Source organism: Staurois parvus, unplaced genomic scaffold, assembly GCF_062004578.1.
Source record: "Staurois parvus isolate SC_StPar_1 unplaced genomic scaffold, SC_StPar_1.0 ptg000019l, whole genome shotgun sequence".
Taxonomy (NCBI): Eukaryota; Metazoa; Chordata; class Amphibia; order Anura; family Ranidae; genus Staurois; species Staurois parvus.
This window is the reverse complement of record NW_028317815.1, coordinates 12,162,046-12,234,134: the sequence shown is the minus strand read 5'-3', so window position 1 is coordinate 12,234,134 and position 72,089 is coordinate 12,162,046. Positions and strand designations below refer to the sequence as shown.

The window sequence follows — 72,089 nt, the reverse complement described above, 5'->3', positions numbered from 1 at the left end:
TGGTTCCATTCATTTGTTTGTTCACCCAGGAATGTCTAGGTGAATAGATAGAATAAAAATGACCTTCACATGAATTTCCACCTTTTGGACAATGAACAGCAAATCACAACATGAATATAAATCGGTGACCTAATATACTTATTTTTTTAGAGTTGGGGAGTTTTTCACTGTTCTTTGTTAAATTTCCTTTTACCTGGATAACAGCTGAGGCAAAAAATGTTTCCAAACTGGAAATGATCTATGTAAATGACCTCCCAGGAAACATTAGCCAGAGAGGTATGATTTTGTTCTTTTTTAAGAAAGTGTAGCATTTCACCTTATTTACTATTATTATTTATTTTCAGACAAATATAGTCACTATCATTTTGGATTTCAAAAGAGTTTCTGATAACATCATGAAGCCAAACACACACTAAATGTCACTCCATTTACTGAACAAACATAAAAATTGGAAGTCATACAACAAAAGCACAGATTAAACAGGATATACCCACAATCGGATTTTAACGTCAGAATACTTTACAAAGCCATTTCATTTTATTCAAAATAACTTAATCTGTTATTACCACACATTTCATCACATGACAAAAATGCAGTTCAAAATTTAGTTTCTATTATGTGATAGAAAATCACTGTAAACATTTACTGGTCACTAAGAAGTGACATAATAAATAGTCATTCATTCAAGTTTTCCTTCCTTATCATTGTCCATAATTTAAATAACCCTCAAATATAACTCTGAAGGTTGATAAGTCTGTTATTCTTCTTAGGTATCATCAATCAGAGTGCAGCTTTCAGTGCTTTGTTATTTCCAGCTGAAAGGTTGCTTCACACTGTCCCATAGATCTGTTACACATAGAAATCCTTTTTTGCCCATGCCCCCAATAGTGCAACTACAATTATCATGGTGATCAGCAGGTAAGTGGCTAGTTCATCAATACACCATTGTTCTGTGCATATGCAGGACTGGGTTTGCCAACCATCCACATAAGTTACAGGAATCCTTTGTCTATGAGCCCGGAGGGACTGTATTCTGGGATACAAAAACAAACATAAGTTTATTGTTATATGAATAAAGGAGAAATTAACATGTATGGTCATTTTGTACATATTTAGTAGAAATCGCATGGAATGTTTTTTTTTTTTTGCTAGGATGTCTCTATTAATATTAAATCTTGAAGTATTGAAGCTACTCAGTAAAGTTGTTCTCTGTTAAGCTGGACATAGATTATACATTTTTCTTGTTCAATTTCCTTTACCCTAGGCTCACACCTAAGCGTTTTTTGCAGCGTTTTTCAGAAACGTAGTACAGTCCATTTAACATGTTTTATTATGGGACAGGTTCACATCTCTGCATTTTAACCTGGTGCATTTTTTGGAAAGGGTCAGGGACTTTTTACAACGCAGAATGTTGTGTTTTTGGTTCTATAGACTTCAATGGGAACATAGTTACATAGTTAGTCTGGCTGAAAAAAGACAAAAGTCCATCCAGTTCAACCATAGAAAAAAAAAGTTATAATCCTATACCAACAGTTGATCCAGAGGAAGGCAAAAAAAACCCAGCAAAGCACGATCCAATTTGCTCCTGCTGGGAAAAACATTCCTTCCTGATCCCCCGAGAGACAATCGGATATACCCTGGATCAACTTTACCTATAAATGCTAGTATCTAAGAAACAATCCAGGCCTTTTTTGAAGCAATCCACTGAGCTGGCCAGAACCAACTCTTGAGGGAGTCTATTCCACATTTTCACAGCTCTCACTGTGAAGAAACCTTTCTGTGTTTGGAGATTAAATTTATTTTCCTCCAGACATAAAGATCTGTGATGACCTCAGAGTGAATAGCTCTACACCGAGTTCATTATATGAACCACTGAGGTATTTATACATGTTGATCATATCCCTCCTTGGTTGTCCCTCTCTATACTTTCTCCAGCTCCCCTATGTTCTTTTTGTGAATTGGTGCCCAAAACTGAACTGCATATTCCAGATGATGTCTTACTAATGATTTGTACAGGGGTAATATGATATCTCTCTCTCTGGAGTCTATACCTCTTAATACAAGAGAGGATTTTGCTTGCTTTAGAAACCGCAGCTTGACATTGCATGCCATTATTAAGCTTGTGATCTACCAGAACCCCCAGATCCTTCTCCACCATTGATTCCCCCAGTTGAAACCCCCATAGTATGTATGATGCAACGCTGCAGAAAAGCATGTATTCCGTTTTTTATGCGTTTTCACACTTTTTTATGTTTTACATTTAAAATCTGCCTAGCAACAGGAAAAATTAAAAAAAAAAAGAAAAACAAAAACGCATCAGAAACACAGCAAAAATGCACATCCAAAAATGCAATGCACCTCAAAAGCAACCTGCATAGGTGTGAACCTAGACTTCAACTGATCTTCAACTATGTAGTGCAAGGGCCTGCCTGATTGCATATAAATAGAAAGGTTCAACCTAATATTATATGGTTTTCGTAAATCTAAAGGTTTAATGTAAATCAAATTGTATAATGTAGGGCAAGCCTAAGGAGTACTATGTGTTTTCATTCAAATGTAGCTCTCAAACCACCCATCTGATACTTCCCTAAATCTTTATGGCTAGAATTTGGACAACTTAACATACCTAGATTTTCCAAAGTTTTACCCCTTATTATGAATGCAGTGCTCATCCTTCTTTAAGCGCCTCTTTTTTGTCAGCCAATTGAATTCCTGTATGATTGAGATTATAGGGTTTATTTACTACAGATAAATAGGTCGTTGACATTGCAAGGGAATTTTTATATTGAAAATGAATTTTCCCTTAGATTAGTGACAGAAGTAAAGCTCTGTTGTCTTCCATCATTTAACCATGTTCAAGCATAAATACTGTTTTGTTTTTTTCTTTGCATGCGATTGGGTGAATTTTTACCATATTCACTAAGCTTAGGGAAAATTCCCTTTGAAAACTGCAAATTGACTTACAAATTGCACAGTATATTTTTTTTGTTAAATCAACCCCATGCTACAGGGTTATTTGCTAAAAAATAAAATTGGCAAAGTGCTGTAACCCATAAAACACAAAATCAGATTGCACTTCAAGACAGGATCAGATAGGTTGCTATTGCACTCCTGCAACTGACAAGTCCAAAAACTCTGAAACAAAAATTGCTGCAAGAATACCCTGCAGTAAACCTGTGAACATTGCCTTAGATGATAAACCAAGTTTTAGATTGTTCTTCATTGGTTTATTATTGGTAGCTAACTGCAACCCAGGTATATTGCTGGAAGACTGAAATAGGTGTTGTGTAAAAACAAAATAGGTTGCGTCATTAACATTATCAAAGTCACATGCAGACAGAAGACACACACAAATAAATTGTTTCATAAAAAGTGTACTCAAAGCTCTCTCTTTCTGAATTTTCCTGTAATTGGTAAATGACTAATTCACCATGTTGGCAGAAGAAAACATTTTCAAAAAGGATTGAAAACGCCAGTTGTTGCCTTCTATCACATTATTTTTTATTATTATTATGTAAAATGAAATGTATGTTCCACTTTCTGCAGAAACAGTGAAAGATATTAGAAAAATATTTCACTGACTATGTTAGAGGTAGTAAAATAGTCTAAACAGACTGTTATAAACCAATTTGTATTTTTCTAACAATAGTGCTACCTGAGAACTGATTTCCAATCTACGACTTACCATGAATCATTCAAAATTATTATTAGGACTCTACTAATTATCCTAGTTTTTGACAGTCTAGCCCCCACTTTCATATGCTAATATTAAAAAGATAACTCCATCTTTATAAACTTTCCAGATGAGATAGATTTTCCAAGCCAAGTTATCAATTTTGTAAATAACATTTATTTTGTTGCTTTATATTATTACTATTTCCTTAATGTTTTCATTATGCTCAATCAATTATGTTCAAAATTTACTAAGTACTAAATTTAATATGTGTTAACTTTCAAAAGAATAAAATAATCTGCCCATGAATATATATATAACTGTAGACAGTCGAAGGCTAAATCTCATGACGGAAAGCAACACTTAGATGTTTTCAATGACAGCAAGGATATTTAGACCTAAACATAGAAGGAATACCATTCAGAACTGATATTATTTTATATTATTGACTGGGGGAGATTTACTAATACTGGTGCACTGAGAATCTGGTGCAGCTGGCTGTGCACGGTAGCCAATCAGCTTGTTTAATTAAGCTTTGGTAATAAAAACCTTGAAGCTAATTGGTATCTATGCAGAGCTGCACCAGATTTTGCACTCTCCAGCTTTAATAAATAACCCCCACAGTCCTGCTTTACAATTTGCCACAAAGGTGGACTAGCACATTAATTCATTACTGGTTTTTTTAATTTAACCTTTTTCTCCTATTGAAAAAAAATAGCAAAAAACAGAGATTTGAGTGTTTACTAAGACAATTGTATCACAAGTTGTAGTATGCTCAAAAATGTATATATTTCAAGTTTTGTAATGTAGAAAAATCTAATTAAAAAGTTTTGCTGCTCAATAAAATAAATTAAAATGTAAAAATGTGACAGAGTTATGGTTGCAGGAATAATCACTGCAGCTATGCTGTGCTTGTCAATCATTTTTAGAATGAACAGCTAATAAAATAAATCTCATCAGCGGAAATTCTATCTGCTCACATCTTTATACTCTGCTGTTAACATCTATAAACTAAGCAGCATACAAATCAGACATAACTAAATCTCATATTCTGTTTCTTACCGTCTTGCAGTATTCATATTTATTGTATCCAGGGCTTTTATTTACTTCTTAAAGACCCAGATTCTGATTATTTCAGTAATTCCATATTGTGTATTTGGTACAGGTCGATTCCTATGAGCATTTTCCTGTGTTGGGAATTCTCATGATCTAGCTTGACTCTTTCTACTTTCCTTCCAGTCTTCAGTTATATCTGATCCAGCAGTTAGCATGGATGCGGCCCCCTGTTATAACAGAAACTCCTCCTAGCTGTAACCAGTTCTTAAGAAGACATGACTGATGCTGTCATATGTTACTGTTGCAGCTGCCACCAACAAATGTTTCCATGCTGAGCTAAAGAATGATCTCAGGTTCTTTCAGATGTGCCACATTCCTTTTATTACTGTCAAGTGGCAATATATTTCCCTTTTTTGGAAATCATATCATACATGAGTTCTTAAACATTTGTAGAAACATAACTATAAATGAAAACACTGAGCTTAGTGTGACAAAATAAAAATATAAACACAATGGGCAGCAGCACTCTATTGCCAGAATACAGCAACAAATATAGGCTAGGTGAAAATAGTTGTGCTGTCCCTTTTAAAAGACATGACAAAAATAAACAGTATATGTGTATATAAAACATAAGACTAATAAAAATTGCACTATTTGAACAATAGTAATATCTTTGTAAAATTAAAGATTAAATACTACATGAAAAACAAAACAGTGAAACAAAACAGTAAGCATGTTCTCTATAACATCCAAAAACATAAATCAAATAAATACAATTTTTCTTGTATGGGTCAGTTTTTTATTCATTTTACATGCCGGGATAAAAAAATCAGATAGCGCTGTGAAAGAATATTTTTCTATATGCTAGGTGATCTTCATGACAATTATGAACAGCAGCTATCGGAAGGATGAGTAATTGGTGTATTTGTTTTTTTGTATTACTGGTGTGTCACATAAGTTTAATAAATAGCCAGTGTTATTTTGATTTAATTAATCCAAAAACATAATCCATGTGTTAAGTGAGAATCAAGTGCTAACAATCCACTGTGCAGACTGTAAAGTTCAGTGCTCTGATACCACAACTGCACACCACCTCCTTACCAGATAACCAATTGAGCTTTCAGAAGGTTCAACCCCTTTCACGACCAGGGCATTTTTTGCTATTCAGCAGTGCGATACTTTACCTGGCAATTGCTCAGTCATGCAACAGTGTACCCAAATGAAATTTATAATTTTTTTTTCACACAAATACAGGTGAAACTCAAAAAATTAGAATATCGTGCAAAAGTTCATTTATTTCAGTAATGCAACTTAAAAGATGAAACTAATATATGAGATAGACTCATTACATGCAAAGCAAGATAGTTCAAGCCGTGATTTGTCATAATTGTGATTATTATGGCTTACAGCTCATAAAAACCCCAAATCCACAATCTCAGAAAATTAGAATATTACATGCAAGCAATAAAAGAAGGATTGTACATAGAACAATATCGGACCTCTGAAAAGTATAAGCATGCATATGTACTCAGTACTTGGTTTGGGTCCCTTTTGCAGCAATTACTGCCTCAATACAGCGTGGCATGGAAGCTATCAGCCTGTGGCACTGCTGAGGTGTTATGGAAGACCAGGATGCTTCAATAGCGGCCTTCAGCTATTCTGCATTGTTCGGTTCATGTCTCTCATCTTTCTCTTGGCAATGCCCCATAGATTCTCTATGGGGTTCAGGTCAGGTGAGTTTGCTGGCCAATCAAGCACAGTAATCCCACGGTCATTGAACCAGGTATTGGTGCTTTTGGCAGTGTTGTCAGGTGCCAAGTCCTGCTGGAAAATGAAGTCAGCATCCCCATAAAGCTCGTCTGCGGAAGGAAGCATGAAGTGCTCCAAAATCTCCTGGTAGACGACTGTGTTGACCCTGGACTTAAGCACAGTGGACCAACACCAGCAGATGACATGGCTCCCCAAATCAACACAGACTGTGGAAACTTCACACCGGACTTCAAGCATCTTGCAGTGTGTGCCTCTCCATTCTTCCTCCATACTCTGGGTCCTTGGTTTCCAAATGAGATGTAAAAGTTGCTCTCATCAGAAAAGAGGACTTTGGACCACTGAGCAACAGACCAGGTCTGTTTTTCTTTAGCCCATGTAAGACGCTTCTGACGTTGTTTGTTGTTCAGTGTCAAGGTCCTACCTTTTCTCTGTGGTTATGTTACTTCATGTGCTGGTGTCCATCTTGGATTCTGCTGTGCATGATGGGAGCCCTTTTATGCCTTCAGGTTTCTGTGGTCCATCCTCCAGAGGGGTGTGGCTGATGACATATAAGCCTGTGGCCCGCACATGCTCTTTGCACTTGTGTCTTGTGTCTTTGTGTTGCTGTTACTCTGTTCTGACTCTCGTGACTCTCCTGGTATCTGATTCGGCTTGTCTTGACTATTCTTTGTATTCTCCTTTGATCTGACCCTCTGTTGCTGAACCCGGCTCGTGACCTGTGATTCTCGTCTGCTGTCCTGTACTGTTCTGTCCTGTTGTTGTTGACCCCGGCTTGTCTGACTACTCTTTTGTCTCTTCCACCAGCTACACGCCATTGGCGGCGGCCATTACCGCAGCTGAGGTGTCTCGGGGGCCGCGACCTGGTTCCTGGCTGCGTCAAGTCCATCCCCACCATCAGGGGCCCTGGTGAAGGGCAGCCTGGGACTTAGACTCCGCGCCCTGAGGGACTTCGGTCTGTGGGTGGTGGTTGTCGTCAGCCAGTGCGTTACATTGTTAGGCCTGCCTGTCCGTTCCTCAGCTCCTGCCCTGACATTACACAAGTGCCATGAACCCTGACGGTGCAGGCACGCCTTCGCTCCCAATGCTAGTCGCCAGACTCGATCAACAGGATCACCTGTTGGATCAGTTCGCTCAGGCGTTGCAAACTCTGCTTGCACGCACCGCGCACCTTACTCCTGGTGTTATTAGGCCGGTTGTCGCTCCGGTGGTCGCTTCCGCTGCTGTTCCGCTTGCTGTGCCTACCGCCGCAGCTGATGCGACACCCGCGGTGTCCAGAGGTATGACCGGTTCAGCCCCTCTTCCACAGCGCTTTGGGGGTGAGCCGAGTCAGTGTCGTGGGTTCCTCAACCAGGTGGGTATTTATTTTGAATTAATACCCCACGCCTTTCCATCTGAGAGGTCAAAGGTGGGGTTCCTCATCTCACTACTCTCAGACAAGGCCTTGGCCTGGGCAAATCCCTTATGGGAGAGGAACGACCCGGTGATTCAAGATTTTTCTGGTTTTGTCGATGCCTTCCGTAGGGTATTCGACGTACCGGCTCGTTCCGCCTCGGCGGCCAAGCTGCTCATGACCATGCATCAGGGTTCACGGACCGTGGCCGAGTACGCTATAGAGTTTCGTACCCTGGCGGCAGAGGTCGGTTGGAACAATGAGGCTCTGGTGGCTGCGTTTTCCCATGGTCTTTCTGACTCATTGAAGGACGAGATTGCAGCTAAGGAACTGCCTGTGGTGTTGGAGGAGCTCATCTCTTTCCTGATCCTGATTGACACCAGGCTCAGGGAGAGGCCTTCACTCAAGGAACGCCTGCGGAGGCCTTCCAATCAACTGGCACCTGCGTTTTCTGTCCCACCCGTTCCTCCCTCTCCTCCCACGCCTCCTGGGGATAGCTTGTCTGGTGGGGAACCCATGCAGCTGGGGTTTGCTCGCCTTTCCGAGGGGGAGCGGGCCGCTCGGCGTCGGGAGGGTCGCTGCCTGTACTGTGGCCTCGGTGGGCACTTTCGGCAGTCTTGTCCGGTCCGTCCGGGAAACGCTCGCACCTGAGATCATGTCGGGGACAGATCTTGGGTGGAGTTTCCTCGTCCCCGGCGTTCCGCAAGGATAAGCCACTGATCACCGTGGTCCTTTCTTGGACAGGGGGCTCGGTGACGGCCCAGGCGTTGATAGACTCTGGGGCCGGTGGGTTGTTCTTGGACAGCTCGTTTGCTGCGCAGCACTCCATTCCCCTGCAGGCTCGTGCTGCCCCATTGGTTCTCGAAGCAATAGATGGCAGGCCCCTGCAGCCGCCGCAGGTTACCCACGAGACCCTGCCAATAGAGGTAGCCATTGGGGCTGTTCACAGGGAGTTGGCCTGTTTTCAGGTGATTTCTTCCCCACACTATTCGGTGGTTTTGGGGTATCCCTGGCTCCAGAGGCACAATCCAACCTTCAATTGGCAAACAGCCGAGATTCTCTCATGGTCTCCACAGTGTGGGGCCGGGTGCATCCGGGGGCCGGTTAAGGTATTGTGTGCCTCCTCGGACTCTGCGTTGCCCACCGACTATGGGGAATACCGGGACGTGTTCGATAAGGTACGCGCTGGTACCTTACCACCGCATCGTCCTTACGACTGCGCCATATCCCTGCAACCCGGGGCCACTCCTCCACGTGGCAGGGTGTACCCTCTCTCGGTTGCGGAGAATAAGGCCATGGAGGAGTACGTGGTGGATGCGCTTTCCCGGGGGCACATTCGTAAGTCTACTTCCCCAGCAGGAGCGGGGTTTTTTTTCGTAAAGAAGAAAGGTGGGGAATTGAGGCCCTGCATCGATTATAGGGGTCTCAATCGGATTACCATTAAAAATGCATATCCAATTCCTTTGATTTCTGAGTTATTCGACCGCCTTAAGGGAGCAACGGTCTTTACCAAACTCGACCTTAGGGCGGCGTACAACCTCGTACGGATCAGACAGGGGGATGAGTGGAAGACCGCGTTTAACACCAGAACTGGGCACTACGAATACCTGGTGATGCCCTTCGGATTGTGTAACGCGCCCGCGGTCTTTCAGGAATTCATAAACGATGTCCTTCGTGATTTGTTGCAGCAATGCGTAGTGGTTTACCTGGATGACATCTTGGTTTACTCTACCTCCATGGAGTCCCATGTCCAGGATGTTAAGCAGGTGCTGCAACGATTGCGTGAGAACGGACTCTTTTGTAAACTCGAGAAGTGCGAGTTCCATCGATCCCAGGTTGCCTTTTTGGGCTACATAATTTCCGCGGAGGGATTTTCCATGGACCCTCAGAAGGTTGCGGCAGTTCTGCAGTGGCCTCGTCCCAATGGTCTTCGGCCCATTCAGCGCTTTCTGGGTTTTGCCAACTACTATCGGAAGTTCATCAGGAACTTCTCCACATTGGCAAAGCCTCTCTCTGACCTAACCAAGAAGGGGAGTAACCTTCACGAGTGGCCATCCGAGGCCATCAGAGCTTTCGAGGCTCTGAAAGCTGCCTTTGCTTCGGCTCCGATTCTTTCGCATCCCAATCCTGGGTTGCCCTTCGTCCTCGAAGTTGATGCTTCCGAGACGGGAGTAGGGGCTCTCCTGTCTCAGCGTCGGTCACCCGATGGACCCCTACTTCCCTGCGGGTTCTACTCCAGGAAGCTTTCCTCGGCTGAGTGCAACTACCAGATTGGAGATCGGGAGTTGTTGGTCATCATTCTGGCTCTCAAGGAATGGAGGCACCTGCTCGAGGGTTCCGCGGTTCCGGTCCTCATTCTTACCGATCACAAGAACCTGACTTATCTTTCGGAGGCCAAGAGATTGACACCCCGCCAGGCCAGATGGGCTCTGTTCTTGTCACGCTTCAACTATGTGGTTTCATATTTGCCTGGTTCCAAGAATGTCAGGGCTGATGCGTTATCACGGCAATACTCTGAGTTGTCCAGGGAGGACTCTGAGCCAATCTCACTTATACCTCCAGATCAGATCCTGGCTGCCATTCGCACCAGTCTGACCTCTCCCCTTGGGGAGCAGATTTTGGCGGCTCAAACTGATGCTCCTCCCGGGAGGCCGGAGGGTAGATGTTTCGTACCCGAGGGATTGCGCACCCGCCTGCTGCGTACCTACCATAACGCCAAAACTGCCGGGCATCCAGGGAAGAACCAGCTGTGTTGGGTCGTCTCTCGCTTATTCTGGTGGCCAACCCTCCGTGCCGACATTGCCTCTTATGTAGCGGCATGTTCGATCTGTGCCCAGAATAAGTCTCCACGGCATCTCCCTTTGGGTCTTCTGCAACCCATTCCCAATGGGGAGCGTCCTTGGTCACATCTAGGGATGGACTTTATTGTAGACCTCCCGGTGTCTCGGGGTCATACGGTCATCCTCATGATCGTCGATCGGTTTTCCAAGATGTGCCATTGCATTCCACTCAGGAAATTACCCACAGCGCAGGAACTGGCCACGGTCTTTTCCAGGGAGATTTTTCGCCTGCATGGGTTACCTAAGGTGATTGTCTCAGACCGCGGGAGTCAGTTTGTGTCCAGATTCTGGCGTGCCTTCTGCTCCCAGTTGGGTATTAGTCTCTCCTTTTCATCAGCCTACCACCCGCAGTCCAATGGGGCTGCGGAGCGTTCCAATCAGGCCTTAGAACAATTCCTTCGGTGTTATATTTCAGACCATCAGGATGATTGGGCCGATCTCCTGCCGTGGGCAGAGTTTGCCAGGAACTCGGCGGTCAACTCCTCCACCGGGATGTCTCCCTTCATGGCCAACTATGGGTTTCAACCCGCGGTATTACCTGAGAGGTTCTCACCACAGGACATTCCGGCTGTGGAGAACCATCTTGCTGCCCTGCGTTCTTCTTGGGGGCAGATCCAGAGGGCCTTGAGGGACTCAGCTCAGCGCCAGAAGTTCCAGGCTGATCGCAGACGGTTGCCCGCTCCTTCATACCAGGTCGGCGATCGGGTGTGGTTGTCTACTCGCAACCTCAATCTTCGGGTGCCCACACCCAAACTGGCTCCCCGTTTTGTCGGTCCTTTCCGCATTCTCCGCAAAGTGAATCCGGTGGCCTATGCACTTGCCCTTCCGTCTGGGATGCGGATCTCCAATATCTTTCATGTTTCCCTGTTGAAACCTCTGATCTGCAATCGCTTCACTACCTCTCTTCCTCGGCCCCGTCCTGTCCGGGTTGACGGTCATGAGGAGTATGAGGTGAGCCGGATCCTGGACTCTCGATTGGTGCGCGGTCAATTACAGTTCCTGGTTCATTGGCGCGGTTATGGTCCCGAGGAGCGTTCCTGGGTTCCTTCCGCGGATGTCCATGCTCCTGCCCTCCTCCGCGCTTTTCATACCCGCTTTCCTCAGAAACCTTTTGTTGAGCCGCGGAGGGGGAGGGGCCCTTGAGGGGGAGGTACTGTCAAGGTCCTACCTTTTCCCTGTGGTTATGTTACTTCATGTGCTGGTGTCCATCTTGGATTCTGCTGTGCATGATGGGAGCCCTTTTATGCCTTCAGGTTTCTGTGGTCCATCCTCCAGAGGGGTGTGGCTGATGACATATAAGCCTGTGGCCCGCACATGCTCTTTGCACTTGTGTCTTGTGTCTTTGTGTTGCTGTTACTCTGTTCTGACTCTCGTGACTCTCCTGGTATCTGATTCGGCTTGTCTTGACTATTCTTTGTATTCTCCTTTGATCTGACCCTCTGTTGCTGAACCCGGCTCGTGACCTGTGATTCTCGTCTGCTGTCCTGTACTGTTCTGTCCTGTTGTTGTTGACCCCGGCTTGTCTGACTACTCTTTTGTCTCTTCCACCAGCTACACGCCATTGGCGGCGGCCATTACCGCAGCTGAGGTGTCTCGGGGGCCGCGACCTGGTTCCTGGCTGCGTCAAGTCCATCCCCACCATCAGGGGCCCTGGTGAAGGGCAGCCTGGGACTTAGACTCCGCGCCCTGAGGGACTTCGGTCTGTGGGTGGTGGTTGTCGTCAGCCAGTGCGTTACATTGTTAGGCCTGCCTGTCCGTTCCTCAGCTCCTGCCCTGACATTCAGGAGCGGCACAAGAGGAATACGACATTTGAAGCCCATGTCCAGGATCCGTCTGTGTGTGGTGGCTCTTGATGCACTGACTCCAGCCTCAGTCCACTCCTTGTGAAAGTCCCCAACACTTTTGAATGGCCTTTTCCTGACAATCCTCTCCAGGCTGTGGTCATCCCTGCTGCTTGTGCACCTTTTTCTTCCACACTTTTCCCTTCCACATAACTTTTTATTAATGTGCTTTGATACAGCACTTTGGGAACATCCAACTTCTTTTGCAATTACCTTTTGAGGCTTCCCCTCCTTATGGAGGGTGTCAATGATGGTTTTCTGCACAACTGTCAGGTCAGCAGTCTTTCCCATGATTGTGATTACTACTGAACCAGACTGAGAGACCATTTAAAGGCTCAGGAACCCTTTGCAGGTGTTATGGCTTAATTAGCTGATTAGAGTGGGACACTTTGAGCCTAGAATATTGCACCTTTTCACAATATTCTAATTTATACTAAGTGGTTAAACTCACTTAGTACCTTATGTGCATTAAATTAGCCTCAGAACCTGTGTAATTAATATGTGTTCGGTTTTAAAGGGATTAGCTGGAATTCCTAAGTGTAGCTATGCAGATATGGCCATCTCTGCTGCTGATTCTGGACATCTTCCAAGTCCACATCTCCATCCTTGACTGAGCTGCTGGCTCAGAGATTAACCAATCATGTGAGATCTGCTTCCTGGCTGTACAGTTCTTTGCTGTGTTCACACATGTGGGATACAGATCAACCCCCTGCTTTAGCCTTTCAACTTTTGACTTGCAACAAAGTTGCAATCTGATCACTAGGAGAGAAAAGACTGAAGAAATGTTCTCTCCTGCCTACAGCAGACTGATGATCTCTTCTCAGCCTGGGCAGAGCCACTTGACTAGCGCTGAAGGATGGCTTTTTAATGATACATGAAATGATAATAAAAAAATGATACTGTTGCTGTTTATGGTGATGTCAGGAATGCATTCATACAGACACATACAGTTACTAAAAGGTCTGTTATACTATATTTAGACCTTCCATGGTAGTTGGCTTAGCATATACTATCAAAATGCCCTGAGGTAGTGGAATCAGCTGGCACATCTAGGAACAAGAAAATATTGCCGAGCATGTGAAAACAGAGCATTAAGTGCATAAAGCATTATCACAGAAGGGTACAACAGCATTTAGGGCAGGTTTTCTATCCTCTTATCTAATCAGCTATTCTTGGAAAATCTCTGTACAATGGCTGCCAATCTTTCCTTTTTTTATTTATGGTTACATAAAGGTCTATTTTTAAACTATTTGTTGGATGAATGTCACAATCATGCCTCCAGGCTGCATGAAAATTTCCCCATATTTTATTTCTATGACTTCTTACGATTATCAATTCCATCCAATGGGCAAAATGCAGTACATTTCTTGAAAATGGTTTTTCAGAAAAATAAAGGTTTTATAAATAGACTTCTAATTGTAAGGACTGCTTGTTCCCTGCAAGTGATGCTTCTGACTCAAGCATTGCCTACCGCATTGTGGATCTGTGGGGCTTACAGCATATCCAGAAACAAAATCTAAAATGTAATATACTGCAGCTTACCAATCCTTAGATAAGGTGGCTGTGTTTCTTTTTCAGGCCTTTTCCCCTTTATTTCAACTGGTAATCCTGGCTATGTTCACTTCTCAACTGTATGTATAGTGGGAGCCATGGTTGCCACCTAAGATGAACTTCACACAGGTCTGCCTTTGTTCATCTTCATTACATGGGGGGGTGATGGGATTAGTAGTGTATCGTACATTTTAAGTATGCTTTGGAACCTTTTTTCCCCCTTTTAGTTATTGTTTTTATTTCACTCTTTAGCAAAGCACATGGTACATTCGACAGAAAAACAGCCTGCATGACATACAAGACAATGAAATTACATAAATCACACCACAAATGTGATAAAATTAAATCTGCACATCAAAACCAGAGGCATCTTATCTGTCTCTTAAGACATTAGAAATCTGACCACATGAAAGAAAGCAGTGCAAATGAAGCCCCTAAAATGCAATATTCCTAAGCACATAGAACTGGTATGTAGTTGCAAAAGCAAGGCTTAAACCAAAAGAGCATATTTTTCCAGGATAAATAAATTTATAGGGGGTAAGGAACAGGCCCTGAGAAATGGACAGGAAAGAGAGAGAGGGGGAAAAAGAAAAAGCCAAAAGAAAAAAAATATGGGGGGGGGTTAAGGGAAAACAAAAGGAGGGGGTGGGGGTGGCAGAAACTGGTGCTTGCCAAGAAAATCAAAGGTGCAATATATCTGATCTTTACTGGGGTGGACCCTGTACAACCAGAGAGGATGTGTGAGAGGCATAGCCCCAAAATACTGGAAATCGTGCCAGTAATACAATGTTTTACAGTTTTGTTCTTCTGTGCTTGAAGCCTTTTAAATGTGTTAAATGCAGTGGATGCAAAAACATAAAATCAATATATTTAACACCTGATTTCACTAGACTAGCAAAATTCTTTACTTCGTACTCCCTCACACAGTAATGATGAAAATGTTTATTGCCTCTCTGTAACTAACCCCCCATCTACTTCCAGCATAAACAGCAGAATTGGATTAACATACCATAGTGAACACTAGGTGGCACCAAAACAAATCTTGTATAATGATATATAAAGCCCTAATCTTTTTTATTATATTATTATCCACTTAGCCTGTGTTCACATATATGCAGTGCGCTATATTGCATGTGATTCGCACAGGAACCGTACCGCATTCCTGTACAAATCACATGTGATTTGTGTGCCATGCGATTGGAGTCATACATTTTGTATGGCTCTAATCGCACCGCACCTGCACCAAAGAGGTGCAGGACCCTTTTTTGGTCCGCAATAGAATCTGATCGCATTGGTATTCACACCTATGCAATCCGATTCTGCACATTGGACCGCGTTGTGTGGACCGCTTTCAAGGTGTTGTTAACTTAACATACACACCCGCAGCGGTTCGCATGAACAGGGTGCGATTCTAATGTGGTGCGGAATTCGCACAGAAAATGCTGCGAATTCCGCACTACATCAGTGTGAATCAGGGCTCAAACTCTAGAAGGTTTTATCCCCTTCATGACCAGGCCATTTATTGCTGTTCAGAACTGCGTTACGTTAACTGGCAATTGTGCGGCCGTGCAACGTTGTACATAAATTACATTTATATAATTTTTTTTAACACAAATAGAGCGTTCTTTTGGTGGTATTTGATTACCATTGGGTTTTTTATTATATAAACGAAAATTATGAAAAAAACCCTATATTTTTTACTGTTTGCTATAAAACATATTCAGTAAAAAAAAATTTACAAAACAGTAGTGCAGTGCTAAGATAAATTAAAATGTATTAGCAATACAACAGTGCAATACAAATACTGTATATCAAACTCTTACGTGTCACCACAAATTGAAAAAATAAAGGTATCCAAATGTGAAGCCAAAAACTGTGAATTCAGTGGTTGTTTGATTATGAGGGAAATTACAGATATGGATACCAAACACCACCACCACAATTTCATAATGATGAACCACACAACACCATGGTGTTCAGAAAAAAGAGGCTTACCAGAATCATATGACCCCCAATTAAGAGTGGTCAACCAGCACTTGTTTATCAATCCAAGATATCCAGCTTTCCTCAAAACCACATGTCAAATAATGGTACTGCTGCATTATATCAGATCACTGTGCATACATGGTTGGACAAAGTATCATGAAAAAGAAACAGAGACAGACAAAGACAGGCCCTCCATAGTGTAATCCAGATTATAACACCAATTTAATGTGGTAAATGCACTTACAATTAAAAGATGACAATCAGGCACTTCATAGCATTTAACCATTTGATGCCTGGCCAATAGCTGTATGGCGTCCTGAAAAATGTACTAGCTTTCCGGGAGGCAGCCATATGGCGTCCTCCCGCACATGCGCAGTTCACGCGCTTGCAGAGTTGCGCAGCGGCAGGATCTGTCACCGGCCGTGTACCTCGGACACGGCCGATGACAGATCTGAGTACCGGCCCCCGTTGCCAGTACCATGTGACCTGCTGTGACCAATCACAGCAGGTCACATGACAGTTGTATACAATGGATGGCTTCATTCATGCCATCAATTGTATACTAGTACCTAGCTGTGAATGGTCACAGCTAAGCACATGCACATGTCATGTGATTAGCTGTGGTCAAATCACAGCTAAGCACAAAAAAAAAAAAAAACCCTGAATGAATCAATGTCATTCAGGTAAATGCTTGCTTATAGCAAAGTAATTCTTTGCTATAAGCAAATTGTGTAAAAACAAAAAAAAAAATACCGATCACTTCCCCAAAGTAGTACAATGTTACTATGGTAACATTGTACTTCTTTGGATATAGTGAAATATGAAAAAAATCTTAAAAAAAAGAAAACAAATGTAATAAATAATTTAAAATAATTACATAAATAAATAAATAAAAAAATTTTTTTAAAAAAAAATATATTTTTTTTTTACACTGTCACCAGTCAGTGTCCCTGATCACCGCCATGCCAGTTATATGATGATGCTGTACTGCACTGGTGACAGTATGTCAAAAAAAAAATAGTGAAAATAATTTTTTTTTTTTCCATTTTCCAAAAAATTATGACAAAAAAATACAACTTCAAAAAACTCGCCATGCCTCTTATGAAGTACGTCGGACTGTCTACTTTGCAAAAAGGGGTCATTTGGGGGATATCTGTACTATTCTGACATTCTGATTGGCTGTCAGTACTTCAGGATTGATCAATATTCAGATCTATACCATAGTTTGTGAACTGTATAACCTTCCTATAAACTAAAAAATACATCCTAATTTGGGTTATTTTCACCAAAGACATGTAGTAGAATACATCTCGGCCTAAATTTATGAAGAACAATTATTTATTTGCAAACTTTTATAACAGAAACAAAGAAAAACATGTTTTTTTTTCTAATTTTTGGTCTTTTTTTATTAATTTAGCAAAAAATAAAAACCCCAGCAATGATTAAATATCACCAAAAGAAAGCTCTAGTTGTGTGAAGAAAATGATAAAATTTTAGTTTGGGTACAATGTTGTATGACCGTGCAATTGTCATTCAAAGTGTGAGAGCGCTGAAACCTGAAAAATGGCCTGGGCAGGCAGGTGTAAAATTGCCCGGTATTGAATTGGTTAAACAACTCATATTCCAGAATCCAAGATGGCTGCAGCAGGATCACATATCCATAGTGGAGTGTGTGTCGTCTCTTCCCTACTAGTTTTGTCAAAGATGCTGTCATCAAGAGCACGGGACACATGCTGCCGCTCATCTCTTTTATACAAAACAACACAGGAAGGAAGACATTGTACTCTGTTCAGAGTACACAGGGCAGAGATTGATAGTTAACACTGCATACAAATTGCAGTGCCAAACACATTCAGCACTGTCTCATGAAAGGTGCTATAGCAACATAAAAGTGTTGACAACATGTATAATGCGCCATCTTGTAGTCAAAAGTAAAATTGACTAAAAAGTTAAAACTGACTACAAAAAGTAAAAAATAAGTGCAAAGAATTAACAAAAATGATCAACATAATAATATCCTTTGTAGTTTGTTATAAAAATTGATTTAAAAACAAGAAATTTATTGCACAAATATTAAAATATATTTTTGAACAGATATTATTCTCTAAAAATTCCTGGAAATGTGTTATCCACATATTTCTATGTAGAAATACTATTGCCAAATATAAGATCTACAACATCATTATATTAAAAACTATGGAAGCCCCTAAAATTTAACTGACAAAAAAAAGAGAAACACTGAACCAGAGGTGGGGCAAAACCAGAAACAAAAACTAAAATTGAATATAAAATTTAAAATTGTAAAAAACATTAGTGATAAAAATTTAATATAATCCAGTATTCTAAGAAGAAAATCCTTGTAGCCAAAAAAAAGGAAAAGGAAAAAAATAGAAAAAATAAGGGTACAAATCATTTCAACTATTATTAATGAAACAATTTATGTCCCACTCTATTTTGAGACCTAATGGAGTATAACATTTGAGGTCGAATATCCATCTGGTCTCAAGACATGAAATGTTTCTATGTGCATTTGTACCTCTCCAATAAGGGTTATGTATATCAATTGCCATAAACATTGTGCCAGCAGGATTTTTTTATGACATAGGGCATAATGTTTAGATATACTGTGTCCTCAAAATCCACGTTTTATGTTACCTATATGTTCCTCTAATTGAACATGTAATTTTCTTGTGGTCCGGCCCACATATTGAAACCCACATTGGCATTGGAGCATGTAGACCATATTTTTTGTGTGGTAAAAATAAAAGACCTAATAGCATAGGGTCTTTTTGGTGGGTCTATCACATTTGGGGGCAATCATCCTCAGTGAGATAGCACCCCTAAAAACAACTGGGGGCAATTGTGGACCCAAAATCCGATCATTCTTCAAGATTCTCCAATTTTTCCTTATTATGCTTTTTATTTTGTACTACTGGGCTGAAAACATTGTGATAAAAGAAAAACCATACATATTGGAATTTGAAGAAAGTCTTATATTTTCACTCATGAGGCTTCCCCAGTCTAAATTGCCTACATTGTGGATTACCTGATCCAACATTGTCTCATTATAACCTTTATCCTACTTTTTTAAAAGCTCTCCCCCACTTTGTCTGTTTTCCCCTATATTGGCATTGTGTCCACAGTAGCATTTGCGTAGGCAGAGCAGAGTAGGACTGGCCATAGAGGGATTACTTTGACGCAGTTGGCCAGCTTAAACATATATTGCAATACGTGTGAACTGAATAGCCCTGTTTTTATTGCAAGGTTTGCTGGAAAGGGTATATAGCAGTGTGCAAGGGCTCCTTCAGAATTTCTAGTGTTAATACGTGGTTACACCCCTTTAGCTCCTGATGGATAAATGCATGTACAAGCTACTGGGATTGGAGCACAGGTATATCTTGCTTGTAGTTTTAGTCAATCAACCCCAGAGCTCTGTTCTGTCATTCGCCTATCCTAAAAATACAGCCAGATGGGGCTGTACACATACAATAAAGGAATCAAGGTGCTTTCATTCACATGTGAAATGCAGATCCACTTCTCCCTCTTAACACCAATTAACAACAATTAAACAAAAATAAAATTAAATATGAAAAGTCACATATGTGCTGATATACAGTATATGGCAACCTAAAGTATATATGTGTATAATATGCCGTGCTCCTACTCAGGGCCGTGTATAAGGGGGTACCACCTGTCCTCCTGTATGGGGCCCAGGCAGCTGGGTGAGTCGAATGTGTGCAGGGAGGATGTTTGGCACAGCTGGGGGGCAATTACTGGAACCAATCCCCTGTATGGCTCTCTCAGCAGCAGCTGAAAGCCGACTCCTTCTCCTCTCCCTCCCACTGGCTTTCAGCTGATGCAGAGAGAGCCATACAGGGGATCGGTCCACCCCCCCCCCCCCCCCCCCGCAGCACCCATCACCCTCCCTGTGCGCCATACATTTTTCCCCTGCTGCCCAGGCCCCTCTGTGTGCCCTCACCCTTGCAGTGCTTCCGGCCTCCCTCCTCTCCTTCTCACTGACAACTGCAAGCACACAATAGGATCTTTCATAATAGAGAGTAGAGGAAGGGTCAGGTGAAATATGTCACATTTGTCAGCCCTTTCCTTTCCTGAATTAACACAGTTAATAATTGGTACCAATCACTCACTGTGTTAATTCATAACTGAAGCATAATAAACTGTGTACTTTTTTATTTTTTAGAGGTGGCCCTGTCAGGTTGGCTGTATGGGGCCCCATGGTTTCTAACAGTAGCTCTGCTCCTACTATCATGGATATAAATCCACTACACTCTTTTCACATTAATATTAAAGCATTGTGTATCATAAATATCAAAACCAAAAACCATAATATCAAAAAATCAGATGTTTCCACCTGGATCTACCTCTTCCTCTTTACACCAATATATCAATATTATGTATGCAATAGTCTCTGCACATTGATATGAGTTCCAAATTATATGCCAAAATATAAATAAAGTGTTCCATGCTCATGTGCAGATCCTCCACTTTCTCTTTCCACCAATATTAGGTGTGCACTTCCCCAAATGTGCCCACACTCACCGGAAGGAGTGGACCCTCTGCTATATAGTTAGAGAAGTTACTCAGCCATGTGAGATGTTATCTCAGGCGTTGGGAAAGCTCCAAATGGATTCTCCTTTCATAAACCTCCTGTTCTGTTTATCCTCCTCCAGCAACGGTATATTTTCTTGACCTCCTCAAGATGGTAAATGGCTACAAATAAAGCAAAGGGAATAAAGGAGGGGTCCCATCATAGTGTAGTATTGATATTTATTAAAAACCGCTTATACAAAATGCACTGACATTTAAACAGCACGTAGTAATTACTATACCAAGAACCCGGAAGCACCGCTGTGGTGTGCGCTGTATGATGTGAAGTCACTGGAAATGGAAATATGGACTCCACTCCAACTCGTTTTACTCCGCCTGAAAACACTCACAGGTGGGGGCTAAATGCCATAACTCTGGTATCAATGTTTGAATGCTGAATAAATTAAAAGCGATCTGAGTGGCTAATTAGCTGTTGGGTCGCTTTTACAGGCAGCAGGAAGGGGTCCCTCCACCACCTTCTTCGGCTCTCCTGTCTCACCCCGGAGCCCAGGACTGCAGCCAGTGGTTCTGCCAGCTGACCATAGAGGTGGACCGGAACAATGAGTATTGGATAGAGCCTATTGATGTTATTTCCAGTTATGCCTGCTTTTACAGGCGGCAAGAATGGGAACCACCACCACCTTCTTGGGCTCTCCTGTCTCACCAGGGAGCCCGGGACTGCAACCAGTGGTTCTGCCAGCTGACCACAGAGGTGGACCGGAACAATGAGTATTGGATAGAGCCTATTGATGTCATTTCCGGTTATGCCTGCTTTTACAGGCGTCAAGAATGGAAACCTCCACCACCTTCTTGGGCTCTCCTGTCTCACCAGAGAGCCTGGGACTGCAACCAGCAGTTCTGCCAGCTGACCATAGAGGTGGCCCGGAACAATAAGTATTGGGCATAGCCTAGTGATGTCATTTCCGGTTATGCCCAAACTGGCACGAGTGATGTAAGGAACCATTTTGATTGATGGCTGTGATATGCTTTTGATTCATTACTTTTGTGAGTGCATTTTTTATTTGAATAAAGTGTTCATATTTTATGGGGTTGCACTGTGATCTATTCCCTTTATTTTTGATCATATACACCTTAATTCCACTGGATATCCGAGAGCATGTTCCCTTAAAGGGCCAGAACTAATGAAGTAGCTACTAAGGATCGGCAGTGGATAAGCAGAATTTGGTTTCATCCCTAAGCATATATGACCTATCTGTCAGGTCAGGGAAGAAGATGAGTGCATGGTACACCTACCCGGTGATGGGAAGCCCCACAATATAGTTCGCACGGTGGAGTAATGCATATATGTTCACTATAATTCGGAGTTACATATAATTTGTTTAATGTGAGTGGATACCGGAACACGTTTAATTTTTGGTTATATAAAACGGTGTTGCACTGTGGTATGTTTTTGTTTTATTTTTCATGGATCTGGAGTTTAAAAAAGCATAATATGTGGAAGGAACATGTCACGGATTGGAAATTTGGAGACACATTTTCCTTCTAAAGCGAATTTTTGGCCTATTATAATCTATAGGTCACTGGTGAAGGTGAGCAGGGACTGGGGTCACAAGTCAAGCATGGTGTTGATCATTACTGGATGATAACACAACATATACTGGATTGGATGTTTATTATTGAAATTTTCCTGGACTGTCACTTCGTGTTTCTAAAGCTTATAGTTCTATTTATATAAATATATTTATAGTGCCGCGCTCCTATTTTTGTATATATATAGCTTAATCCAATCTACTCTCATTCTAATAAATACATAAATTGATACCTAAAAAAATACATAAATCACTGTGACTAGTGAATAAGAAATAAATAAACTGTGAATCACTGTGACTTGTGAATCAATTAAGAATGGATAAATATAAATGAATCAAAAACCTTAATTAATGTGGCTGATATCAATCAATCAAAAATCCTTAATTAATGTGACTAATAAATGGATAAAAATGGGGTATATAAAAACCTAAATCTGTGCCACTCTAATCATATGTGATCAATCCATCAATTTTGTGCAAAAACATATAGAAATGTGCAAGTGCAATCAATAAAGTACATAAATAAAGTCTTTTAAAATAAGTGCAATGTGCAGGTGAATTCCTTATTCCCTCTCGCCAGGTGCCTTGTGGTCTCCCTATGCGCTCACCTTGGTATTTGCCTAAATAAATTCAGGCAAATAGACTTTTAATCCTTCCAGGATTGATGGGATAATACTCATGTATAAGATGTTCCAAGAGGTTGGTGTAGATCTATTGGGATCCTCCTGTGCTCTCCTCTTTCTCCTTGTGCAGCTGCTCATAGATGGGTGTTTTGGCCAGCTCTATAGGAATCTCCTAGTTCCCCTCCTGGGGTCACCTCCTTCTCATATCCTCCTTTCACCAGTGTGGGGAATATGGGTCAAATGAAGAAAAGAAGAGAAAAGACCATGGTGCCTTATCCTTTTGTATAAAGGAAATTTATTACTGCCAGTTGCGGTATTACACAGCGGTATATGGCTCTTTTGTGATCCAGGACAGCATAGGTTGTGGTGAGTAGGTCAGTAGTGAGTGAGTAATACTCTGCCTCTGCCTCCCTGCCTGCCTCTGTCTGCACTGGAATCGCCGAGCCTCTCCGATGCAATGTCGTAATGTCAGAGCCCCTCCCCTACGTGTTGCGTCACAGGGTCACGTGACTTCATCAGGGGGAAAATGAATCATTGTTCATCCCTTGTGATAGCAATAAAGTTGATTAAAAAAATGTAAAAAGGCAGTATACAAAAAAAAATTTAAAGCGGCCCGGCGCACAAAGGTGAATGCTTATGTACATTGCGCACTCATATATTAACGGTGTTCACACCACACATGTGATGAATCGCCATGAATGTTATAGCGGGAGTATTAATTCTGGCACCAGACCTCCTGCATAACTTTGAACAGGAAATCTGTAAAGGCTTTTAAAGTGTTGCCTATTAAGTTTTTTTTTTTTTTACATTTCACGGGAAAAGGTGAAAGTAGGTTATGCACACATATGTGTGGTATTGCTGTGAATGTTATAGCAAGAGCAATAATACTAGCACCAGACTTCCGGTGTAACTCTAAACTGGTAACCTGTAAAGGGTTTTAAAGCATTGCCTATGAAGATTTTTAGGTACTGTAGTTTGTCACTTTTCTACGAGCATGCGCAAATTTAAAGCATGACATGTTAGGTATCTATTTACTCGGGGTAACATCATCTTTTATATTTTACCAAACAATTGGGCATTATATTGTGCGTTTGTACATTAAAATGTATTAAAATGCATTTGACTCCCAAAATACTGTGTTTGAAACACCACTGTGCAAAAACCTTGTGACTTAAAGGATAGGTTCCCATAGCTGCCGCCTGCCCCCCCCCCCCTCCCTCTGACAGATAATACGGGAAGAAGTTGCCCTGTACTATATGTCAGATTTGAAAACAGAGCGGCCGTTATTGGCTCTGCCCACATGGCCGCACCATTAATTCAAGGACTTCCGTGAATGAATGAACTGCAAGGCCCAACAGCCTTAAGTCAGCCATACATGGGTTTGAATTTCAAAAGAATTTTCTTTGGAAATTCTTTTCTAAGAATTTTTGTTTGAATTTCACACCGTTAGTGGACCACAACAACGGGCGATTTTCGAGCGACCATCGAATTTGAGTGATCGAACATATTGGAAATTTTTTGAAGATTGAATGAATTTCTAATCAATGATGGGAGAATCGTGCGAGAAATGTAATTGAAAAATAAATGAGCCTGAGCTGTGACCTGGAAAGAAAAAAGATTCTTGGCCACGAATATTCTTTTCTGTAGCAACATTTATTTATTTATTTCAGGTACATATATAGCGCCATCAATTTATGCAGCGCTTTACACATATATATATTGTACATTCACATCAGTCCCTAACCCCTAAAGGGGTGTACAATCTAAGGTCCCTAACTTACATACACATATTAGGGCCAATTTAGACAGGATCCAATTAACCAACCAGCATGTATTGGAGTGTGGGAGGAAACCCACACAGGCACAGGGAAAACATGCAAACTTCAGGCAGGTGGTGCCGTGGCTGGGATTTGAACCAACGACCCTAGTACTGCCAGGTGGAAGTGCTAACCATTTAGCCACTGTTCTGCCCATAAGGTGAAATTAAAGGCTTACTGGGTTGAATTTCTAAATCAATGGTGGCACCATTGGATTACAAAACGCAAAAAATTTTCTATTTTCTAAAGAAAATTTGTTCAGAATTCAACCCATGTATGGCTTGCATTAGCAGCAGTCGGCTTGTAGCTTTCAATGAACTACCACGGTGCACTGTGGTAGTTAATTACATAGATTACATAGTCTGGCTGATAAAAGACAAAAGTCCATCCAGTTCAACCAGTAAAAAAAAAAAAAAGTTATAATCCTTTACCCATGGTTGATCCAGAGGAAGGCAAAAAAAACCCAGAAAAGCAAGATCCAATTTACTCCTGCAGGGGAAAAAATTCCTTATTGATCCCCCGAGAGGCAATCGGATATTCCCTGGATCAACTTTACCTATAAATGTTATATCCAGTTATATTCTGTGTATCTAGGAAAGAATCCAGGCCTTTTTTAAAGCAATGCACTGAGGTGGCCAGAACCAACTCTTGAGGTAGTCTATTCCACATTTTCACAGCTCTCACTGTGAAGAAACCTTTCTGTGTTTGGAGATTAAATTTCTTTTCCTCCAGACGTAAAGAGTGCCTCCTGGTCCTCTGTGATGACCTCAGAGTGAATAACTCTACCCTGAGTTCACTATATGAACCACTGATGTATTTATACATGGTGATCATATCCCCCCTTAATCTCCTCTTCTCAAGAGAGAATAAATTCAGTTCCTCTAATCTTTCCTCATAGCTGAGCTCCTCCATGCCTCTTATCAGTTTGGTTGCCTTTCTCTGTACTTTCTCCAGTTCCGCAATGTTCTTTTTGTGAATTGGTGCCCAAACTGAACTGCATATTCCAGATGAGGTCTTACTAATGATTTGTACAGGGGTAAAATGATACCTCTCTCTCTGGAGTCTATACCTCTTTTAACCTCCCTGGCGGTATGATTATTTCAGATTTTTGGTGCTGAAAGCGGTACCATTTTTTTGCATGGAAATATGTATTTTTTTTATTGTAGGCTGTAATTTTTAGGAAAAACTCACTGAAATCTGTCCGAACAAGAGTCTAGTAAACATCCCGGGTATGATAAAATTTGAAACACAAAATCATAAATTATAATTTAATAAATAATCATAAAAATAATAAAAAATTTAATTCAATAATATAATCAAACAAAAAACACTGAAATGTGAAATAGAGCGCCAAGTTCGCACATTGCTGAGCTCAGTCGCAAAATCGTTTTCAGTGTCTGATGACGAATTTCCCCCACGAATCATTATCACTCAATTCTGCAAGTGGTTCTGATTTACTATCGCTGTTCTCTAGCTGATCTAAACCGCTTTTGACCTAAAGGGACACTTTTTGGACGCCATGGACTTTTCTCAGTTTCCAGGCAGAAAGAACAGACAAAATGCAGGCAGGGCACAGGACAAAGCAGTAGGGACAATATGTATGTGAAATTGGTTGAGACAGCAATGTTTTACTATGTAAAACGTAAAAAAAAAAAAATGACATTTTTTAAAATTTGTAAATTTCCCGCCGCCGGCGGCGGCGCCCGTACGTCCCGACGTCACAGGGACAGGACACAGAAGCCGGATGCCGGCATCGGCCGGAGGAGATGGCCGGGGACGCTGCAGGGGACACATCGTGGGAGCGCAGGGTAAGGTAAGTGAAGAACACATGCCGGAGCAGTGCCGCATGGTATTCCCGAGTGTAGCTCGGGGTTACCGCTTTTGGTACTGAAATGTTACCCCGAGCTACACTCGGGAATACCGCCAGGGAGGTTAATACAAGAGAGGATTTTGCTCGCTTTAGAAACCGCAGCTTGGCATTGCATGCCATTATTAAGCTTGTGATCTACCAGAACCCACAGATCCTTCTCCACCATTGATTCCCCCAGTTGTACCCCCCCCCCCCCAGTATGTATGATGCGTGTATATTCTCTGCCTCCAAGTGCATAACCTTACATTTATCAACATTAAACTTCATTTGCCACATAGTTGCCCAATTAACCAGTTGAAGTTAATTGAATCTTCTTGTCAGAATACCTGCTTGCTCCTACATCCCGTGCGGCAAACAGATATTCTGACAGGTCTGCAGAAGACCTGCATGGCACCAACATTCTACTGATCACTGCTGCAATGCTTTCCAGGCTCCTGTAGCCAAAAACAATAAATGCACATTTTGTTATCTGCAAAAAAATGTGCACTTATTATTTTTGTCTTAAAGGTGAACTTATCCTTTAAAAAATTGCAATACCCACCATTTTATTGTCTAGGGCCTCTGCTTAAAAATCTATCATGTCTGAGGGTGCTAATTTATTTTCTAGCAAAAAAAAAAAAAAGATGTTTACACTTTTGTTTGCAGTGTCAGAATAGGTTTGGGAAGCAAGTGGTTAAATGGACTTTATTAAATTGTCAGGCAGTGAGATTTCATAAAGTTCAATCAGCTGGCGTGTGGCGACTGACGGCCTAACACCACAAAGTAGTGTGGTTATCTGGCCATGCTGGAGGCATTCTGCTTTGTCTTGGGGTGTGGTGTGCCCTGTACCTTGGACTGACTGTACACTAGATCTGAGGTAAAAAGTTGTAATGGGGAGGACATTCATGCTATCATTCAGGCCCGGTCTCTGTAAGCTCCAGCGTGTTATTTATGAAGGGAAACCTACAGATACGAGGACACGTGACACTGCGGTGTCGCATTAGAGAGCAGTAATACCGGAGGCGGGAACAAACTACATTTCCCAGAATGCTCCCCTTTATCACGTAGGAACGTGTAGCGCGTAATCACGGGTCTTTAAAGCAACCAATGAGAGGTTAGCATTGTTTGTCACATGTATTGTTTGGAGGTTAGAGGGAAGTTTGAATCGTAGGCCGTTTGTGGTTCTGTGTAGGACAGTAACCGGATCTAATAAGTGCAAGAGGAGCCCCTCACCGCCCGCTCTACACCCGGCCGCTTACAGAGGTATTCCGTCCTTCATACAGGAGAGTCTGTGGGAGGCACGCTTCATGTACTGACCCTCCTATATGTCATGCTGGCATCCGTACTTCAGTGACACGACTGCCACAGACTCCTCTACAGGCCTTCTATAGAAAGGGGATTTTAGGGTCAGGGTGACCTGTTTGTTTAGTCTGCTGAAAGTAACCCTAAACCCTGGTTTGAAAAAGAACAAAATTCCATTCAAGTGTTCCTAACTCCAGGAAGTCTCCGCTCCAATTTAGTTTCTTCCCTTTTTTTTTTCTGCTGTGATCTGACTTCCTGACACATTTGTAGAGACCGATCTGCTGATAGCCTAAAGATTTACTGCTGTTTGGGGGCTCTGGGCTTCAGCAAAATGGCAGCCGACAGCCTCCAAACAGGAGCGACGCTGGAGGCAACTTACAGCACACACTAATTTTGGTAGGATAATTATATGTGGCATTAATTATTTTTTATCAAGCTGCTATGGGTAATGTTCCACTTTAACTTCTTCCCAACTGCGCTATAGCAGAACTACTACTACAGGGTGACAGGGCTGCACAAAATCACGTATCTATATGTGATTTAGTATTTCCGGGTAGGGGGCGTGTGCGCCCTTCCCAAGCCACCATTGGCGGCTTCAGATGTCGTTCACCTGGTCATGGCTGGTTATTCACTGCTGGTGATTGCCAAGTATCACTGACGGGGAGAGGTCTGTATGTAAACAATACAGATCTCTCCCCTGTCTGCTCCAGTACGCTGCTTTGTATGGCTCTGCATAGTAAAGCACAGCACACAGTTAAGCCTTTGATCGCCCTAGATGTTAACACCTTCCTGCCCAGTGTCATTAGTACAGTGTCAGTGCTTTTTATTTGCACTGATCACTGTATTAGTGTCACTGGGGATGTCAGTGACAGTGAGTCCCCCCCAGTGTTAGCCTGCAGCAGTCCCGCTATAAGTCACTGATCGCCGCCATTTTTTATTTTTAAAAAAAGTGTGTATATATACCACCATTTGTAGATGCTGTAACTTTCACGTAAACCAATTAATTTACATGTATTGGGATTTTTTAGCAAACACATGTCACAGAATACATTTTGGCCTAGATTTGACAAAATTTGATTTTTAAACATTTTTTACTGGACATGTTTATTAGGAAAAAGTAAAAAAAAAATTTTTTCTTCTCAAAATTGTTGGTTTTTTTTTTTTTTTTTTTGTTTATAGCACAAAAATATATAAAATGCACAGGCAACCAAATAACGAAAGAAAGCTCTATTTGTAGGGGGAGGACATAAATTTAATTTGGGTGCAGAGTTGCATGACCGTTCAATTGTCAGTTAAAGTAATGCAGCGTCCTATTGCAAAAAATGGCCTGGTCAGGATGGAGGGGGGGGTTATTCCTCTGCTGGAGGGCAAGTGGTTAAAGTGACAGACCTTTTTTTGCAACTTTTCTTCTTTTTGTTACGCTGTTTACCTGCCACACTGCCCAACTTTAGGCATATTGGTGCTCTCTGTGCCTGCCAGGATCTCTGGAGTCTACATCTCATGTGCGCATCTGTTTGGCACTACAAGCGGACATGCAGCTGCTCCCAGCACCACAGTGACAGACAGCATGAGACACCTAGAACCAAAGCCATTACTCCAAAGTGGTGATTGACTGCAGCTCTTAAACTTTGACTTTGGTTCTATGTATCGCTCAGAGTTGTGCACAAGCTGCTTGTTCAAAGTGTAAATGCGCACAAAGTGGCAACTCCTGCAGGACTCATAGATCCATGCCCACATACCTGAAGTCAGGCAGTATGAAGCACAAGAGCAGAGTAGCAAAATCAAATAAAAACAAGAGCATGTAAATCCTTTTTAAAGCTTCCCCTGTCCCTACATACACAAAGATATATGAACATTGCATGCACCTATATATGGAAAAGTTTGTACTAGACATATTTACTGCTGCATGCACATTGGAGTGAGAGCAATAATTCTAAGGCCATATTTCCAAGTTATGACTTGTAAAGGCTTTTAGAGCGTTCACCTATAGACAATTATGGGTACTGTAAGTTTGAAAAGTTAAATATGGAGGTGTTTGGTATTTTTTGTCTGCAACCCTATCTTGTTGATAATTTTCCAAATATTTGGGTATGGTTTGCACTATTTTTTTTTTTTTTTCTGTGAGCAAAAAAAAATTTGAGCAAATATCACGTGACCTATAAAATTGCAACTACTATGGTTTTATTCCACAGGTCCTCTGCTGTCAGCATGTATAATTTGGGGGGTTTGGGTTAATTGCAGATTTTAATGTGTGAAAAGTTTTCTAAAATTATGCTAGTTGCAAACTGGTTAAAGTAACCCTGTCTGGAAGCTGATTCTCTAAAAGGCTATCCCCGCAAAAGATGGCTATATCCCTCCTGAACACTCTCCATTAAGAGAAATCTGGTGTGAAGTCTGTTGAAAAATGCATGCATTCAGAAATGTTGATTTCTTCTCACTTTGGAGGCATTTCCTGTTGCATCTTCCCCAGCAAAGGGGGACACCGCATTCGGAAACTGCTGGGGGGGTTTATCATTCATTCCCAACCATTCACAAACTAAAGAGGTGGCTTTACATACTCTTTTTAAATGTGTCCAGAATTCTTTATCCCTCTAATATGAAACCGCTGATTTGAAAATGTAGAGTATTTGGTACACAGATCAGCCCAAATCCCAGTGCAGCAGAAGTTTGTCTGTTGTACTGAGTGATAAAGATTCTTGGGTAAAAAAAGATGTGTAAGATGTTGGCAGGCCTTACTAATTTTGATAACTTGCATATTTTTCAGATGGTCTTTATTTCAATCTAACATCGGTGTGTTTATGTTCCTCTATTCTTGTCTAGGTGGCTTAGTTAAAAGCAGCAAGCCCCTTCCCAAAATGGATGCTGGCAGTGGTAAGTATGAAGTCTTCCAGACCTTTATTTTTAGATAATTATAAATCAGACCTTTAGCCCCCAAATTGGACTTATCATCGTTGCCATTCTAACCCCTTTTTTTTTATGTCTTATGTAAAAGTATTTAAAGCTGAACTTCACCATAAACAGTAAGTTCTGCTTTTAATAGTGTGTGTTCAGTTGTATACAATGGATGGCATAAAAGGAAGCCACCCATTGTATACAACTGTCATGTGACCTGCTGTGATTGGTCACCCAATGAGGGTGGAGAGGAGTCATGAGGTGTGTGAATGAACAGGCAGCCGACAGCTGTTAATATTGAACTGGAGGTGTGGCACTGCCTCTGTGGGAGTTTCAGACTTTCTTGTCTGCCCACTGCTTGCTGAGATACAAAAACTACAGAAGGGATGTGACAGGACCAGTGGCAGGGGAAATGCAAGGCATAGCAACCACTGGTCTTGCAAACAGGAAATTAATACCATTCTTTAAAAAAAAAAAAAAATGGACATGCTGTTTCTCAGAAACTACAGAGGCAACCAGAAGACTGCTGCATGTTTTAGGAATATAGGAAAGCAGCAATAAAACTATGTAAAGAAGTTTAGGCCTGGAGTTCAACTTTAAGTTTAGGCACTGGTTACCTTAGTTCCTTCCCACAGCCATCTAGAAAGGCTATGTCCTAGGAGGCTACAATCAGATCTCAGGAATTAAATCTCTCGATTTCATCAATCTCACATGATTTTTATAGTACTTAAATTGGTCTGATCTTTGATTATACAGTCACTCAAGCTTTCAATGGTATGTGTAGAGATGCATATGTTTTTGTGCTTCCCTATGTACAATGAAAATTTTGTTGGCTTAACAAACCTAACAAGATTTTGCGATTTACCTTCCTGAGAGAGACTGACCATATTTATCAACATTTCCAAAAGGATTACCAAAGATCTGTCCAATGTGAGGTGAAAGGTTTGGCTTAACTACATAAAAATGGACTTGGAGAACTGGTCACCACTGTACCCTGCTAAAATGCCAACATTGGTAATTAGTAGTTGCTGTAGTTTATCAAGCTACTCTTCAATTTTCAGGTTATCCAGTCTCCGTTCAGAGCTACCTCAGACACGTCTGGGTGTACAGAAGGCTTTCTCCCCACCCCAGTACAGCTTGCAGTTAGTGTTAGTGTGACTTCATGCTCCTTCTAGGGGCATCTGGGAATAGAAGTGGCAAAAATCTCATTGACCTTGTGACTTCTACGTTCTGGAGCACTTTACACTCACCAGGATTGTTGGAAGATAATGCCCCCGTGAAATACAAAAGAAAGGGGGAAAGGGCAGTACTGCACTCTGCAATACAGAAGGTGGGGGGGAGTGTGTAGTATCCAACTTTACTTTCCCTTACAGTTTTTGTTTAGCGTTCCAAGGAGGAGGTACAGTTTAAGTAGTAAATGAGCTTAATAAGCTTCCACAGAGCCCACAGGCATTGTGGAATAGTTAATTCTAAGTTCACAGCACCAGCACTTTCCTGTTAGGTGTTCAGCTTCACCTATTTCTGAAATGGACAAAGCTATATGACAGATAACTTTGCCAATAAATTTTAAAGTGCAGGGACTAAATATAAGAACTGAATGTGTGGACAGTCCAACAGTGGCATTAACCATCAACAAACTATATTTCATATTACTGTTTGGAATTCAAGCTGATTTCTAATCTTTATAGATTTCACCTTTCTGGCGGATGAGAAGTTTGACTTTGATGTATCCCTGTCTCCTTCAAGGTAACCTATCATGAACAGTTTGACAAGAATTATGCAACAGTTGCTATAATGTTCAGTAAACACATTTGCACTGGCGTAGAGTCTGAACTATAAGAAGCCAAAGGAAAAATGGCAAAGGTTTTAAATTCTTTTTTTTTTTTTTTTTTTTTGAGGAATTATTTCTTCCCACTTCCTTGTGTTTAGCCTAAGTGTGAGAGACTCCTGAACGGCAGACTTCTAGGATTTACAGCGCTTATATCCTAGAAGTCATTTGAGCTTTATTAAATGCAGGATTTTTGATCAGCTGACCACACCAACCTCCTTATGAGAGGTGTGCAGTTTACAAATTGCAATTACAGAATGAGAGACCATTTGCTTGTGTTGCCCCTTTTTTATGGCAACTTGTAGACCATAGCGTTGATGTGCTGAGCATGCATGCTCATGGTCTTGTGCCTCAAGAGAAGGGAGCTGTCTGGAGTTCCAGGAAGAGAAAGGGAGCAAAAACAGCTTGGAATAGCACTGGGTTTTCCAGATGCAAGAGAAGTTTAATGAACTGCATTTATCCAGATGAACCCTTTATTTTATTTTTGAATGTTCGCCTTAAGTTTATGTATTTTTGGGTTCACCGACACCTTAACTAATCTTTGCTGTCCTTTTCTAGTGCTAAGGAAGACACTGAAGATTGTGACGATGAAGTGTTCATTGGGCCAGTTAAACACAAAGAAAAATGTGTTAGTGCAGCTATACAGTTACACGAATCGGATAAAACACCGCCTCCAGATGATCATGGTATCTGGAGTCCTCTAAGTGGTGATAAATTTGTTGAAATCTTCAAAGAAGCTCACTTACTGGCACTACAGCTGGAATGTTCTGCAAATGATGACAAAAAAGAGCCACTGCAGTCTCTCCCAGACCCAGCAGTGGAGAAATTTGTACAGGAATCAAAGTCAAAACTGAAACTCTTTGATACATTTAATGGGGTCAATAAAACACCAATTGCTATTAAAAGAGAGACTTATTGTGTACAAGAGAGCCCACTCCACCAGCTTCCGCCACTAGTCCAACAGCAGATTGTCGGGCCTATAATGGATGCTCGGTCTCAAAACCAGACAAGCCCCAAAGCACCAAAAGTAGTAAAATGTTTGTCGGTCTCTCCTCTTACACAGAAAGTGAAGGCTCCTCAAGTGAAAAGTACTGTTCCACCCCTAAGCACTGGTAAAATGGTTAGCAGACTGCAGCCTATAAAGGCAAATGCTGCACAATCTAAGAATTACAATCTAACCGTGGAAAAGGTATGTACTGGTTTGTTGAATGGCAATTGAGTGAGCACAGCGTAGTTGTGTTTTGTGACACAACTCAACGGGGTTGAATGCATGTACTGTTTCAGGGTTCACTTGCAGTTTCCGGATCGGCCCTGACACCCCCCAAGTACACCTGGGGAACTGTACCTGATCCTCATGGTGAAAAGCATGTCAAGCCTTTAATATGTGTTTTTTTGGGCACTGGATCCTGGGGGGAGGGCTAGTGGAGCATGACGCAAAGACACTCAGAAGGGGAATGTATTGTTATGAGCGATAATGCACAGGACCGCCACATCTGTTTATATATTAGGTGTGATCTGGTACCACGAAAAAGTGAGTGTAATGGTGATTTGATTGGGTCAAAAGTTTGTTGTGTTTTTTTTTTTTTTTTTTTTTTTTTTTTTTTTTTTTTTAAGCACTATTTTAGTTTTATTTTCATGAGGTGGAGTGTGTCCATTGGTCTATTACAACGATCTGCATCGTCCATGTCCAAGAAGGGACAAAAAGCTGTTTTCTCAATGTCTTTCCTCTGGCAAAAAACACACACCCACTTAGACATCAAATTTGGAGGCCTCTCCCCACAGTCCTTGGTTATTGTGTTTCCTCTGGCCAGGTAGGAATACACAGGAACTGTGGGGACTGCATTCTCTGTCTTCCTCCCATCGGGTCATTGGGATTTTTTTGGGGTGCACAGGAGTATGGAAAAGGACTCCTTTTCTCTTCCTTTCTATGATGCCCAGACCTTTTTTCTTCCCTTGTGATTTTGTCTCCCTGCAAGCTTCTCTGGGGACCCGCAAAAATTCAGTCTGACCCTGTCCAAGAAGCTTTTGTTTCTGGAGTTCTGCATCTGTTTGCCAGAACAAAAAAAAAAATTTGCCAGAAGAAAAGACGCAGAAATTACAGGCAGTGTTTGACTCTTCAAGGCAACCACCAGGTGTCAGTCAGGTTTCTGATGTCAGCTCTAGGCCTGTTGACAGCCTCCATCCCAGCAGTCTAGTGGGCAAGATTATACTTTGGGTCCCTTCAGCTATTCGAGAGTTTGCAATAGGAACTTGGTCTTGCTAGACAAGGTGAGTGTCCCCTCCAGGGTGAAGCAATCCCTCTGGTGGTGGAGGCAGGAGGTCATCTCCAAAGGTCTAACCTGATCCGATCCTCATCACGGATGCCAGCGCCTGGGGGCACTCCTGGGAGGTTAGCTCGCACAGGGGCAGTAGCTAAGACCGCAAAGTTCAAACTCCTCAAACTGAATGGAATTAAAAGCGATTGCTTTGACTCTTGTGGCTTTCTCTCAGGAGCTTCAGGATCGACATGTGCAGGCCTGCACAGACAACACCACAGCGGTAGCCTATGTAAGCAAGCAAGGCGGCACAAGAAGCAGAAGCCTTCAAAGTCTGGTAGAAGAAGTTGTGACTTGGGCGGAAATCACTTTGGCATCCTTGTCAGCAGTCCATCTCCAAGGCTTGCTGAACCTGGTAGCCAACTGCCAGAGTATACAACAGCTGAAGGAGGGAGAATGGTGCCTAAACCAGGAAGCTTTTTTTCCTCAGTTTAGTTCAGGAATGGAGTCAGCCGCACATTGATCTGTTTGCGAATTGTCAGAATACCAAAATCTGTCAGTTCTTTCCCCTGAACAAGGAAGGTGGAGCAGGAGGGATTGATGTCTCACTCAAAGGTGGAGCTTCCAGCTGTGCTACACTTTTCCCCCCTTCCAACGATTTCCTCTGGCTCTGAAGCTGCTGCAAACAGAGTTCAGGTAATTTTATGTGGCCAAAAAGGTTGTGGTTGGCAACTCCTTCTCTGGTTGTCAATCAGACCATATCAGACGCTTCCAGTCAGGAAGGACCTGCCACTACAAAGTGGAAAATCCACACCTCACTGCGTGGTTTCTGAAAGGCAACTGCTAGAAAAGAGAGGCTTTTCAAAACTCCTAGTAGACACTCTCCTAGCAAGTTGTAAGGGGGTCACCAGAGCTATCTACAAAGTCTGGAAGTATAATTCTTGGTGCCTAACCAATTCAAGGTCCTTTTGGAAGATCTCACCTCCAGTCCTATTTCTTCAACAAGAAGTTAGCAGTCAGCATGCTAAAAGTCCAGGTGGAAGCTTTGGGGGGTTTTCCAGAGCGTTCAGTCTCCTCAGATCCCCTAGTTTTCAGATTCTTCAAGGTCTTGTTGTGATCCAGCCCAGTTAAAGCAAAAGCTTTCCCTAATTGGGATATTTCACTAGTCCTGCAGGCTCTGACCAAGTCTCCCTTTTTTTTTTTTATTTATTTTTTTAGCCTTTTGGATTTGTCGACCTTGAAGTATCACACTGAAGACAGATATATTAATTGCAGTTGCCTCTGCACGTAGAATTAGTGATCTACGTGGGTTATCAGTCAAACTCTTTCTAATGATCTATCCAGATAGGATTGTAATGAGCACTGATCCAGCCTTCCTTCCAAAGGTAGGGTCGGTTTACCACCGCTCTCAAGACATTTTGCCAACCTTTTGTCTTAACCCCTAAGTTGAGAAAGAAGGAAATATTCATATGTTAGACATGAGAAGAAGCGTTTTACTTTATTTAGAAGTAACTAAGGTTTTCAGGAGTGCTGAACTGAATCTTTTTTTTTTTTTTTTTTTTTTTTTTTTTTTTCCCCACATTTTGTTTGCGGGGACTAAAGAAGGGCAAAAAGCAACTAAAGCATCCATTGCAAGATGGTTGAGAATGGCAATCAGGTCAGCCTATGAACCTTCTAATCTCATTCCATTGCTGGGCATTCGTGCTCAATCCACAAGAGCTCTAGCAGCCACGTGGGCAGAAAAGGCCAGTGCCACCCCATATAAAAGTTGTAAGGCAGAGACGTGGTCAAGCATGTCCACCTTTTGTACACCATTACAGGCTGGATTTGTTGTCAGCAGGAGAGCAGGCCTTCGGTAGGAAGGTCTTGCAAGCTGTGGTCCTCCCCTAAGGGGGTTAGTGCTCATTTATCCTCTCGTGCTGTTCTGAAAGACGTTTTGAGAAAATCTAAGTTAGTCTTACCGGTAGCTTGCTTTCTAGTAGTCTTTCAGGACAGCAATAATTGCTCGCCCTGATATTGTTTATGCTGTTGTGCTTATGTTTTTCATGTGGGCTGGAGGTACTCTTCCACAACTGAGGATCGTGGGGCGAGGCCTCCACTTTGAAGTCTAAGTAGGTGTTGGTTTTCTGCAAGAGGAGGAGTTGTGTTCTCATGTGCTGTCCTGAAAGGCTACTAGAAAACAAGTTAATGATAAGACTAACTTGGATTTTTGACCAGCGATGTGAGGTCAGATGTATAAGGTGAGCGCACACCAGGTGGAGGTTTGATCACTGTATGCAGAACGATCAAGCACAGAAGTGGTATGGTTTTAAAGAAGGATTTGGTGTTTTTCACGGACTTTATTTTTTATAATCACAGCACTTTTTATAGGTGTAATTTTAGTTTTTATTGCATGAATTTAGTGCATTCTATTTTATTGGATGATTTTCTTTTATATGAATTTGGCACATAATTTTTTAGTTCAGAACATATGAAACAGTATTTTGTGCATTAAGAACACTATTTATTAATTTTGTGCTTGGATAGATATATTAATCAGCATACTTTTTATGGTGCTGCACATTGACTCAAATATTTTTTTGTTATTGCGAAGGTATGAGATTTGCATTTGGTGCTTGGTGGCTTTTTAGTAGGGGTGCACTGAAATTTCGGTGGCCAAAACATTTTGGCCGAAAACACCCCTATATAAGCACTGATACAGGTGCCGAAAATAACCCCACTCCCCTCCCAATTGTTTTGTAAAATATGAAAGATGTTACTGCGAGTAAATACTGAAAATGTTGTGGTTTAAAATTGCACATGCTTGTGGACTGGCGTCAAACTACGGTACCGTACTTAAAAATCTCCACGAGTGAGGCTTTAAAAATTTCTACAGGTTACCAGTGTAAATTTTGAGGATGACTAGTGCTAGAATTATTGCTGTTGCTCTGACGTTTGTGGCGATACCTCACGTGTGGTTTGAACACAGTTTACATATGTGGGCATGGCCTACATATGCATTCACCACTATGTGCGTGCACAGGAGGATGGGGGCACTTTAAACTTAAAAAAAATAATATATAAATAGATATTTAAGGGACCGTGTAAAAAAAAAAAATATTTTTTTTCCACATAGCAGTTCACAAGATTATTTTAAAGCCTGCTGAGTTAACCCTGATTTGCCATGCATAAGCTTTATGAACCGTTTGCTGAGCATCCATTTTTAGAGGGGTTACTGTTTGACAGCTTGCTCCACAATATTGTGTTTTTATAAAAACAGACAGTTGTCTAATCCCTCTCCGTTTTGTCAAAACTTAGAAGAAAAGGTTTTGCTGCAAGGTTTATGTGCCTAAGGATTTGTTAGTCAGGCATTGCACAGTTCTTGTCCCTATATAGTGGCTGGACACTGAGATTGAGGAGGAGATGAGCTCATTGCCCTTCTGTCTACATCTATCAGTATGCTTCCTCCACCCCCCCACCACCTTTTTGTGTTTTTTGCACATGAGCTCTGCAACTTCTGGAAAAAGGTTGGGGGAATGAATGGAAGTCTGTGCCCATGCAAGCGCGTCCTCAGAGCCACAACAGTGGAAAACCTAGCTTTAAAATGCGTTTAACCACTTGCTGACCCCCAGCAGTACATTTACTGCTGTTGGACAGCATCTCCAAGCACCACGACGTACCCATGTCACGGTGCTTGGGCTCACTGGCCCCTCACTGACGCATTCCTTTGTGAACACAGTGGATTACAGCGACCAGGGTATCGTGATTGCTATGACAGATCATATCGATCGCATAACATGTAAGCAAAACTGTCATGAATGGCTTTCATTCATGACAGCTTGCTTACTGTTGTGATGCTGTGATTGTCCCACACTTCCCACATGGTACCTGGGCCAATCACAGCACTGTACTATATGATTAGCTGTGGCCAATTACCGCATCATGGTAAACAAAGAGACTTGGATGAAAGTCAAGGTGGTGGGTTTTGTTTTTTGGGGTTTTTTTTACCGTTCTGCTATACCACCAAAAGACAGCTCCATTTGTGTGGGGGAGTGTTGCATGATGAGCAATTGCCAACTTTTGGAATAAGGTTTTTCATAAAATGGAATGGCACATTGCTTTCTTTTTTATGACTTGCAGTTTCGTTTCTCTTTAGCCCAAAGCTGTTAAACTGAGTCCAGTGGCAAGGAAAAATCTGAGCAGCATGGGTTCTACAGAGGATTTGCTTTCTGGAAATTCTAGCATTGCATCTGATATCAGTGACTCGTCTTTCAATAACAGCTCTATAGGGCAGAACAAAAGGACTCTGACGCTTCCTAACAACAAGGTAATTTTGAAGCCATTCTTGTTTGTCCTTATCCATAACATCGTTGATTAATAGTGCATGCTGTGGTTTTCAAGGCACAGGAAAATACTGTGATCATTTTTAATGGTATTAGTTTGGGGCTGCACCAAATAGCGTGAAGGTTATGTGCTTTTAAGGCAAGTTAACTATTTAGAATGTGTAGCCAAAAGCAGAGGTGAGGGGAAATCTTTGCCCTCACCCTTGTTGGATCTCTGACAGAAAATATTAGGATAACTCGTCCCCCCTGCGCAATTACCCCCCCCCCCCCTTCAAGGGGTCACAGTTAAAGTTTATAATGGTATTTGATACTAGTAGGTGGTGGTGGTAGTCACCAGGATTAGATGTAGTATTTAGTACATCTGCTAGTAAAGGCAGTAAGTTACTACTTGTAGTAGTTACTAGTAAATGGTGGTGGTAGTAGTACCAGAGAGGATGAAAGTTTTTGGCGCACTCGAGAGAATGGAGTGGCTTCTGCGGTGTCTGTCACAATATATTACCCAAAATGAGGACCCACAAACTGGGGTGGGCATATGATTATAAATGGTAACGGTGCATAAATTGGTCCATATAAAAGAGAGCTTGATTGAGAGGCAGCCAGCTAGGATTGAGCTAGAAGGGACTCTGGGAGATAAGAGAATAGAGACGGTGCCATCTAAGTGCAGCAGTTTTGAAACCGTTATTTGCATATAGTTAACAACTCAGGATGGAGGGAAAAAGGCACTTGTCCTATGAAGTACATCTGCAATGGTCCGGAGTTTTGAATATCAATTCTCTGGTGTGAGGCCGATTGTCCTGGGTTGCGCTGGTGGCTCCCAGCATTTCCTGCAGTCATGGATACACCAGGAAGAAGGCCAACGTCCCTTCCGGTCAAATGGATTGCATGGTATGGCGTGCTTTTGGAGCATGCCTGCACCTCTCAAGGCCAGGAAAGGGGCCATCTTGGTGTGGGTATATATCGGGAAGGAACCGGAAGACAGGAATAATTCTAAAAATATATAAGCACATGAGGGAGTGGTGTCTCGAGGTGGATAGGTGTCTTGGATTCATAAGATGATACTGATTTTGAATTCTTTGTTTAGGCCCCCAGGGGTTAATGTGTCTAACTTGTGTACAGTGGTTATAAAGTCAACATACCCCTGTTGAAATGTCAGGTTTCTGTGATGTAAAAAAAAACAGACGAAATAATTTCAGAGCTTTTTCCACCACTAATGTAACCTATAAACGATACAACTAGTATTAGTAGTACCATAGTGGCTAAATGGTTAGCACTTCCGCCTGACAGTACTAGAGTCACTGGTTCGAATTTCAACCACGGCACCACCTGTCTGGAGTTTGCATGTTTTCCGTGTGCCTGCATGGGTTTCCTCTGGGTACTCCGGTTTCCGGTTACGAACTATTACTACTAGTAGTATTTTTATTTTATTTCAGGTACTTGTATAGCACTGTCAATTTACACAGATATATAGAGATAGAGAGAGATGTGTGTGTGTATGTATGTATATATGTATATGTATATATGTGTGTGTGTGTGTGTGTGTGTATATATATATGTATGTATGTGTGTGTGTATATATATACATATACACACACATACATATATGTGTGTGTGTGTGTGTGTGTGTGTGTGTGTGTGTGTGTATATATATATATAATAGAGATTTACACACTGTACATTCACATCAGTCCGTAACCTTCAGGTAGTAGTAGTTACTACCTAGTACTAGTATTTTTATTTATTTCAGGTACTTGTATAGCGCTGTCAATTTACATATATATAATGTGTGTGTTAGTAGTATTTTTATTTACTTCAGGTACTTGTATTGGTACCTATATAGCGCTGTCAATTTACAATAAACTAGTAATTACTACTAGTAGTAGAAATGAGACGATATTGTGTGTGTGTGTGTGTGTGTGTGTGTGTGTGTGTGATTGTTTACACTAATCCTTGTGATTTTTGGTTTTTTTTTTTTGTTTTGTTTTGTTTTTTTCCAGCTTCATTTAGGTAAAACACAGTTTAAAACCCCATCAGCTGCTCCGAGTCTCAGGAGGAATACTTCATCGTCTTCATCTTCCCATTCCAGTATAAACACTAGCTTGAATTCCAGTTCGTCTTCTCCGCCTGCTGCCAATGGTAAGCTAGAAATCTCTCTCATTCAGGGGTTCAACTGTAGGTTGTAATTGCTTCCCAGCCTCATGCTCCTGGTGTGGCCTGTGCAGCCCCTGAACATCTGGATAGGTGGGGCAGTCAGGGCAGCATGTAGAGGAACCAGCTTCCTCCACTTTCCTCCTTCAGCCAATGAATGCCTTCTTCTCCTTCTTCCTGCATGCATTCTGTGCCAGGCAGGAGTAAAGTGGAGGCCGTCTGTTCCTCTATATGCCACACCTCCTATCCTGGTCCTGCTGCAATGTCTGTGTGCAATATCCAGCTTGTTGTACCCCTGCCTTAGGAACTCCCACACCACCTCCCCACTTTGCTCTGCCATCTACAGATCGAACGCCACAGTGCCCATCACTGTGGGAGTGACCCCTGGAGGGAGGGGGACATGACTGGTAGTCCGGGAGAGCAGCCGACAGCAGCCACGGCCCACCTGGGACAGTGACAGCATGGCGGGGTTATGTTAATATTAACCCTGCCTCAATCCTCTGAGCCCGTCCTGCAGTCTTGCCCTGAGCCATATACGGTCAGTGGGAGGGGGGAAAAAGGTGTCAGGAGTGGTATTACTTGTAACTTCACCCCCTTTCACTTAGTCTGCTCTCCCCTCTTGTCCCCGAGCCTTACACCTGTCAGTGGGGAGGGTAAAGAGGACCTGTCATGAGGGAAAGGTATCCAGAGAAGGCTGAACTAAAAGCCCAGAAGAGCGGGGGAAGGGCCAAGGAGTCCATGAGGGGAAGTAACGTTTTAATTACGGTTTACAACCACCATCTGACTGACCTCCGGGGGTGGAGGGATGGGAAGGAACAGTGTATTGTATAGTATGTATGGAAAATAAAATTACACCCTGCGGGCCCCCCCCAATCTGACTGATCCTGGGGGTGTATTAATAAATAAGTTCATATGTGACCAGTGGTCGCAATTGGGACCCAGGCCCATGCTCCAGGGAGCCCATGCTGCGCCTCTACACTTGGATAAGAGGAGCGGTGGGGGGTTTCATATAGAGGAACCAATGCCCTCAATTTTCCTCCAACTGCTGAGTGCTTGCTTCTCCTCTCCCTCCCACAGGCATTCAACGGCTGCAGGAGGAAATTGGAGGGCGTTGGTTCCTCTATATGCCACCCCCAGGCCCTGGGATCAGGGCCATGGGTAGGGGCGCCCTTCATGGTCTTCAAAAAAAGGGGATTTGTGAAAAGAAATTCACAGAAAAAGCGGCTACATTATGAACAGAACGTGACACTCAGAAAAATTTCCAAAAATTATGCTTTATTACACATATATAAATATGACATATGGGCGTTCGCCCTGGTTTACCGTCACCTCAGTATGAGACAATACACACAGACCTAAAACCATATAAAATGACACCAAGACCGGTCTAAATGCATGTGCAACAGAAAAAATGACTGCAGGAGTCTAATGTCCCTGTAGCACAGACACATAGGTAAACACTTCCCAAAGGAGGTGTATCCAAAAATTATACCATAGGCATACCATAATATTGAATATAATAAATAGAACAATACCCTTATGGTGAATCCCAATCAGGGAATCCAAAAATTGTACTATGGATATAAATATCACATGTATGCAATGCAGCAAGCACTATATGCGTCAAAAGGAGAACAACAAGCCTCAGGCTCATATTAGATCAAATGACCCTGACAGTAACCTTGCCCAACATTACGCTAAATATCATGGAGGTAAACTGGACGGTACAAAAGTAAAAGGTTTCTATGCACTGCACTTCCCACAAAGGAGAGGTGATTTTGACAGAGAACTGCTTAAAAAGGAGAAATATTGGATATATAAACTTGATACACTGTACCCTAAGGGGTTAAATGTGGAATGTGACCTCCAAGTGTTTTTGGAAAAATAGGTTTATAGGACTATGTACCTGTTTATTGCCATGCGGTGGGCAATTTACGGCATTTTTTTGTCTTTATAAAGGGTTGGACTTTAGATTAAATAACCCCAAAATAAACCTATATATATTGGGAATATTAACAAAAGTATGGATGATCTTATGGTATGAGCCTCAATATAGCTCTAAAAAATGTAAAAGGATTGATTGTCTGGTTAATTGTCCCTTAGTACCTCCTTTTTTTGAATAATAACCACACCATAGGATGGTTGCCTGAGAATTGGGGTATTTTTGTTGTAATGACCCTTATGAGTACTCTCAGGTTATATTGCCATCTTGTGGTGTTTTTTGGTAATTTACATTATCTCCTAAAAAACCTGATTCAATGAATAGAATTGTTGATTCTCTGATTTATATCGCCATCTTCTGGTTAAAATGTGATAAAAGCGTTAATTGACTGGTATATTTAATTCATGATCTTTTGATCAATATATGCATTGTTAAAATTGCTAAGCCTCTCCCCTCTCTGTTGTCTCCAGCCGTCTGTCTTTTTAATTATATTCAACAAAGACCAGCAGCTGTGCTAAGTATTTAGCCCCCTTTTTTTTCTTCCATTAGGAACAATTGCAGGTTAGCTTTTTTGCATAAGTGGGTGGATCTTTACCCACTATAAATAGGAAATTGAAATGCAGTTGTTTCATTGGTCCTGACGAAGCTGAGTGAGATACGCCCATCGGCGAAACGCGTTGACGTCATACGTCAGATACGTCACTTCCGGTCATGCGCATTAGGTGGAACGCACGCTGACCCATAAGGAGGAAGCCATCTTCACATGCCATGAGGCAAGTGTGAGCAGCACAAGCGCCAAGAAGGGGCTGGAACCCGCGGTATATCGGCGGATGTCAGCGGTGGTTCCTAGGCCTCTGTGGCCGTGTATGGCAGTACCCATGAAGGACATCTCTTTCATTCCTAATACCCACAGCACAGGTGGTGAGTGGACTGTTACAGGACATTAGATATATGGTCCTCTGTGATCTATATGACCTATATATCTTATTGAGTGTAAACTCTGTCAGTGACTTCCCACATATTATTTGTCTCACTACAGGATGGGGACATCATGGTGCTTTGTATAGGATACAGGATATACCACATATATCTCAACAGGCAGAAGATCTTTTGGGATATGTCCTGTTTTTCCTACGAAAGGTGGTGTGTAGTCCACATATAGTGGTGAAGATACCATTTCAAGCAGAGTGCTGCTTTTTGCATCTTTTCTTCCACCCTGGGAACAAATGGGGCATATTTTCATTCAAGAGCTCTAGGATACAGCTGTTTATATTACAGATGAATGGGCCCCAACCACTTGTGCCGGCACAGGAATGTATTGCATCATATATTTGACATTTATGTCTCCCTCCATACAGGCCTGAGGCTTGTTGTTCTCCTTTTGACGCATATAGTGCTTGCTGCATTGCATACATGTGATATTTATATCCATAGTACAATTTTTGGATTCCCTGATTGGGATTCACCATAAGGGTATTGTTCTATTTATTATATTCAATATTATGGTATGCCTATGGTATAATTTTTGGATACACCTCCTTTGGGAAGTGTTTACCTATGTGTCTGTGCTACAGGGACATTAGACTCCTGCAGTCATTTTTTCTGTTGCACATGCATTTAGACCGGTCTTGGTGTCATTTTATATGGTTTTAGGTCTGTGTGTATTGTCTCATACTGAGGTGACGGTAAACCAGGGCGAACGCCCATATGTCATATTTATATATGTGTAATAAAGCATAATTTTTGGAAATTTTTCTGAGTGTCACGTTCTGTTCATAATGTAGCCGCTTTTTCTGTGAATTTCTTTTCACAAATCCCCTTTTTTTGAATGCCTCCTTTGGCTACTGAATGGAGACCAAATATTGGGTGACATGATAATTCATTTGACAACCTCTTAATAACTACCTTTAATACATGCGCCCTTCATGGTCACCTGCACCTGGGCCCTGAAGGTTCTAGTCACGCCACTGCTCTTGTTAAATATTGTGTGTACGTGTGGTTTTGTGCACATCTGTTTGGCTTACCCATGATTTCTACTATTTTCTCAGATGTTGCATGAATATATGGTGCGTTTTAAACATCCAACATTTCATTTGTCCTTTCAGCTAAACGAAATACATCTTTTAACACTTCCCTGAACATCTCAATAAACAGCTCAAGACTAAAGCCAAATACAAACAAACTTGCACTTGTGCGTCCCCTTGGTGGGATAGGATCTGCATTAAAGATGGCCAGCTCAGACTCAAACAACCGTCTAAGACCAAATGCAGTAGAAGCAAAAACGAATGGTAAAAAACCTGCATCAGTGTCTATGGCCCAGCCACAGACCCCAGCTGGCAAAGTTCACAGGCAGACTTCTGCACCTAATCTACATAGACTGCCTCCCCCTACTAAACCAGAAAGTGGAGTAAAAGCCTTATCCACAAAGCCGCAGGCAAGAATAATGCCTACCCCAACAAGCAGACTAAAGGCACCACAAAAGTCAGAGGGTAAGATTTAATATAATTACTGCAATATAACACATGCGCGGTATTAGAGCCTTCTATTGCTTCTTACAGGACTGTCACCTGATGGCACTGCAAGACGGTCTCTGAAGCCAACACGATTACTTTCCTGTGGGGAAATTGGAAGGTAATGTGAATAGCTATGTATTGAAGACTGATTTACAAGGAACTTCTGATTGGTGGCTCCCCCCCCCCCCCCTTTTACAAAGCTGTCCAGCAAAAGTGGTAGTTGGAAGGTTGAGACAAAATTTCAAGCAGAACTAAACTGAATCTTACCATAAACTGCTTTGAATAGTAAAAATGAGTTAAATAGCGTTTTCAAACTCCCCCATATATCCACATCTCCATGCTTTATTTGGCTGAGAAATCACTTTGAAAAACGCCCCCTAGCATTTTTGGTTGTTGCCATATTGAGTAGGGGCAGATGATTCATGTGACATTTACTTCCTAAAATCTATCTGCCCCTAGGCCAAGTACACAGGCAGGAGGGTATGCTTAGCTGAGAGAACCCTTCTGAAGATTCATGGAATGTATGACATTTTGCCTAGGCCTGGAAATCTGGATGTAACTGAAGAAATGTGTTTTTAACCCACAAAAAGTTTAAAACCAGTACATTTTATATACTTTCCTGCCTATTTACTTGTGCTAGCAGCAAAAGGATTAAAATTTATAAATGTTGATTAAGAGAGTTAAGTTCAGCTTTAAAGGAGAAGTTCACCTTTCCACAAAATTTTTTTTATTTTTTTGCAGGTAAAAATGTTAATTTATTTTGTTAGCCTGTAACGCATTGCACCAGCGATCAGCAGATTGCTGATGCCATGCAGGTCTCCTGCACGCTGTCAGTGTATCTGCTTGCTCATACATCCCATACGGCACCATGGTAGCTCATTGAGGACTGCAAGCTCACAGCCAGTAAAGCTGTCGGGACTTGGAGTCATTCATTCACAAAACACTGAATGATGCAGCCATGTGGAAGGAGCTCCACACGGCCGGTTTGTTTTTCAAATCCAACAGCTAGTACGGGGGCGGTGGGTGCAAGATCGAGAACATGTTATATCCCCACTGAGCACTGGCAATGACTGACCAGTCAAAAGAAGCCTTTTAGGGGTATAGACTTTATGGAACTTTTCTGGCACTCAGAAGCATATAAATGACTGACTCAGCCTGGCCTCTATCTCTGGCCGTGAGCTTCAACAGCCAGGCTATCAAAGCAAGCAGCCAAGAAACAGGATGGAAGAGTCGGCAAGTCTGGTAACAGCCAAAGACTATCCCCCAGAAGCAGAGTTACATCCACGTTCTTCTTGGCCAGTTTTGGGCCACAAGTATCACTGGCCAAGAAGAACTTGGATGTACTCTGCTTCAATGAAGCAGATGAGGAAGGATTTTTAGTGGAAGGAGACAATCAGTAGAATTGTCCAACCCCCCCACCCCCCCAGAATCATCACGACTCATATCCACCGTTGGCCACTGGATTGACAGACTGAGGCACAAATTTCTCCACCTTGTCGTTGGCTCTTGACACGAGGCGATCCATAACCTATGTCACATTTCCGGATGAAGTAACCACTGTCCACAGAGTCCAACTGTTGGTGGCTGAGAGTTCACTTGTCCATTTTCTACCCCCTGGAATGTGTAAAGCTGACTAGGACAAAAATGTGCTGTTTTGCCCAGTGCAGAATTGGGTCCATTTTTCCTTCTGAGTGGCTTAAAGTGGATCTTCACCCTTGGGAAGGTCTTCCATCTCGCGTGCGTGTGTGTGTGAATGAGTCCCAGAACTGCTTAACACTTACATTTTTCATATGCAGGTCCAATAAGCATTGGGGGGTGTGTGTTTTTCATTTCAGTGATACTGTACAAAGCACACCTATGGGAACTGCGAAAGGAATGCATATAAACTCCAGTTTAATAGGAAGATGTATATCAGCAACTCCAGGTTCAAAACCTACATCTGCTTTGCCTACACCAGTTGGTCGCAGAATATCTGGAATTGTAACAACTCCAAGGACTCTCCCAAGGGCTGTTCTGTCTCTGCGACCTACACCAGCCTTACAGGCATCTAGCAAGTCATCCAAGAAGTCACTTGTTGGGTAAGTGTATTTTTTGTTGCAATAAATAAGCCAAAACCCCTGTATTACATTGGTGCTTTTTATTACTAGTGCTGTTCATCTTAATTGGTACTTGGTTATATGCCTTTTATGTCTGAAGCTAGTTAGTTACTAAACCCAAAACATTAAAATCAGTCTTTATATGCAGTAAAGCATGCTTGTTATACTCACTGTGGAACCTAAGGGGTTAATCTTCTGCATTGTGTTAACAAAAAATGTAATCCTGTCTTCTCTGCTCCTCCTTTTTTACGGTCCCCAATCCATCTGCTGATGGAACAGAGCCTTGGGGCAAGCTGCACATGCTCAGTTTGGTGTATATTGCTAGGGAATTAAAACTTTTTTTTTTTTTAAATTGGGAAAGTGCATGGGATTAGCACAGGGCCAATCAGCGCTGTCCAGACAGAGGGTCAGGGGTCCTGCAGCCTCATAGGACTATCAGGGGAGAATAAAAACTCCACCTACAAGCTTTAACCAGTGCCCTGTTGGACACATGGCAGTCACAAGACTGCTCTAACTGCTGATGAGAAATGGTATTTGGCAGTTTTACTAAAATAATTGCATTTCCATGTTGTGTGTACAGTGGGAGACCAGATATAGTGAATGCAGGGGTCCTGGGTTTAACAACACTTCTAACCACCTGACATTTGTCACATAAATGTAAAAATCTCAGCTCTTTTGCTAGAAAGTGACTTAATACCCCCAAACATTTTAAGCATACTGTGGAGAATAACATTTTTGTTTTTTCTTGGCACATCTTTGTTTTAGTGGCTTTTCAATACAAATTTTTGGGGAAAAATACACTTTAATGAACATTAAACGCAATATAATACACACATTTTTAGTAAAAGCTGGTACGCTAAGTAAATAGTTGCCAAAACTTATGCTTTAAAAGTGCACACGCCCACGAAATGGCAACAAACTTCAGTACCAAAAAAAAATCCATAGGCAACACTTTAAAGCGGTAGTGAACCACAGCAGAAATGTATTTATTTTTTTTTTCCCCTACCGGATAAAGTCATAATGTGCTAGTATATCCCTCCCCTCCACCCAACCCCCCCCCATGGGTGTGTTTTGTTGTTTTTTTTTTTAGTTTTTTTTTGTTCTTTCTTTCCAGTTTCCTACTTTTTCTTCTATCCAATAACTGCTTCATAGTATTTTGGTATCACTTATTTTACAGGGTGATTTGATATTTATTATGCTTCTCAGATTATCTTTCTTAATTGAATTGGATATGAGAGCCTAATTTTTCCAAAGGTTTTGGTCATCTCTAGTGAAAGATGTTTTGCGCATCATTTTTCCTTTTCTACTGCTCTATATTGGGTTCATCATGAGGATATGTTTTTGGCACAGCTATTCATATGCTTTGTATAGATGCAATGTATTTCTGTATTACTTGCAAATACTTCATAATAAAGAGATTAAACATTATGTGCTAGTATGCATTGCATACTAGCGACCCCTTAATACAGTTCCTCATGTTGTGGTGACCCCCAACCATAAAATTATTTTCGTTGCTACTTCATAACTGTAATTTTGCAGTAGGAGGAATAGTGCCACGTCATTGGTGTCAGTGGGAGGAATAGTGCCCCATCATTGGTATCAGTGGGAGGAATAGTGCCCCGTCATCGGTGTCAGTGGGAGGAATAGTGCCCCGTCATTGGTGTCAGTGGGAGGAATAGTGCCCCTTCATTGGTGTCAGTGGGAGGAATAGAGCCCCATCATTGGTGTCAGTGGGAGGAATAGTGCCCCATCCTTGGTATCAGTGGGAGGAATAGTGCCCCATCATTGGTGTCAGTGGGAGGAATAGTGCCCCATCCTTGGTATCAGTGGGAGGAATAGTGCCCCATCCTTGGTATCAGTGGGAGGAATAGTGCCCCATCCTTGGTATCAGTGGGAGGAATAGTGCCCCATCCTTGGTATCAGTGGGAGGAATAGTGTCCCATCCTTGGTATCAGTGGGAGGAATAGTGTCCCATCCTTGGTATCAGTGGGAGGAATAGTGTCCCATCCTTGGTGTCAGTGGGAGGAATAGTGTCCCATCATTGGTGTCAGTGGGAGGAATAGTGCCCCATCATTGGTATCAGTGGGAGGAATAGTGTCCCATCAGTGGGAGCAATAGTGCCTCATCATTGGTGTCCGTAGGAGGAATAGTGCTCCATCATTGGTGTCAGTGGAAGGAATTGTGCTCCATCATTGGTATCAGTGGGAGGAATAGTGCCCCATCATTGGTGTCGGTGGGAGGAATAGTGCCCCATCATAGGTGTCAGTGGGAGGAGGAATAGTGCCCCATCATTGGTGTCAGTGGGGGGAGGAATAGTGCCCCATCATAGGTGTCAGTGGGGGGAGGAATAGTGCCCCATCATTGGTGTCAGTGGGGGGAGGAATAGTGCCCCATCCTTGGTGTCAGTGGGGGGAGGAATAGTGCCCCATCCTTGGTGTCAGTGGGGGGAGGAATAGTGCCCCATCCTTGGTGTCAGTGGGGGGAGGAATAGTGCCCCATCCTCGCTGTCAGTGGGGGGAGGAATAGTGCCCCATCCTCGGTGTCAGTGGGGGGAGGAATAGTGCCCCATCCTCGGTGTCAGTGGGGGGAGGAATAGTGCCCCATCCTCGGTGTCAGTGGGGGGAGGAATAGTGCCCCATCCTCGGTGTCAGTGGGGGGAGGAATAGTGCCCCATCCTCGGTGTCAGTGGGGGGAGGAATAGTGCCCCATCCTCGGTGTCAGTGGGGGGAGGAATAGTGCCCCATCCTCGGTGTCAGTGGGGGGAGGAATAGTGCCCCATCCTCGGTGTCAGTGGGGGGAGGAATAGTGCCCCATCCTCGGTGTCAGTGGGGGGAGGAATAGTGCCCCATCCTCGGTGTCAGTGGGGGGAGGAATAGTGCCCCATCCTCGGTGTCAGTGGGGGGAGGAATAGTGCCCCATCCTCGGTGTCAGTGGGGGGAGGAATAGTGCCCCATCCTCGGTGTCAGTGGGGGGAGGAATAGTGCCCCATCCTTGGTGTCAGTGGGGGGAGGAATAGTGCCCCATCCTTGGTGTCAGTGGGGGGAGGAATTGTGCCCCATCGTTGGTATTAGTGACATCAATGATGGGGCACTATTCCCACTGACACCAATGATACTTACCTTGCAGACCCCTGCTCCAGCCTGGGCTCGCTCCCTCCCTCTCCCATGGTACCGACACTTACCTGTCAGCTGTCTTCCTTCTCCGGCCGCTCTCCTCCTCTTCACTCGCTCGATCTTCGCGGTGCCGCTCGGCTCCTCCTCCTCTCCAAGCTCCACCTCCTTGCCAGTGATTGGCCGCCTGTGTGCCTCTCCTGAGCTACAGTTCCGGCGGCCAATCACAGGCGAGGATTGATCTCGAGGTGTGTCCAGATGACAGGGGCGGCATGTCATCCCGCCCACACCTGGAGGCGGCGGCGGCGGTGAGGAGCGGTGTCTCGGTTCCTAAGACCATCGCGACCCCCAGGTTGAGAACCGCTGCATTAAGGAGTTTAAAAAAAAAAAAAAAAAACCTGGACTTCAGGACCACTGTAAATGCACTTTGATATTGGTGTAACTTTTTATACTTATTACTTATGAAACATTTGAAGAAACTCAGTTGGAGAAAATACCTATAATCCAAGAACTTTCTAGTGCATATTCTAGATTTAAATACATAAAACATACTATGGATGTGTAAGCAAAAGCTGTTCCTAATACAGTATATGCAGTTCTTTTTCATCTTAACATGTCATTGGCTGAAGCCGTGTTTTTGTATAAATGTTTTCATCTTGTGATAAAATGTTTTGCTAACATCTTCTAGGTCTGCTGAGTGTGAGCAAACAAAACCCAAGCTCTCTTGCAGCCCAAGTTCTCCTACTGAAGACCATACTATTACTGCAGAAATCTGCTGTTCCTTAAACTTCTCTCCTGAGAATAAACCATTGTTAGAGCAACAAGCAGTGGCACTCCCACAGCACACTGAGGTAATGTATTTTCAGGTACTGCTATAGTTTATTGCTATGGTATACAATGTCTTTTTGGCCACCTTTCAGTGGTCAGAATAAACAGATTTTGGAATGTATATTCGAGGTGTGACTATGTAATTCTCAGAATGCCCCTGCTGTAGCACTATGGCGGTAAGTCAGTCATTCGCACTCAAGTGTGTTCTGACATCTTGCACTTAAATATGCACTTGCACTTAAATATAAACATCTTGCACTTAAGGACTTGCACTTGCCTGGGACATAGACCAGTTGACTCAATTTTTAAAGAAGTAGTAGGAGTAGTTGTAGTGATAGGAATCTGGAGCAGCGAGCTGTCATCAAATTATGGGTGAAATTGACAAAAGTGGAAGTAAAATGTTTAGCACTGTTACGACAGGCATATGATGAACATTCCATGAAGAAATCCTTGTTTTTGAATGGCATGGTAGTTTTAGGAGGAGCGGTAAAGAGGTCTGATGACACAAGAATCTGCAAGCCATTCACAACTCTTCCCTGAGCTACATCACCAAACTTGTCTCCAAATACCATCCAAACCGTCCTCTCTGCTCCTCTCAAGACCTCCTGCTCTCAAGCTCGCTTCCCACACAGGGCTCCCTGAATGCTATGAAACTGGCTGCTGCCGATGTTGTAGAAACTAATAACTCATCACTGGCCCCATTCAACTGCCTGCAGGGAGATTCCTTGGCTGACAATTGAAAGTAAACAAAGAGGTGAAGATGCTACGGGTGTCATTACTTTCAGAATGGCAATGGTTATAATTGGACAATCGGGTCACCAGCATCCCTGCTGCTTTGAATGTAGTTGTCAGCCAGGGAGTCTTCCATGACTCATCCATTGCTATTGACTGCAGTGTCATAGCTAGCAAGGGGCTGAACATGCACTGAAGGCAGGGTGTCTCTCGGTAGGGATGCTCCAGCCTCAGTGCCACCCTCACAATGTGATATATCCATGTACCTGTACCCAAAAAGTGCATGAATTTGTTGCCTGCGCCAACATTTGTTGTGCAGGGGAACAAAGAAATCAAGTGTCTGAAATGATTTACACATTCCACGGAATTAGTTTCCCTTCATTAACATGCAATGTGTCGGCCAAACTTGAATATCTGATTAAATCAGCCAGCACTGTACAGACTGGGTTAATTATGGTAGACTCCCCAGCCCCATCCTTAACTACTTGCCCTCCTGAGGATTTACCCCCCCCCCTTCCTGACCAGGCCTCTTTTTTGCTATTCTGTGTTGCGCTATTTCAACTGGTAGTTGCGCGTTCATGCAATGCTGTACCAAAACTAAATTTACGTCCTTTTTTTTTTTTTTTTTTTTTTTTTTTTTTTTCATGCTATGAACAAAGACTGAATATTTTTGAGAAATATTTTCTCATTTGTCATAAAAAAAAAATATCCAAAAGACTAATTTCACCATAAATTTAGGCCAGAAAAAGCTCAGTGTATATTGCTTTATAGATGCTATAACTTTCACACAAACTATGGTATAGATAATGGCATTTACACAGCTTTTACTTTCTGACTGCCTATCACATTTCTTGAGATGCTAAAATACCAAGACAGTACAAACACCCCCAAATTACTTTTTTGGAAAGTAGACACCCTAAGCTATCTGCTGAGCGGCATATTGAGTCCATGGAAGATTTTTATTTTTTCCACAAGTTTTTGGAAAATGACAAACATTTTATTTAAATTTTTTTACAGTTTTCACTTAAATGATATATTGCTCACACAAGTCCTGGTTATATGTGGAATTATACCCCAAAATACATTTTGCTACTTCTGCCATGTATGGGGATACCACATGTGAGACTTTTGGGAGCCTAGCCACATACCGGAGCCTGAAATCCAATGACCACATTTTTGTGTTTTTTTTGTTTGTTTTTTTTTGTTGTTTTTTTTGTTTTTGGGGGGGGGGGTTTGGCATTTTTCAAAACTTGTGGTAAAATTCTTCTTTTGACTCAACTTACCTCTCAGCAAATAGCTTGGGGTGTCTACTTTCTAAAAAGGGGTTGTTTTTTGGGGGGGGTGGGGGCATTTTATGCCCAGCATTAGATGTTTATGCCACACATTCACTCTTCTAAACACCTGAAGACCAAGCCTTTCCTGACACTTTGTTCACATGAAAAAAAATCTGTATTGTTTGCTAGGAATTGACTTTGAACCCCCAAACATTATATATTTTTTAAAGCAGACACCCTGGTGTATAAAGTGGTGGGTGCTGCAATTGTTTTATGTCACATAGTACTTGCACAGTGATTTTTCAAACGCAAATTTGTTGAAAAAAAAATCACAGGGAGTGCAAATATCCCCTATAACTTCAATGGGCATTGTCATATATCAGATGTTTTCCCAATTTACAAATGGCGCGGTTTAGATCCTGCAAAACTGAAGTGAGGAAATGTTCGTCGCTTCCGATTTCTTAGGCTATAGAGATGATTGCCACCAATCCAGTCTCCAATCAGCTCTGTGGTCAGCTGGCAGAAACACTGGCTGCCTTCTCAGGTTCCCCTGATCGCTCGGGACTACCCGAGAAGGCTGTGGAAGGCAGCGGGGAAGGGGGGCATCTTCTCCCGCTGCTTGTAAAAGCAATCTTGCAGCTAGGATGCCACTAGGATTGCTTTTACATGAAAGCTGATCGTCAGCTGAAAAAAATGATACCAGAATGATTCCTGCAGGCATCATCCTGGTATAACCAAAGTTCAGTGATGTACCAGTATGTTGCTGGTCTTTGTTATCTGTACATGCTATGTTCTTTCATTTTTCAAAAAAGAAATTTCTGCCATAAAGCGTGTGGTATGCCCACCATTAAAATATACCACCCTGCATCCACCCACTTCTAATGGTGGGCACACATGAAATGTTCCAAACAAATATTAAATCTATATGCCGCAGCATAGCGGCCATCCACCCACTGGCCATCCCAGGCCCCCATGCTACTTTTGTGTGTGTGTGTTCAAAATAATAGCAGTCAGACATCACTAACCTGATCAATCACTGTTTTTGGTAGAAATGATATTTTTCTACATGGCAAATAATTTAGTAGCAGGTGTAGTAGAGTCATAGAAATCCAACAGTCATGACATGCATGCTGCTGATTCTGTGTAATTGAATCACTAATTGAAAGGGGCATGTTCAAAATAATAGCAGTGTGGAGTTCTATTAGTGAGGTCATTCATTCTTTTGCCCTTATTTAAGGAAGGAAGGCAGCAAATGTTGTACATGCTGGTTACAGTGCATTTCTCTCTGAAATTCTGAGGAAAATGGGTCGTTCCAGACATTGTTCAGAAGAACCGCGTACCTTGATTAAAAAGCTGATTGGAGAGGGAAAAACACATATAAAGAAGTGCAGAAAATGATAGGCTGCTCAGCTAAAATGATCGCAAATGCTTTAAAATGGCAACCAAAACCTGAAAGACATGGAAGAAAGCGAAAAACTACCATTCGAATGGATAAAAGAATAGCCAAAATGGCAAGGACTCAGCCAACAATCAGCTCCAGGAAGATCAAAGAAGGTCTAAAGTTACCTGTGAGTACTGTTACAATTAGAAGACGCCTATGTGAAGCCAAGCTATCTGCAAGAAGCCCCCGCAAAGTCCCACTGTTGAAAAAAACGTGCTGAAGAGGTTACAATTTGCCAAAGAGCACATTGACTGGCCTAAAGAGAAATGGCGCAACATGGCAGTTTCCATGTTGGTTCGTTCCTTCATTCAACTTTGATTCCTTCAGATACCCTTTGTAGTATGATCTCTAAATCCTCTTAAAGTAGGGTGTTTGTTTTTTTTTTGTTTACCTTCATGCATAGAATGCATGAAGATAAAAACCTTCAGCCTTCACACCTGTGTGCAGCAGTGCCCCCAGTCCTCTCAATACTTACCTGAGCCTCATAGCGGTCCATCAATGTGAACAGCCTCACCTGTCCTGGGTCCCTGCCACCTCACTGGCTGAGACCGCAAGCGGCAGTCATTGGCTCCCACTGCTGTCAATCACAGCCAGTCAGCCAATGCGAAGAGAGGGTGGGGTCAAGCAGCCGGTGCCCCCATAGCAAGCTGCTTGCTGTGGGAGCACCTGACAGGAGCGAGGGGCCAGGAGAGCCTGTGGGGAACCCGAGAAGAGGAGGAATCCAGGAAAAACCAATGCACACAGTAGGTAAGTATAGCATGTTTTTTTTTTTTTTCCCCCCAAAAAAAATTAAGCTATAGAATCTCTAAGAATTCCCAAATTCCTGTGTTCCTCAATGGATGGTAAAGAAACTAAGATTACGTAATTGGAACATTTAGTTTATATTTCTTTTAATAGGTGTTAATTAATATTGGGGTGGAAAAAGCAAATACTAAAACAAGGAAGCACACATCAATTGAAAATGACTGTCAACCTCTAATTGATCTTTCAAATACCCCTGAACTGAACAAGCAACATGTCCAGCTGAAACCAACAAATGTTACTCAGGTAAGTTGTATTGTTTTTGTTAGAAATACCCTGAATGATATACAGTGTTTGGAGAAGAGGTTTTTTTTTTTGTATATTTTATCTAGTGACCATTGCATTGCCAGGGGGATATGTTATAACTTGCCATACAATTTGAAAGGAAGCCTTGACATGCATACAAGGGCCCAAACAAATGTGCCCAAGGCTTGTCTTATCTCCCTGCACAGCTATTTATCAAATGCTTTTTTTATTTGTAACTTGGTTTCATGGGAGCACCCATACATTTTTATGTATAAGTCCAAGTATTGTCAATCATGCTGATAGATGGATGTATATGGTACTAAAGGCAAAATAAAAACACATGAACCAGTCTGTCATGAGCATTAACAAAGCAGTCTTTTGAGCGGAGTCCCTCAGGAACTTGGCTTTTTTTACATGTTGATCCTGCTGTTCTTTTTTTAATTTCCTTATCAAACCAAGCTGAGCAGCAAAATTGGAGTTAGAGTTTTGAGGAAAAAATTGAACACTGATAGGATTGCTTACAATGGTCAGCTTTTATTCATTTTTAGTTAACCTTTCCCAAAAAGGAAGGGGGGGGGGTGTTGTTTCTGTGTTAAAAAGGTGTTTTCTGCACTTTTTGCTTTTGTTTTAGTAAGAGGCATCAATTCCGTGGAAAGTGCAGAGTGCTCTGTCTTAACAGAGTGTTTATAAAGTTGAGACCTTTTTAGAATGCCATTGATTCACTGAATATTTTTTTAAGTCAGACAGATTGACAATTTTGTATGGTGTTTTTTATATCTTCAATTTATTTATTTTTTTATCTCACCCTTTCAGTTAATTGACTTGAGCTCTCCTCTTATAAAGCTGAGTCCTACAGCCAACAAAGAGAACATGGACTCCCCCCTCCTGATGTTTTGAATCTTGAAATATGACTTGAGAATTGTGGACCATTTCTCCAGAAGAGTTTATTTCAAGTAATGCGGATCTGTACAAAGCAATCTACAAAAAATGTACGCAATATGTAAATACCTTTTTTCTTAAACAATAAACATGGAGTCTGAACCTTTTGTGGTACTGACAGGTGATCCAAGGAGCAGTAGAACTGTAAAGGTTGCATAGATTCTCTTCTAAAATAAGCTTGTCTGTTTTTAATGCTCCTGGCAGTGTTCAGAGCTGTCCACATGCCCTGCTATATATTCCTACAGGGCTACAATGAGGAATGTTGAAGCTCACATGTAGTAGGAGCTCAGTTTGGGGTTTGTAGTGCGCTTTTGGGGACATCCTAAAGCAATCTGTAGATATTGCTAGCCTATTAAATACATTACTGGTATGGGTTTACGTTGGCCTGTGATTTAATATAAATGACATCCATTCAGTGCTGGATGTTTTGGTCCTATCATTCATAATCTACAACCTGCCTGTCAGTGTTATGTTTGTCTGTATTAACTAACATAGCCATCTGGAAATGATGCTTAAATGTTTTGTTGTCCCCTTTTTCATAAGGTACATTGAATGTTATGTGTAAGTAAATGTCAAAGGAGCTCTATAAAAAAAATATTGATCAAACGATCAGTATTTAATTTTATGTTGTACACTTTCACTTTAAATTTAACTGTGTATAATTAAAAAATTAAAATATTTAAGTTTTTTTTTTTTTTTTTTTTGTTTTATTTGTTTAATCCTCTTGTCAACAAAGTTTGTAAATATCAGAAATATCAGTTTAAAATTGTTCTAAGCCCAATCAGACAGCCAGGTGGGGTGGGTGATGACACTCAGTTCAAGGTATACATTGGTATCCTCTATTGGTATCTGCTGAGGTCATGAGGCTAATTCTTAGATGTAACATTTTTTTAGCTTTTTTTGTTTTTGCTTAGAACCAGCAAACATTCTTTTCAAGCCGAGACCCTGGTGAATAAATTGTTGGGTGTTGCAATATTTATTTTTGTCACAAGATTTGTGCAGCAGTTTTTCAAACACAAATTTTTTTTTTTGAAAAATACATTTTAATTTTAGTGACCACAAATATTTATTTTTTTTGTAAAATAAGATGTTACACCAAGTAAATTCCAAACATATCTTGCTTTAAAATTGTGAATATCTGTGGAATGATGACAAACTACCATACATTAAATTATCCATAGGCAATACATTAAAGACTTTACAGGTTACCAGTTGAGTCACACAGGCGGTCTGGCCCTAGAATTATTACTTCTGCTCTGATGTTCGCAGTGATACCTCACGTGTGTAATCTCTTTAAAATGTGTGACTGTCATTAAGGTAAACCAGCTGTATAGGTATTGATTACTACTTGTCAAGCTGTTGTCTATAAATACCCAGAGGGTTCACTCTGGAATATGGGAGGGTGTTTTAAAACATCAGTCCATTTGCTTGGCTCATGAGTGCTCCCTAGGTCATGCAGTGGTTCGCTCCTGATCGTTGTGTCCTTTTGGACCAATCACAAATGTAAACAAAGGCTGCATGTGGCATTCATTGCTCAGTTTCCTCACACAGATTGGCTGGCTGTGAGAGGAAACACTGTTTCGTACTTTGAGTGAATCAGTGAGTTTTTTTTTTTTTTTGTTTACGTGTCACCAAAGCCAGCTACAGGCTACATACCAGTGCAGCAGCCACCGTGTCTATGATCGCTAGCTACACCACTGTTCTTCACTGTTGCTACAGCAGTGTCATTAGACCAGTGCAGCCAGCAACAGTGTGTGTACTAGCCACACCAGTCAGTGTCTGATTGCTAGACCAGTGTTACCAGACCAGTGCAGCCAGCATCCCTGGTCATGTTCAAACCAATGTCAGCGTTACGTGGTCAGTGTAGGAGTGCAACAGTGTTCTTTATCTCCGCCACACTAGTGTCATTGATGCCAGACCAGTGTACCTAATTGCTAGCCACACCATTGTCACCAGACTACTGTATGTCAGCAAGCGTATGTCAGCACTTCTGATGACCCCTGGCAGCCATCTTGGTAGGACTGTATAAATTGGGTTCCTGCGCCATGTGGGGCACCTAAAACAAGCGAGTAGGTGAGGGTCAGAGACTCTGTTCATTTTTTGGGAGAGTATCAAAGCAGGTATAGGGCTGGAATAAATCTGGTTGTTCAGCAGGCGTTCTAGTATCTGCATCTTGTCAGCTGCATGGTGTCACAGCCGTGCATCACTAACTGCCAGGGCTGTTGATAGAAACCATATGACCCCATACAGCCAACCTGATAGGGCCCTCCTTTTTTTTAAAAAAAAAAAAAAACCCACCAGTTTACTAGGCTTCAGTTATGAATGAACACAGTGAGTGATTAGTACCGAGGTGGGTGCACCCAGGGGGGGCCTGGGCAGCAGGGGCTATGGTGCACAAGGAGGGTGCTGTGTGTGGTGGGGGCCAATTGCTAGAACTGATCTCCTGTATGGCTCTCTGCAGCAGCTGAAAGCTGGAGGGAGAGGAGAGGAGAAGAAGCCAGCTTTCAGTTGCTGCAGAGAGCCATACAGGAGATCTGTTCCAGTAATTGCTCCCTGCTGTGTCAATCCAACCACATCCAATTCACCCTGCTAGCCTGGGCCCCGTATGGAAGGACTGGTGCTACACACTTATCCACAGCCCTGCTATCTGCCACCAAAACAGGCAGAAGCCATCATCCGGTAACATCTAGGTCTATTGCACTGCTGCAATACTGTACCACTGCTGAGTAATTTGCTGCTGCAACACTGTGCCTTACAGAGTGTCTTACATTTGCAATATTGAGCCATTAATAACTTCTACTGTTTCAGTCTAGCACACATGGGGTATTTATCAACCAGTTGATACTACCTCCTGTTTACTGTTACAATCTAAAAGAACTTGTACAACATTGCAGATTTTTTTGTGTATGCTTTCCTCCCAATTCAGGTATCTTGACCCCTGCTAGGTGCGAACTAGCTTCAGGTACCAGTACACCCACTGCCAAAAATGTACAAAAGTGAGGAGGCCTTGCAAATTCTGAGTATGACTGATGAGAGTAGTGGGGAGGAGACTTTACAATCAGATCTAATTCAGAATCCGAACCTGTGGAAAGCAGCAGCAGTGTGGTGCACACTGGTTTAAGTGGCAAGCACAAATAGTGGAGTGTTACATCAGTCATAAAGAATTAGAGCCCATACTAGTGTCCCAGAGCCACTTTCATATCCTTTGTCATTACTCTGTAGTTCAATAGCACCTTATTCTCTCCTTTTAAACCAAGCAGGAATTCTGTGTTCAGTTTTTTTTTTTTACCATTTGTTTTTCACTTTAATAGTGGAGTAGTGTAACTGGTATGGCCAACAGGGGATTACTGACAATGTACTATTTCTTTTTAAAATCTTTCTTGGCCTTACTATAAACAAGGGAATCATAAAAAGAGAGTGAACTGCACTCCTATTGGTTCTCATACCCATTTCACCATATGCATTCTATTCCTGGGTACCCTATAAACTAAGACTTTTGCATTTCAATGGCAGTGTGTCCTCCCTGAAGTCAGCCTGCATATGCTTAGCCCACTTTAAATTTTAGACTTTTTTTTTTTACACAAAAATGTCTACTCCCCATATCTGCCTGTGAAATGTATGAGGGACTTGTCAATGCAGACAGTATCCCCAGATATGGAGTGCAGCTCTAACAACCTTGTGAGAGGGCCACTGGGTACACATGACTTCTGTGCTTTCAAAGGGAGCGGTAGCCATCTGGAGCCCCCTACATGCCCTTCTTATATGGGCGGCAGTGGAAAGATAGCGTGGGGCCTTGTGTCACTCTTATTCCATTAGGGATACCACTTCTACTCTGTGGATAACTTCTATGCAGTTTTCTGACGCCTTTTTGTGTGTGTGTGCAGCAAACTATAGCTTTTGCAACCAAATTGCAAAGGACTTTTGCAAAAACTGGTTGTCACAAGACTAAGAGGGTCAGCAAGTTTGTGCAATGGGGAACTTTTGGCTATAAAATCTAAGGATAAGTGGGATGTCTATGTCCTTTCCTCCATCTACCAAGACACCTTATTAGAAAGGGAAGGTCTGGTCCAAAAACCTTTTTGGGTACATTAATATATTCTGTCCATGGGAGGTGTAGATGTCAATGACGAGATGATGAAGCTCTACCTTCCAACCCAAAGATGTTTGCTGGTATAAAAAAAATGTCCATCTTCTTATTTCAATTGGCCTTGTTCAATTCATACGTCATCTATAAATCTGCAGGAAAATGTGGCTTCTTTTTAAACTTTTGCAATAGTTTTTATTAAAGGATACAGAGTATAACCTCATGAAGATATTTAAGCAAGACTGGCTTCTTCTAAACTATACAGAAGAAATTGTGACAGCCCTACTTTATCAGGAAGACCCTGCACCCAAAAACCTTTTGATCTGATACATAAGAGACCTTCTGTTCCTCAACCTTCTGCTGAGACAGGCTGAACTCCCCCAAAAAATATTGCATACGCACCAAAGATGCAACAAGGTGTGACATGTTACTTTTGTCCCCACTGTCTCAGAACCTGGCCTCTGCATAAATGACTGATTTCTGTCACTACCATACATCACAATCATATTAGTGAAGGTATGAGAAAGGTTTTTCTCATGTGCCTAACTAGCTTGTCAGTTGCCTGTATCTGATCTCCTGTGTAATGATGCTTTCCCAGTTTTCTCAATTACATTTCTGCCTGCTTTCTGGACTGACCCTTTGCCTGGATACTGAGTACACATCTGCCAGCTGCCTGAACTGATCCCGGCCTGTTAATAGACTGCATTTCTGCCTCCTGCCTGGACTGATCTTTTGCCTGCATACTGACCATTTTTCTTCCTGCCACTTGAACTGACACATATTTATTGACAAATTTCTGCATGCCATTTGGACTGATCTTTTACCTGTATATAGGCCATACCCTGTCTGCATCTTGACCTGACTCTGTTCTGTTTATCAGCAACAATCCTACCTGCCACCTGGCCAGATCCTTTGCCTACATACTGACCACATCTTTGCCTGCAAAGCTTGGACCGACCCTTTGACTTTGCTAACCATATCTCTGCTTCCAGCCTGTACTGACCCATCTGAATGTGCCACCTACTATGTTCCTGCCAGACACTAGTCCCAGGCATCCTGTTCAGATTACTGCAGTAGTAGAACCACAGGTACACTTGTGTTTGCCCTTTGTTCAGCCTCCTATATTTCCTGGCCAGTGAACATCACATTGTGATCTAGGAGCAGTCATGTACCATTAAGGTGTCCGTTTATGAACCAGCGGTAATAGATCGCTGCTCAGTTCTCTGGCATTCTCGGAGAACACAGTTCTCCTGTGAATGCAGTTTATGAAGCAGTTCTCCGAACGAAGGGAGAACGGTCTCCAAACACTGGAGAACGGTCTACAAACTCTGGAAAACGGCTCATTTTACTATAATCTCTCGAGATTACAGTAAAAGATCAGTTTACTAAGCAGAGGTAAACTATCTCTGCTTAGTTTTTGGTCCCTCTGATTCTCCAGCTCTGGGCTGGAGAATCTGGAGGGAAAACACAGATTTCCAGAGAAGGGCTGACATGATCTCCTGAGTGTCATAAACTGTGAATGACCAGAGAATAGCTGAGATCTGAATCGCAGCTATTCTCTGTGTCATAAACGGACACCTAAGTTAGGACTGCCTGGCATTTAAGAACATGGACTGCTACTATGATATATTTCCTGATCACTCGTATATAGGCAAGCATTACAGTATACTGTTATTATTTCAGGTACTTATATAGCACCGTCAATTTACGCAGCGCTTTACACACATATATATATATATATATTGTACATTCACATCAGTCCATAACCCTCAACGGGTGTACAATCTAAGGTCCCTAACTCACATTTATACATACACATACTAGGGACATCTTGGACAGGATCCAATTAACCTAACAGCATGTCTTTGGAGTGTGGGAGGAAACCCATGCAGACACAGAGAGAACATGCAAACTCCAGGCAGGTTTTGCCGTGGTTGGGATTCAAACCAACGACCCTAGTGCTGCCAGGCGGAAGTGCTAATCATTTAGCCACTGTGCTGCCCACAATACAATATTGGTTTATTGTTGAGATATGATGCAATAGGAGGTACATAATCAATCTAAACTTTGAAAAGGTCTCTCATGCGGTATCCCCAAACTTGAGAGAAGTAGAATATGTTTCGGGGTGTACTTCTGAGTATGCTTATGTTGTGTGTTAGAAATGTAACAGACGGTAATGTTACTGGCTGCATAACTATTTTCCTCCACAAGAGGGCAGTAGCAAGTGTGCTTTATTTTAGTTTGTGACTGGTATTGGAGTTGGTTTCCCAGTGATGGCTGTGGCTCAGATCCTTCTCCAGACTATATCTCCCAGAGTGCCACAGCCATCACTGGGAAACCAAGTACAATACCTAGTGATAGCCGAAAGCAGTAGGGGTCTTATAAAAGAAAGTTGGGGAGTGCTCCAACCAGCCAGAGGTTAGGGGAAGAAGTGCTGTGCTGAGTAGTACTGTACCATCATCTGCTTCAGTATCTACCCTCAATACCACCATAGCCCACACCTGCTGGAGAAATGCAGGTAATCGCTATCTCTCCTGCCTTCAGTGATAGTTCAGGGCAAGAAAGGGGCCCCCCCCCATCTGTGCATCGAACAAAGTGCCACAGGAGAATTATGGATAGAGTGAAAGTGGCGAGTGGGTCTCAGACCCACTGTTAAGCTGAAGCATTGTGGACACTGTCAGTTCTCATTAGTAAGAACCTGCAGATATAAACCCTGCATCCACTGTTGTGCTAACTACTCATTTGTTGTTAAGCTAGGTCTAACGCAGTTACTGTAACTTATCTGTTCTGCTCCACAGACTACTGCAACTGTGTACGCTCTAACATCCTACTGCAACAACTGTGTACGCCCTAACATCCTACTGCAACAACTGTGTACGCCCTAACATCCTACTGCTGCAACTGTGTACGCCCTAACATCCTACTGCAACAACTGTGTACGCCCTAACATCCTACTGCTGCAACTGTGTACGCCCTAACATCCTACTGCAACAACTGTGTACGCTCTAACATCCTACTGCAGCAACTGTGTACACCCTAACATCCTACTGCTGCAACTGTGTACGCTCTAACATCCTACTGCAGCAACTGTGTACGCTCTAACATCCTACTGCAGCAACTGTGTAGGCTCTAACATCCTACTGCTGCAACTGTGTACAGTCTAACATCCTACTGCAGCAACTGTGTACACCCTAACATCCTACTGCTGCAACTGTGTACAGTCTAACATCCTACTGCAGCAATCGTTTACGTCCTAACATCCTACTGCTGCAACTGTATACGCCCTAACATCCTATTGCAGCAACTGTGTACGCCCTAACATCCTACTGCAGCAACTGTGTACGCCCTAACATCCTACTGCTGCAACTGTGCACACCCTAACATCCTACTGCAGCAATCGTTTACACCCTAACATCCTACTGCTGCAACTGTGTACGCCCTAACATCCTACTGCAACAACTGTGTACGCCCTAACATCCTACTGCAGCAACTGTGTACGCTCTAACATCCTACTGCTGCAACTGTGTACGCCCTAACATCCTACTGCAGCAATCGTTTACGTCCTAACATCCTACTGCTGCAACTGTATACGCCCTAACATCCTATTGCAGCAACTGTGTACGCCCTAACATCCTACTGCAGCAACTGTGTACGCCCTAACATCCTACTGCAGCAACTGTGTACGCTCTAACATCCTACTGCTGCAACTGTGTACACCCTAACATCCTACTGCAGCAATCGTTTACACCCTAACATCCTACTGCTGCAACTGTGTACGCCCTAACATCCTACTGCCACAACTGTGTACGCCCTAACATCCTACTGCAGCAACTGTGTACGCTCTAACATCCTACTGCTGCAACTGTGTACGCCCTAACATCCTACTGCAACTGTGTACGCTCTAACATCCTACTGCAGCAACTGTGTACGCTCTAACATCCTACTGCAGCAACTGCGTACGCCCTAACATCCTACTGCTGCAACTGCGTACGCCCTAACATCCTACTGCAGCAACTGCGTACACCCTAACATCCTACTGCTGCAACTGCGTACACCCTAACATCCTACTGCTGCAACTGCGTACACCCTAACATCCTACTGCTGCAACTGCGTACAGTCTAACATCCTACTGCTGCAACTGCGTACGCCCTAACATCCTACTGCTGCAACTGTGTACGCCCTAACATCCTACTGCTGCAACTGTGTACGCCCTAACATCCTACTGCTGCAACTGTGTACGCTCTAACATCCTACTGCAGCAACTGTGTACGCTCTAACATCCTAGTGCTGCAACTGTGTACGCTCTAACATCCTACTGCAGCAACTGTGTACGCCCTAACATCCTACTGCAGCAACTGTGTACGCCCTAACATCCTACTGCAGCAACTGTGTACACTCTAACATCCTACTGCTGCAAACGTTTACACCCTAACATCCTACTGCTGCAACTGTGTACGCCCTAACATCCTACTGCAACAACTGTGTACGCCCTAACATCCTACTGCAGCAACTGTGTACGCTCTAACATCCTACTGCAGCAACTGTGTACACCCTAACATCCTACTGCTGCAACTGTGTACGCCCTAACATCCTACTGCAGCAATCGTTTACGTCCTAACATCCTACTGCTGCAACTGTATACGCCCTAACATCCTACTGCAGCAACTGTGTACGCCCTAACATCCTACTGCAGCAACTGTGTACGCCCTAACATCCTACTGCAGCAACTGTGTACGCTCTAACATCCTACTGCTGCAACTGTGTACACCCTAACATCCTACTGCAGCAATCGTTTACACCCTAACATCCTACTGCTGCAACTGTGTACGCCCTAACATCCTACTGCAACAACTGTGTACGCCCTAACATCCTACTGCAGCAACTGTGTACGCTCTAACATCCTACTGCTGCAACTGTGTACGCCCTAACATCCTACTGCAACTGTGTACGCTCTAACATCCTACTGCAGCAACTGCGTACGCTCTAACATCCTACTGCAGCAACTGCGTACACCCTAACATCCTACTGCTGCAACTGCGTACGCCCTAACATCCTACTGCTGCAACTGCGTACACCCTAACATCCTACTGCTGCAACTGCGTACACCCTAACATCCTACTGCTGCAACTGCGTACGCCCTAACATCCTACTGCTGCAACTGCGTACGCCCTAACATCCTACTGCTGCAACTGCGTATGCCCTAACATCCTACTGCTGCAACTGTGTACGCTCTAACATCCTACTGCTGCAACTGTGTACGCTCTAACATCCTACTGCTGCAACTGTGTACGCTCTAACATCCTACTGCAGCAACTGTGTACGCTCTAACATCCTACTGCAGCAACTGTGTACGCTCTAACATCCTACTGCTGCAACTCTGTACGCCCTAACATCCTACTGCTGCAACTGTGTACGCCCTAACATCCTACTGCAGCAATTGTGTACGCCCTAACATCCTACTGCTGCAACTGTGTACGCCCTAACATCCTACTGCAGCAACTGTGTACGCCCTTACATCCTACTGCTGCAACTCTGTACGCTCTAACATCCTACTGCAGCAACTGTGTACGCCCTAACATCCTACTGCTGCAACTGTGTACGCCCTAACATCCTACTGCAACTGTGTACGCTCTAACATCCTACTGCAGCAACTGTGTACGCTCTAACATCCTACTGCAGCAACTGCGTACGCCCTAACATCCTACTGCTGCAACTGCGTACGCCCTAACATCCTACTGCAGCAACTGCGTACACCCTAACATCCTACTGCTGCAACTGCGTACACCCTAACATCCTACTGCTGCAACTGCGTACACCCTAACATCCTACTGCTGCAACTGCGTACAGTCTAACATCCTACTGCTGCAACTGCGTACGCCCTAACATCCTACTGCTGCAACTGTGTACGCCCTAACATCCTACTGCTGCAACTGTGTACGCCCTAACATCCTACTGCTGCAACTGTGTACGCTCTAACATCCTACTGCAGCAACTGTGTACGCTCTAACATCCTAGTGCTGCAACTGTGTACGCTCTAACATCCTACTGCAGCAACTGTGTACGCCCTAACATCCTACTGCAGCAACTGTGTACGCCCTAACATCCTACTGCAGCAACTGTGTACACTCTAACATCCTACTGCTGCAAACGTTTACACCCTAACATCCTACTGCTGCAACTGTGTACGCCCTAACATCCTACTGCAACAACTGTGTACGCCCTAACATCCTACTGCAGCAACTGTGTACGCTCTAACATCCTACTGCAGCAACTGTGTACACCCTAACATCCTACTGCTGCAACTGTGTACGCCCTAACATCCTACTGCAGCAATCGTTTACGTCCTAACATCCTACTGCTGCAACTGTATACGCCCTAACATCCTACTGCAGCAACTGTGTACGCCCTAACATCCTACTGCAGCAACTGTGTACGCCCTAACATCCTACTGCAGCAACTGTGTACGCTCTAACATCCTACTGCTGCAACTGTGTACACCCTAACATCCTACTGCAGCAATCGTTTACACCCTAACATCCTACTGCTGCAACTGTGTACGCCCTAACATCCTACTGCAACAACTGTGTACGCCCTAACATCCTACTGCAGCAACTGTGTACGCTCTAACATCCTACTGCTGCAACTGTGTACGCCCTAACATCCTACTGCAACTGTGTACGCTCTAACATCCTACTGCAGCAACTGCGTACGCTCTAACATCCTACTGCAGCAACTGCGTACACCCTAACATCCTACTGCTGCAACTGCGTACGCCCTAACATCCTACTGCTGCAACTGCGTACACCCTAACATCCTACTGCTGCAACTGCGTACACCCTAACATCCTACTGCTGCAACTGCGTACGCCCTAACATCCTACTGCTGCAACTGCGTACGCCCTAACATCCTACTGCTGCAACTGCGTATGCCCTAACATCCTACTGCTGCAACTGTGTACGCTCTAACATCCTACTGCTGCAACTGTGTACGCTCTAACATCCTACTGCTGCAACTGTGTACGCTCTAACATCCTACTGCAGCAACTGTGTACGCTCTAACATCCTACTGCAGCAACTGTGTACGCTCTAACATCCTACTGCTGCAACTCTGTACGCCCTAACATCCTACTGCTGCAACTGTGTACGCCCTAACATCCTACTGCAGCAATTGTGTACGCCCTAACATCCTACTGCTGCAACTGTGTACGCCCTAACATCCTACTGCAGCAACTGTGTACGCCCTTACATCCTACTGCTGCAACTCTGTACGCTCTAACATCCTACTGCAGCAACTGTGTACGCCCTAACATCCTACTGCTGCAACTGTGTACGCTCTAACATCCTACTGCAGCAACTGTGTAGGCTCTAACATCCTACTGCTGCAACTGTGTAGGCTCTAACATCCTACTGCTGCAACTGTGTACACCCTAACATCCTACTGCAGCAATCGTTTACACCCTAACATCCTACTGCTGCAACTGTGTACGCCCTAACATCCTACTGCAACAACTGTGTACGCCCTAACATCCTACTGCAGCAACTGTGTACGCTCTAACATCCTACTGCTGCAACTGTGTACGCCCTAACATCCTACTGCAGCAACTGTGTACGCTCTAACATCCTACTGCAGCAACTGTGTACACCCTAACATCCTACTGCTGCAACTGTGTACACTCTAACATCCTACTGCTGCAACTGCGTACGCCCTAACATCCTACTGCTGCAACTGTGTACGCCCTAACATCCTACTGCAGCAACTGTGTACGCCCTAACATCCTACTGCTGCAACTGTGTACGCCCTAACATCCTACTGCAGCAACTGTGTACGCCCTAACATCCTACTGCAGCAACTGTGTACGCTCTAACATCCTACTGCAGCAATTGTGTACGCCCTAACATCCTGCTGCTGCAACTGCGTACGCTCTAACATCCTACTGCTGCAATTGTGTATGCTCTAACATCCTACTGCTGCAACTGTGTACGCCCTAACATCCTACTGCTGCAACTGCGTACGCTCTAACATCCTACTGCTGCAATTGTGTACGCTCTAACATCCTACTGCTGCAACTGTGTACACCCTAACATCCTACTGCTGCAATTGTGTACGCCCTAACATCCTACTGCTGCAACTGCGTACGCTCTAACATCCTACTGCAGCAATCGTTTACGTCCTAACATCCTACTGCTGCAACTGTATACGCCCTAACATCCTATTGCAGCAACTGTGTACGCCCTAACATCCTACTGCAACAACTGTGTACGCCCTAACATCCTACTGCAGCAACTGTGTACGCTCTAACATCCTACTGCTGCAACTGTGTACACCCTAACATCCTACTGCAGCAACTGTGTACGCCCTAACATCCTACTGCTGCAACTGTGTACGCCCTAACATCCTACTGCAGCAACTGTGTACGCCCTAACATCCTACTGCAGCAACTGTGTACGCTCTAACATCCTACTGCAGCAATTGTGTACGCCCTAACATCCTGCTGCTGCAACTGCGTACGCTCTAACATCCTACTGCTGCAATTGTGTATGCTCTAACATCCTACTGCTGCAACTGTGTACGCCCTAACATCCTACTGCTGCAACTGCGTACGCTCTAACATCCTACTGCTGCAATTGTGTACGCTCTAACATCCTACTGCTGCAACTGTGTACACCCTAACATCCTACTGCTGCAATTGTGTACGCCCTAACATCCTACTGCTGCAACTGCGTACGCTCTAACATCCTACTGCAGCAATCGTTTACGTCCTAACATCCTACTGCTGCAACTGTATACGCCCTAACATCCTATTGCAGCAACTGTGTACGCCCTAACATCCTACTGCAACAACTGTGTACGCCCTAACATCCTACTGCAACAACTGTGTACGCCCTAACATCCTACTGCAGCAACTGTGTACGCTCTAACATCCTACTGCTGCAACTGTGTACACCCTAACATCCTACTGCAGCAATTGTGTACGCCCTAACATCCTACTGCTGCAACTGTGTACGCCCTAACATCCTACTGCAGCAACTGTGTACGCCCTAACATCCTACTGCAGCAACTGTGTACGCTCTAACATCCTACTGCAGCAATTGTGTACGCCCTAACATCCTGCTGCTGCAACTGCGTACGCTCTAACATCCTACTGCTGCAATTGTGTATGCTCTAACATCCTACTGCTGCAACTGCGTACGCTCTAACATCCTACTGCTGCAATTGTGTACGCTCTAACATCCTACTGCTGCAACTGTGTACACCCTAACATCCTACTGCTGCAATTGTGTACGCCCTAACATCCTACTGCTGCAACTGCGTACGCTCTAACATCCTACTGCAGCAATCGTTTACGTCCTAACATCCTACTGCTGCAACTGCGTACGCTCTAACATCCTACTGCAGCAATCGTTTACGTCCTAACATCCTACTGCTGCAACTGTATACGCCCTAACATCCTATTGCAGCAACTGTGTACGCCCTAACATCCTACTGCAACAACTGTGTACGCCCTAACATCCTACTGCAACAACTGTGTACGCCCTAACATCCTACTGCAGCAACTGTGTACGCTCTAACATCCTACTGCTGCAACTGTGTACACCCTAACATCCTACTGCAGCAATCGTTTACACCCTAACATCCTACTGCAGCAACTGTGTACGCCCTAACATCCTACTGCTGCAACTGTGTACGCTCTAACATCCTACTGCTGCAACTGTGTACGCCCTAACATCCTACTGCAGCAACTGTGTACGCCCTAACATCCTACTGCTGCAACTGTGTACGCCCTAACATCCTACTGCAGCAACTGTGTACGCCCTAACATCCTACTGCTGCAACTGTGTACGCTCTAACATCCTACTGCAGCAATTGTGTACGCTCTAACATCCTACTGCAGCAACTGTGTACGCCCTAACATCCTACTGCAGCAACTGTGTACGCCCTAACATCCTACTGCAGCAATTGTGTACGCTCTAACATCCTACTGCAGCAATTGTGTACGCTCTAACATCCTACTGCTGCAATTGTGTACGCCCTAACATCCTACTGCTGCAACTGCGTACGCTCTAACATCCTACTGCTGCAATTGTGTACGCTCTAACATCCTACTGCTGCAACTGTGTACGCCCTAACATCCTACTGCTGCAACTGCGTACGCTCTAACATCCTACTGCTGCAATTGTGTACGCTCTAACATCCTACTGCTGCAACTGTGTACACCCTAACATCCTACTGCTGCAATTGTGTACGCCCTAACATCCTACTGCTGCAACTGCGTACGCTCTAACATCCTACTGCAGCAATCGTTTACGTCCTAACATCCTACTGCTGCAACTGTATACGCCCTAACATCCTATTGCAGCAACTGTGTACGCCCTAACATCCTACTGCAACAACTGTGTACGCCCTAACATCCTACTGCAACAACTGTGTACGCTCTAACATCCTACTGCAGCAACTGTGTACGCTCTAACATCCTACTGCTGCAACTGTGTACACCCTAACATCCTACTGCAGCAACTGTGTACGCTCTAACATCCTACTGCTGCAACTGTGTACACCCTAACATCCTACTGCAGCAATCGTTTACACCCTAACATCCTACTGCAGCAACTGTGTATGCCCTAACATCCTACTGCAGCAACTGTGTACGTCCTAACATCCTACTGCTGCAACTGTGTACACCCTAACATCCTACTGCAGCAACTGTGTACGCCCTAACATCCTACTGCTGCAACTGTGTACGCTCTAACATCCTACTGCAGCAATTGTGTACGCTCTAACATCCTA

General features: G+C 43.0%; 1 protein-coding gene and 1 long non-coding RNA gene across 2 annotated transcripts; one reads left to right on the top strand and one right to left on the bottom strand.

The window, feature by feature from the left end:
* Positions 1 to 413: 413 nt before the first annotated feature.
* On the bottom strand, positions 414 to 5,051 carry LOC149472886 (uncharacterized). The gene is made up of 2 exons (XR_016313867.1): positions 4,736 to 5,051; positions 414 to 1,033 (listed from the first exon to the last, which is right to left on the bottom strand). It is a non-coding gene; the product is annotated as an uncharacterized LOC149472886 (long non-coding RNA).
* Positions 5,052 to 27,719: 22,668 nt separating this feature from the next.
* Positions 27,720 to 57,903, top strand: GTSE1 (G2 and S-phase expressed 1). The gene is made up of 12 exons (XM_089684877.1): positions 27,720 to 27,817; positions 30,677 to 30,727; positions 32,437 to 32,494; positions 33,135 to 33,765; positions 38,967 to 39,137; positions 41,148 to 41,286; positions 45,346 to 45,729; positions 45,799 to 45,871; positions 47,589 to 47,831; positions 51,648 to 51,810; positions 56,132 to 56,281; positions 57,095 to 57,903. The coding sequence occupies exons 2-12, from the start codon at positions 30,712 to 30,714 to the stop codon at positions 57,176 to 57,178; spliced, it is 2,112 nt and encodes a 703-aa protein (XP_089541003.1). The 5' UTR covers positions 27,720 to 27,817; positions 30,677 to 30,711; the 3' UTR covers positions 57,179 to 57,903.
* Positions 57,904 to 72,089: the final 14,186 nt, after the last annotated feature.

Coding starts and splice junctions, on each gene's coding strand:
- GTSE1 (XM_089684877.1), top strand. Junction 32,495..33,134: donor GTATCCCTGTCTCCTTCAAG/GTAACCTATCAT, acceptor GTCCTTTTCTAG/TGCTAAGGAAGACACTGAAG. Junction 45,730..45,798: donor GGCACCACAAAAGTCAGAGG/GTAAGATTTAAT, acceptor TGCTTCTTACAG/GACTGTCACCTGATGGCACT.